A 72089-nucleotide genomic window follows, 5' to 3' on the forward strand; every position below is an offset into this window, starting at 1 on the left:
ACAAATAACACAATTTAAGTTTGATGAGTTTAACTGCAAAGCAAATAATGCTATTAGAAATTGAAATAAAGTAGAAAAACTTACTTTTTGGCACACAAATTACTTTTTTTTGTGTTAAATTGTCTGTGTTTGACAAAATGTGCTGATTTTTCACATGTGATAGCAGAACTGAGTTGGGCATGCACAGGATGAGTCACATCATTTGAAACTTAGCCCTGATTGGAGAAATTGGAAGTGTTACAACTGACCCACGTTACAACTATCCCCGGTCTCCCCTACTTTAGAAGTGCCACGCATAGATCAGCTTCTAAAAGCAGCCTACGGTAATCATTTGCACATATCACTATTGAAGCTTCTTGTTCCTTTTGTTGATACAGTCAAAGTCTATATGTAATATCAAATCATGACTCGTTGCATCTGTTTCAGAAAAATAATATTTCAAACTTATTTTATAGTATGCTATTATTGCAATCTCAAAATATCCTGTTTAGTATACAGAAAGATAAAACACAGATAATCTTGAGACCTAATGCCATTAAGAATGACGATGCTTTTTTTCACTATCCATACTTCTCTGTGGATCTACAGAAAAATTACTCGGGGTCAGTTACTATTTTACAAAACTGATTACTTAAAAAAAATTCAATAACTCGTGCTATCAAGCCTTAATACTACTGTGTAAAAGCAATACGATACAATCAGAAACAGTTTCAGTCGTGAACTCAGTGTCGATGCTGGACTACCTTAGAAGAACTAGGATTATATACAAGAACTGCTTTTTTTCATGGTAAACCTTTAAACATTTTTATTACTGTACATTCGATTGGCAACTGCTGTTGTAGACTACGCTAATACCACACTGTGCAGTAAATTCAGCTTCTATTTAAATAGGGACTTCTGTCTATTTCATATTCAGACCTAAATAGTTCATATCTCACCATGCCTTTTCTAAAAATCGGTCTTCAGAGTGGACTCATCCTCATCACGCTTGTTGATCTTACTTATTTCTTCATCGCTGCAAAAATATAATCACCAGTCAGTGACAGAGGTACTGTGACCTCCTTCGATCCATAAATTACACCTGTTAGTTAACTCCCCCGTCATTTGTGAGTATACTCGGGCTTAAAGGTTAACAAAAGAGAAACAGGCCAAGCTCCGCTGCTGCTACAACCGATCAATGTCAAGTAAATAACCTTTTCTACCTTATTTCCTGACTCGTATTGATCTGTCTCTCCTTTCCCTGTCTCTTTTCTGCACTCTGTTCCTTCACATGCCACCTCAGACTCGCCTTCATGTCTTTTACACCCTTTCATATTTTAAGACTTTAATATGTTTTTACACTGAAAAGCTTTGTCATCAGCTTTGTCTTCTTCCAAATATGCCTTTGTGTTCATGGAAGACACAAAGAAGATTTAGACAGCTTTTGTTCTGTGGAATTGTTTTAACGTCTTGGTAGGCAGTGTTTTAAAAGAGTAGCCTCCCTAATTAATGAAATTATTTTCTATTTATTTAATTATTTTATAGTAGAATAGTTTGTAAAATTTTAAATAAATAAAAACATGCATAATTTATGCAAATTGATATTTTTATACACAGTGTGTCAACATATACATGTTTTGACATGTGATTTTTGACTGGGGCCTTTATAACCATAAAAATAGCCACATAGTTGTAATTTGGTTATAAGGCATATTTTATTTCATCAAAGTGATAGTGCCATAAAGCTTGTCAGTAGATGCTTTTCAAACTGACAAAAAGCTACTATCAAGGAATAGTTAAAAAAAAATAAAGAAGACATTGGTGATTGCAGCTTTTCAAATGTAAAGATTTGTTGCTTTGACAGTAAATGATCAACTTTTGGATTTTTTTTAATCGAATATTATTGAACCAGTGCCATTATTGGGATCCATTGTTTTTTGGGCAAACAGCAGCTGACTCAGGAGTAGTGTGTGGTTTAAGGATTAGCAAGATGATGATGAGTCTAAAACCGCTCTAGGAGCCTGCAGTGTTCATTACACCTTGCAAAACACAAGTGTGCGACTGAACAGCGTACTGACAATTTTGCTGTTCTTAGCACTAAGCTTGGTTAAAGAGAAAAGGTCATCGGGTCATTAAAGTGAAATGGGTTAGTCCTCGTGGGAGCATATATTAGCTTCGAAAGGTCTTCCTCCAACCATTTTCATGTTTTTACAGCGCACCAAAAATCTGTGTTACAATAATCCTCTTGAAACTACGAACATAAAGGACATTTCTGTGAGATTTTACCTTTAATTTTTGATGCTGGTAAAGAATTTTTATGTAGTATTCATTAGACTGAGATATTCTAACGACATGTTGACATGTGTTTCAGCAGCCACTGGCAATTAAATAATTATGTAGTTAAACAATTGTCCAATTCAATGGCTTTTCACTGTATTTGCAGTATATCACAAAGAACGTCAATGTTTCCAATACTTACAGTGAAAAAAAAAAGTTGCAATGTGACAGTTGTCATGTAAAAATGTGATTGGACAAACATAAACCTTTAAAATGATATAGCTTTAAAGATGAAGTTACCAAATTATCTTTTCAAAAAAAATTAATTACATATTTTTACCTTGTATTGGTAAAATTTGGTAAAGCTATAGGCCTAAAGAGGAGAGAACTTGCTCATGACTGGATTGTTTTGGAGACGGCCTTTTTTCTTTATCAATACACCTTAAACTGTATCTCTGAACATAGGCACTATAGGTTAATGCATTGTGCTACAAGAACTCTCGTAGCGATTTGAGAACTCAAACTCAGTGGGTGATTTTGGTGTTCTGATCACTCACTCCAGTAAAGCTGTGTAGACAATTCCATTGTCCATCATATCTCTTAGGAATAAGCTTATAATATGGATTCAGTTTTTAAATATCCAGTAACTAAATATTTGTCAGCTATGATACATGACAAAAAAAGCTTACGTAGTTACTCAGAAGACTAAGCACAAAGGACCAAAAATAAAGAGCACCTGCTAGTGTCACACAAGGAACAGCACATTACTGGTGTTGAGTTGTTTAAAATGACTTTAGTGATGCTATATGATCCTCGTGACATAATATATCACAAAGACCACCAGTGTTGCCATTCTGTACAGTGAAACACAAGCTGCCTCTGTTATTCTGCAATGTTCAAAACATATCAGTGACTCCAGTGTTTAAAAGTGTCTAGGCAGGAACTTTTTGAATGCTTCCTAAAAGTTTCTTGAATAGGAAAATCACCTTTATGTGTGCTTTTTAAACTATTCTCAAACTGTTAACAAACAAAAACTAAATAAGCCGTTTTTAGTAGGTAATCTCCATCCTGTTGTTTCACAGAAATGTTAGTCTCCTGTACAAAGGTCAGAAAACACTTCTGAAACAAAGGTTGGAAAGTGTTTAATTTAAACAAACTGTATTCTTCTTATTAGCAAAGATCACTGTGAGGAATTCCAATATTTGCATATTGTGATGATTGGTACATCATAGATGTTTACATCTTTAATATAGCAACTTACTTAATAATTGATGCTGTTTAACGTCATACAAGAATATGTTATGTTGGTTTCATTTTCCTATACAAGTTTCAAAAACGCACCTCAGATGATGGCATTCATAAGAATACTTCAACACAACAACAATGGTTTTAGAAAATCTGACCTCATTGTAGAACTCCATTTATTGATACTCACTTTGCAGCATTTTATATACTTGGCGAAGTATTTGTTGTTCACCAGTTTCAGCTGAAGAAGCTTTCTGCTAAGTGAAACCAGGCCCTCGGGTTTAAAAAAAAAAAAAGATTGAAAAAGAAAAAGAAGTTCTCTGTGGTCCAAGGTCAGTGACCTGCTCTGTAGCTGTCTCTATTCCACCTCAGGGCACCTGCTAATGTCAGCCCTCTTTTAGATTCCCCAAATCGTGGCTTGCCACTGGTTATTTTCAGCCGCGATAAGTGATCCCAGTGACCCCAGAGGTCTGACACATTGCTTTTTTTTAGCTAGGAGTCAAATGCCATAGCATTGCCTCCGGATCAAAGCCTTCAAAGTCAAACTCTACTTAGGCATCCATTGAAATAAGAGCTCCAAGCCCAGTTAAGTGTGCAAAGCCAGACCAAGCTCATGGCTTGACTTTCACTCACGCTACAGCCAAGTGGGGGGCAATAATATGTAGATGTGCAAGCACATACACTGTATTTTTTTTCCTGCCATTTTTTTAACCTCTCAGTTTTTTTGCACTGGCTACAGATTGGTGGAAAATTAAAGAAAAAACCTGAACCCATGACCCCACTGTGAGAGGTCTGGTGGTTCTGGTTCACTGTTGGGTGCATTTTCACTTATTGTTTGGCTCCAATTGTTTCTTTAGAGGGAAGGGTCACTGTAAATCAATTTGAAATTACTTTGAGTGATCACCTTTATCCTGTGACAAAACATTTATGTCCTGATGCAAGTGGTCTTTGAACCCATCAGCGAGCCTGCTGACTTTTCTGCGGCCAGGAGGTATCTGGCCCAAGATTTTGCAGCTGTCGCCAGTCATTGTTTACAAATGCAGATACATTTAAAAGCAAAAATCCTGTTATTACAGATACATGACATTCCCATTCCCCTTTTGATTTCTAGAGAGACAGACAAACACAACTGATCAAAAGCCCTTGAAGCAAAGCGACTACAAACAACAACTAGAACGCTTCCAGCACCTAAAATCTGGCCCACGGCCTACAAATTCTGCTTAAAGAGAATGAAATCAAGGATCGGCTTATAAAGTTTACGTGAGGTTGAAAATATTCACATCCATGCTGCGTGGGGACCATTAAATGATGTGATGATGACATTCCGCTATGGTGGTCACAATTACCAGATCTCAACCTAATTTAAAACCTATGGTGGATTTTGCGCCATAGTTTTCCTACAGCACTCTCTACCACTAACATAGCATGAAATGACGCACCATCTTTTGGAAGAATGATGTTCTGCAATAAATTTAAAATAAAAAAGAGAAATAAAGAAATAGAGCTAAGGTGCTTCAGCAACGTACTTTTTTGACTTTTTTTTGTTTGTCCTTTCTGTTATATTTTTTTATGCTCGAACTGTTTACACCAAGTCGGTTAGTTTCTAGCTTGATGTTCTGTTTTTAAAATTGTGATACTGCCAAAAAGGTTTTTCTTTCATACTTAAATATGACAGTTGTTTATAAATTACGAAAGCAGGCGGGGATAGATATTGTAAGCTATTCTGTTCCTTCCATTCTCTCATCTTATACCAGTCATGTCCACTTCCTTTTCCTGTTCCCGACATTACTGCACAACCCTTCCACAACCTGACAGGAAGCGGAGTCTGGCCTCTCAACAGATAATGTGACGCACACGTGTGCTAGCGGAAGACGTGGCCATGAGCCACAAAGGTCCACTCTGGGTCCTGGATTATGATAACACCAGGAAGCGCAGAAAGGAAGAGGTGTCTGCAGGAAGTTGGGAGGCCTGTGAAGGCCTTAGAGAGAATTATGGTTATCTTTCTGAGATGCCTGGGTGTCAGCTTGACTCGAACATGATGATCATGGAAAACGGGTGACACATTGTTTTTAATGGTGCAATTTTGAGTGGAAGGGTGTGGATGTGGGGGTGGTGGTCCAGTGCCGGTCGGTGTCTTGGCCTTTGCTTCTTTTTACATTTTTTTTATTCTAAAGCATGACCCTCTTTTATTAATCACAGACATAAAATGGACAAAGCAGAGACAACAGAAAGTGAGCCACTTGTAGTGCAGTAATACCGAAGAAAATTCTGTCCTTAAAAGCATATTCTCAGTGGAGGAAGCTCAAAATAAATGTTAGGGTTGGAAAGTCCAGATGGTCTTTAAGAGCGTATTCCCCCGCCATAAGCACTCTTGATTTATGAGATTCTCTAATGGTATCTCTGTTCTGATCTGGCTTTCTTTCACCCTGCTCTCCTCTGAAGCTTTAAACTCATCAGGTTCTCTCAGCCCTGTCGTTAATCCTGAAGTACAAAGGAAGGTATGGCTGTAGAAAATTAGGGATTTTTCCTCCTGCTTTTTTTTTCTGTACTCAAACTCCTGCTGTCTGATGAATGATAAACTGATGAGCTGACTTAATCCAGGAGAACTGCCCCCTGCTGCTTTACTTTACATTCCCCAAACATATGTAGTCCTGGAGGAAATTTGCCATGAAATTGAGAGGCGGATGTGAAGAATTCCTCACATGGCTATGAGCATGTATACTTGACCACCACCACCCCCACCACCCCTCCCCAGGCCAGCAAGTGACATTTGTACTTTTTGTTATCGAGTGAAAGTGTGCTGGCAACTCAAACATTAATTAAGGTTTGTTATTGTTTCAAAGCCCTCACATCATTCTTATAAGGTTAGAAAAAGGGGTTTGTTTTGCTTAGACACTCAAAGATGCCTTCAAGCACAAGAAATGAAAGTGCTTTTCTTGCCTAAACCTACCCACACACTCTCCTGTTGTGCAGGATAACTCCACCAACCTCTTGGTTCTGCCACAAAAACTTAAGTATGCTATAACAATATAACAAGCAATACAAAAAATCATTCCAATCGTCGCAAGATATCCCAGACAGCAATTTCAGTTCCCCTAAAATGTATTTAGTAATAGATTAATCCTATAAATATGCATTTTGTTCAATACAAGGTTGTGTTGTCACTGCCTGGATACATTAACGTTCATACATAATACATTGTGTATAATAAACTACATCTGAGCAGAGAGCAGGCCCTGCACATTTCAGAATTCATTCTGATGCTTCAATCAGCAGTCACATCATCAATAAACACTAGTGACCTGGTTCCACTGGGAGCCATAGAGGCCCATGCCATAACATTACCTCCAGTGTTCATGATCATGACCTGTTTCTCTCCTTTTCCATATACATTCCTCCTCCTATCATTCTGGTACAAGTGAATCTTGATTTCTTCTGTCCGAAGATTTTTTTTAACAGAGTTGTGCTGGCTCTTTTGGATATTTTTGGCAAAGTTTCTGGCAAAGTCTAATTTGGGCTTCCTGTTCTTGAATGTAACCAGTGTTTTGGGTCTTCTTGTAAACACTTGAGTGTAGACTTTGGCAATGATGTGCCCATCTCCTTGAGAGTTTTGTTGACGTGGTTAGATGCTGCAAAGTTGTTTTTCTAAACCATGGAAAGAATTCTGTCATCATGCACTTTAGTTGTTTCCTGTGGTCTTTTAACTTTGCTGAGCTGGCCAATGGATTCATTCTTTCCAAACATGTGCCTGACTGCTGATATTCATAAAGCTTTTGCTATCTAGTTGTATTTTGGTTTTTCAGTCTAATCATGACATTCCTCAGTTGTATCTACACCTCTTTGGTCGTCATGTTTAAAATGACAATGATAAGCTGTTAAATATAAATGGAAAACTTTGAAATGAACTTCAGATTTTATGTCCATGTATTATGAAATCACAACAGAAGAAGCCTTACGTGGTCATGAAATTGGTTGCCAGCTAATTGTCCAATTAATTTTAAGCCTCTGAAAATGGGGGACTATCTATACCACTGTAATTCATAAGCAGTTGTTTTTTTGTTGGTAAAACCCACTGAATGAAGGCTGAAAGTCTGCTGTTCGTCCACATATTGATTGTTTGATGCAAAGTTGACTGTGGTGGTGTACACAGGCAAAACTACAGAAACTACAACAAATTATGGGCCTAACTGTATAAATAGGAGAGCCAAAATAATAGGAACGGATTTGCTATTCAGTATACTGATCTCTGTGTACAGCTTTCTAGTATCTGATCTCTGGGCGCTGATATTTTTTGGAAATAAATTCACTCTTATCTTCAGGCTCGTGTGTTCACAGTACAGAAGCCCTCTAAAGTGTGGCATCACTTAGCATTTCAGTCTTCCTGTGGTCTCAGCACCAGCATAGAACTTTAGCCCCTGGCGGTACAGATGACAGTTTATTATGATCTCTCTGACAGGGTTTGCACCCTTGGGGGCTAGGAGCTCATACCCTCATGAACAACCACACTCCGGCACTGCCTACCACTCATGCATGCTTTCCTCCCTCATATTTAGCTCACTCTTCATGTAATTCTCAAAGAAAAGAGATACTGTTCCCATTTGGTCCTCTGTCTCCCCCTTGATGCAATCTTTTTAGTCCAAAAAAAGAAAAAGAAAAAAGAAATACTTTTACAGATAAAGTAAATGGTGTATAATGTTTCTTAGAGCTTGTGGGGTCTTGCTTAGTCAGTACTGTTTATTTAGCAAAGTAATGTGTCAAAGATAAAAAAAAAAAAAAAAAAGTAAGACACACTAAAGCTTATTAAGCTTTTCTGCCATTTTTTTGTTGAAAAATAATTTTTGTTTGTTCATTAACACATATTCCTCTGTGTGTTTGGTCAGTGCCTTCTGCACAGCTGTTCAAAATCAACTGAAGAATTCCAGAGTGTTTGTAGATCATCAGTTAACACATTGACTTAACCTAGAGAGGTCATGGTGTTGTAGGGTCAGCAGAATATTATTGCCCTGTAATTATGTAGATTGTCCACTGCCTTTGTCTGTCTTTTCTTTTCTTTTCTTCTTCTTCTTCTTCTTCTTCTTTTTTTTTTCTTTTTTTTTTTACAATAACAGACCTTTGAAACCACCATGATCCTACTGCGGTTCAAATCTTTCCTAATTTGAAACAATGTAAGATACACACCTTTAACTACAGAAGCAAAAAGAAGCACTCCAGTCCAATAGGCCATTCGATTCACTGGGACATGAAAATAGAGCTAATACTACAGGAGGAATACATTTATTTAATCCCAGCACCATTAACTTTTACAACCCTTTTCGAGTAACAGATAAGGGGCATGAATGAGCATGAGTGCAGTTTGGTTTGATGGTTTTCTAAAACAGTCAGTTCACTTTTGTACAGTGAAAAACCAACTAACAATTCAAAATGTCACTGATGGACATACAGTGCTTAGCACCTATTGTAAGGTTTATGCAACAGTTGCCCTAAATTAACAGTATTGGTAGCTACGAAAATCATTTTTTATGTTTCTCTAATAGTTTATCCACGAGTATGTGCAAGTTCTTTAACTGCAAAAATATTTTTAATGCTAACATTTTTGTTATGCGTGAATTTTCAAAATTACTGTTTTACAAAAAAACAGAAAACGATGGTCAAGCACATTTTAGTCATTATACTTGAAATAGGGTCTAACAATGTGAATTCAGTTCAGTGAAAACAGCCATTTTTAAGTTTTTTACAGTTTCTAAAACATTAGTGTTGTTTGAGTTTCCCCCTCACTCCAACTGGTAATGATAGATGGCTACCCCTCCCCGAGCCTGGTTCTGCCAGAGGTTTCTTCCTGTTAAAAGGGAGTTTTTCCTTCCCACTGTCGCCAAAACACTTGTTCATAGGTGGTCATATAATTGTTGGGGTTTTCTCTGTTTTCTCTGTCTTATTGCATGGTCTTTACTTTAAAATACAAAGCATCTTGATACAAATGTTGTTGGGATTTGGCACTATAAAAAAAATGCAGTTGGTTGGTTTAGAAAATTGGTTAAGCACTGTATATCTAGATTTTAACATTTGTTTTATATTGTCTGTTATCTGGTGTAGGGGTTTACCCAATTGCCTAACATATGAAGCCCTTGGTTCAAGACAGAGTGGAGACACAGATCCCTTGATGATTGCATCAGGAAGGGCATTCAGAGTAAAATAAGTCAAATCAAACATGGGGAGCCACCCTCTGTGGCGACACCTTAAGAATAAGAAACCAGCTGAAAGAAGGTATCCTGTCAAACATTCTAGTTACAATATTTTTAAATGAAAAATTGTTGATGGTAGCTTATTTTGGTCGATCTAAATGATAGTTGGTTTGTAAATGTAACAGTCCTTTTATTTAGTAAGTGGTTTATTTTTGCTGTTCTTTATTGACGTCTCCAAAGGTCACAGCTATGACATACCAATCCAACTATGTGATAATGAGCTTATAAATTTGGGAAATCTCCAGAAGTAAAAGTTAAAACAAAACAAACAAAAAAAAACAGTACGTCTGCTTGAGGCTTAAGTAAAATCATTCTGTAGCTATTATAATTGTTGAACACTAAATATATCGTCTGGCTCTCAAGATTGGGGGAAAAAAACAACAACTTCTAAGGTAGTGACCTTACACCTTTTTGGTGAATTCACCACAACACTGGCAGTCGTCATTGTGTTTGTTGTTTTTGTCTAAAAACGTGTTTGCCAGTTAGACATGGCCGTGAGTTCTTGGCTTTTAATTCGATGCTCTGGTCAGCTCACTGTGGTTAATATGTCAGCAATGGGGTACAAAGTATTCACAAAATAGTACACCTCACTACTTAGTAAGCCATTAGATTTAAAAGGTGCCCAAATACTTGCCATTTTGAAGATGACTACAAGGTAAGTCCAATATCTTTGCCCAGCACATTTTTCAGGTTGAGACGATTCCAGTTTCTTTTTTACTTCCTTTTTTGTTTTCCTTTTCATGTCAATATATCTCATAGTTTTTTACGTTAGCACAAAAACAATATAGGAGGCATCATTACTTGTAGAACTTTGCAATGGTCAAATGTTAGATAGCCTGAATAAAAAGAAAACCTGCCAGATCAGGATTCAGGGTGGCTGATCTCGGCAACCATCTACTAATACCGCTGACATAAGACTTTAATACTTATGCCATAAAATTGTTACGTCTCCCATGTTCAGAATTTCAGAATGTACTCTTATTACCCATAATTTTTTAAACTGCAGTTTATTGCATTATAGATGGGATTATTCCAATACACTATGTCTCTAGCACAGTCTGCAGCACTAATGCTCTGCATGACTGAAGTTCACATCAGTCTTTACTGACCGTGGTGTCACATTGTGTTACTCACAAAAAGATTTTACTCCACTGCACGTGCCAAGAAGAGAGAGTGCTGGATTCTTTTTCTGAAAGAAAACAAAAGAAGACATATTTTTGTTTCTGTGTGATCATGTGATTTGTGTGATTTTCATCATTAAAATGAAATAAATAAATAAGAGAGCATCTCCTCAGTGTGTCACCTAGCATGACAATGGACTCACTGTAGGTCAAGTACTGTGTGAAGTGTTTCTAAAGCTGGCCCATGTAGGGAGAGTCTCATCAGAAGAAATGAAAAAACAAAACAAAACACACAGCACCTACTAGTCTACACCACAGGTGCCGTGTACAACACAAGGAACCCATAAAGATCCTAAATTGCACTTTTATTTAGCGAACAGATTCTAGTGGTCTGTCACCTTTTGCTCATCCATCTCTCTAATATCCTTTGGGGTTTTGTTCACCTTTCATACTTTGCTGTCATTGTCTTGATGTTTTTGTCAGCTTGAGCCTGGAGGGCATCAGAGCAGCAGGTTTGTCCTGAGCCTCGAGCTTTTCATTACAACGGTATCTGGCTTACTATTTCAGCTGGGGAGACACAGAGACTAGCATGGAGGCAGAAATGGTTGTAAAAGTCAGTACTGGTAACCTTGTCCGCCCATGGTCATGGGTCATTTGGCAAGTGCACGTTGGAATTTGCCTCAGTAGGAAACCCCTTTCCAAGGCTAGTAGAGTGAATGAGAGGAGCTGGGCAGGGAGAGACACAGAGGTGAAACAGAGAGACAAAGCATACTGTCAAAACAAAGGAAACTGTCTGAAGGGTTTGTATGTTTTTGATGGTATATCCCCATGCTGGCAGAACTTCACCAGTTATGACATCTATACTGACACTGTTGGCTTGTGCCTAGAAAATAAATCAAAAACCACCTAAAATATGAAGCTGAAACCATAACTGATCAATGATGCACCGTTCAAGCAACAAATGTCAAATACGAGGATTTCTATTCATTATTTGACTTATGTGATGATAAACTGATCTTTTTTTTGGTAAGACAAAAACAAGTAGTATGAAGATGTGCATGGTAGCTTTGGGTTATAAATCTTAATTTGCATTTTTTGTACTACCTCACTAAGTATTATCAGTTACAGCTCTTTACTGTATTATAGTCTTGCTTATTCTGATGTTCACATACACTTTATGCAATCTACGAAATAGAAAAGAGAGCAGGAGTAACTAAGATCAGCCTGTAATAGCAATCTTACTCTCTGATCCCGTAACATCTCCATCAATTCAGCTAAAATGTATAAAACTTATTGTAGACAAGATACAATAACGTTATGTAAGATCCTCAGCTCGTGCTGGAACTTGGAGACAGACAATAGCTTTTTGTATTTACTCTCATTTCCTTCCCTAATTGAGTCACAGAGTAAAGTGAAGCAACACAAAGGATTTTTTGTTAGAAACACCTATCCAAACACATTGTGCAAGGGCATGCTGGAGCAATTAATAACTCTCTGAGGCCAGCTAGTCGTGGACTCCAAGTGTAGTCAGTTTGAGCCAGGAGGTCACTCCAGCCTGAAACGCCTAATACATTTTTTGATTAATGTGGAATGTAATTACAAACATATTTTTGTTATTTTACCTCTCAAAAGAAAGTTAAATCAATCACACTCATGTCTGGAAACAGTCAAATATGAAATCGTTTGTGCAATCATACGCGTCTCATTTCAAAAATTAGACGTAAATACATACGAAATCAGCTATGCTTTATAGCCAGAAATAAGCAGAGTATTAGAGGCTTATATTATGTTACATTAACCTTGTCACCAGAAAATATAATGTTCCAAACTCCCCAGTGTCAACAACTAATGCAACTGAAAGAATCCCACTCAGTTATTCAGTCCCATATGAGCATACTTAAAGACATCTCCTCTGACACGTTCATGAGAAACGGCAGTTCTGTTGGCAGGTAGCTTGATTAACTGCTGCAGTCCTGAATGTGTTATGAAATGATATAGTTTCCCTTTCTACAGAGTTGATCTGTTGGTTCTGTAGGTGTTAGTTATTTCCCTATGTTTTCTACAGCTTCTACCCATTAACACGTAACACTTAGGAGATCGCCCAGTAAATGATCGACTCACATGACAGTTATGGGTCTCTGGCTGCAGATGACGGGGTGCTTTAAAGGCGCAGTAAATTATTTTGAAAGTAAAAGCAAAGCCGGGCGGGTGCAGGGAGTAAGCATGCCATTAACATTCTCTCTATTAGGATATACACACCACACATTTCATTTAGCTGACATTTGTGTAGGCTTCTACAATTAAGGTAATATGAGGCTTTGCACCACACATTGCAACCCATGCTTGCAGGAGCTATTTGAGGGCTTGAAAACAAGGTTTAAAATGGTTAATTGGAGCAGTGAGGGTTTTATTGAGGAGCTGTCTTTTGTTGCATGCTTTCCCAACCCTTTGACCCACAGGCATACACCTGGTATTGGGTCAAGTTACAGCCAGGCTCCAAGGCTCACAGGTCAAGACCTAGTGCGTCACAGACCTCTAATCCCTTGCATGGCAACATATTTGACTGAAAGGCTAGAACTGCATACTCCCAGACTTAATTCTTGAAAAAGTACAGCTCTCTCTAGTTTGCTCTTTTGCCCCTTTTCCTGTCTTTTCCTTCGCTCTTCCTACAAAGTGATGATTTAACACTTAAAGGATGTTAAAGAGGTTTTGTGGAGCCTCAACCTGCTGTGATTTATGAGCTTACTGAATTATGAAAAGTACTTTTTGTCTTTACATGAGTTTGTGTATGTGTGGGATGTACAGTATATGTGTGTGTAGTTGTGTGGGAAGCAGAGGGAGAGAGAGGAGAGCAAGTTTATCCGTGTTGCTTTTTTTCCCCACTTTCTGAAGTTCTGACAGAGAGATAAATTTTAATTCAAGGTTCAACACTCAAGGATTAGAAAGAAGCTTACGGGACAATATAGTGAAACTTTGACTGTGATAGCAAATATTTTAATTGAGCAGGTTATGTTGTCTTACTTGAACAATTCCTTTTTTTTGCTTTTGTATTCAGTGAAGTCGTTGAATGCACTGCAATATTTTCTGGCTGCCAGGAAGAGGTGAAAGAAAGGCTACAGAGCTGGCGCATTATGTGAAAATGCACTCCTACAAAGTTTGTATTTTGACCCGAGGGTGCATACTAATTACACCACAGATTATTCTCTCAGGCAGTGCAGTGATAAGCACACCAGGGGGAGCAGTTATACTGTTATTTTGAACCAGAATCCGAGAAAAGAGACGCTTGGAGTTCCCATCTTAGATCCTTTCACAAGCAACAGAATAGATATTTCTTGCATGATTACATAAATAAGCACATTTCTACTGGAGACCTGTTTCACAGTCTGCCCAATTGCCCTGCCTCAAGTGGCCCCCGCTGCTCCTGGTTCAAAGGATTTCAGAGCATAATCCTGCCTGACTCCTGAACAACATGCTCGTTCATACACTCTCCCAGCTTGCACTGTTTTGAAACGGTGCTCCGTATTTATGACTGCAATCAAAAATGATGGCAATATACTCGTGGGATGTACACAACACAAAGAAGTTCACTCGCCTCTTCTTTATGTGGGTTCATTCTGCTTTCTAGGTATAAAATAATTAGTAAGCTGCCACACATAACACCCTCTTTCTATTCTATTATTATAATTCATTGTTGACTGCTTGTAAGTATTTCCATTCCACTTTTTAGCGGTCGTTGCTAGCGGCTGTACGCCCCTGTGCTGTTTATTGCAGTCAGATTACTCAGCACTTCTGCGCTGCCTGTCAGAAAAAGAAAGAAGCATAATGAGTTAAGCAACTGTGTGTTCACCTCCCCGCATCAGCAGTCTTTAACGGTTTCAGTAACACAAGTCGGTGTGTATGGTTGATGTGTGTGTGACAAGAACAACCACCTCAATGACAACAGCAATAACAAGACAAAGCACAACAAAACATTTCACACACTGGTAATATGTCGTGACAGGCAGTCATGTCAGTGGTTAAATATACAAAATCTCACTATATGTTCTTACACATGCAGTAATTTACTATATATTAATTTTTATGACATTTGCGTTACCAATACGATATAATTTCCTTTTTTTCTACTAGTTTGTTATTAGTACAGCAATTTCACCTCTGGTCAAATTTTTAAAAAAGTACCCACAAGCACTTTCAGTTTCCTCTATATTTACTGTGACACACTACACAGCTCGTTGTGTCATTTTGCTGCCAAAAATACAAATTCCACTTGTTAGGCACTCGGTAAGTTGTGTAAGTCTGAGTTGCAGAACATGGTCAGCATGAACACCTTCAAGCACCTATGCACACTGCATGGAGCAGCGTGTTTATGGTGAAGCCACAAAATATAACATCCAAAGTCAAATAACAGTTCGGACAATTTCACCAATAATGCAGACAACATTGTTTGTTTTGCATTACAACATTCTTATATTGTATTCTACAACTCTTCACATAGAATTGTAGCCATATTTTTACTCTATTTACACTTTTTAAAAAAGAAAGAAAGACCTATTTGTTCAAACCCCCACTGTTTGTGTCACTGTGTGTGTGTGTGTGTGTGTGTTTATGCGAGTGCATGTGTGGCTTTTGGGGGCCAAGTCCTCTCTCTTCTTTTTTCAGGATCAGGTAAATGGCTCTATTACCACACTTCTTTAAGTTGGTTATTGCTCCATATAACTGACATACGGCACTGCCTCCATTTTTGTCCCAGACAGTTATGGGTCTGTGGTGATCATGTGAGGAATTTCTCTGGTGCCCTTGGTTTAATAGGATGTGTGTCTTACATCTCTGATAAATACACCCATTTGTGGAAAGTAGCCGGGAACGTTAGCAGCCTATACCATTTTATCCTGGTCCTTTTAACGTGCAATATAACAACTACACAGAGATCTCTGTACAAGTGTTTTAGGACATGACAACAGAACTACCATTTGTACCTCTGGCAGATGCTTTATCTGACTCGGTTATCAGGGAGAAGATAGCATTTTAACTTGTGAGGCAGAAATGCTGAGAGGCCGTAACAAGGCAGAGACACGCTGAACTTTTTCAAAAGCGATTGCTGAACTCTGACTTTCAGATTCCTTCTCCTCACCCCTGACTTCCTGTCTTAACACAGCGGAGGACGCCGCTGAAAGTCTCATTGCCATTCCTCTGCTCTTGGCCTTTCTCTTCCTGCGGGAATTACCCCGAGTTGTGTTGCAGCGAAGCAACTGTTTATTAAGTTTCCACTCTGTTAATTTTCCACTTTGTTGTGCTTCTCTAAACCTCAGACACTCAGGCGAGCCATGTCAGTTTCCTCCCCAGACTCGGCGACATGAAATACGTTATGGGTATTAAGAGGTTTTTACAGTTGAAAGTTGTTTGCTGTAGTGCTGCATATGTTAATGTGATTATGAATTCACAGTTTTAGAAGAGCCTTGTACCTGACCTGCTGGTTTCTGAAGTGCAAATTAAGTTTATGGCTTGAGTTTCAGCTTTCGTTGTCTGTGTATATTTTTTGCTGTTTCACCTGCTGGACCTGCTTTTGATTACACAAAAAACAGTTTCCTTATACTTAAGGTTTGCTTACCTTATTAGTACGATAGAAATAGCAGGCAGTTTTCCCTATTTGTATGCAAAGTATTTTATGGAAAAAAAAAAAAAAAAAAAAAAAAAAAAAAAAATATATATATATATATATATATATATATATATATATATATATATATATATATATATATATTAAATATAGACATGGCCATGAGACCAGTTTTACAGACAGACAGAGATCAGTCTAATCAGTGTCATTTATATGAACATCAACTAAATGATATGGCATATAATATTTTAAAATGAGCAACTTACAACTTACTCCAGCTGACCATTTTGTGTCTGCAGAGTGTTAGTGTTCCTACTGTATGCAAGTATCACCTATCAATTAAAGTCTAGTTATACAGTTTGACACACTAACTCCTTTTAACTTTAAGGTAAATTTAAATTGCCATGTTCAAAGGATAATATATATTTTTTAATGTGAATAGAATTAGATTTTTCACATTAATGACTGCAAATATATTTAAAAAAATAAATGAAAAAGCAAACATAAATTAGGATATTCAATTAATGCTTCTGTTTAGTACCAAAAGAAGAAAATTATAGTGATTATGTGAAAAAGAGGAGTATGAACCATAATTTTTGTGGATGTGCTAATGTGCTTGTTTCTTTTTTTTTCCTTTTATATGTATTGTTGCTGCACATGCAGGTCCACACATGCCGGAAAAAAAAACCCCTCTGATTTAAAAATGCCTGTGAACATTTCTAAGGATGGAGGTGGGGCGCAGAGCCATTTACACTTCTAATTTAAGGGTTCTTTATTCCCAAATGTTAAATACTAATGATTAGCCCCCATTTTGAGCTCAACCCCCACTGGAGGCCTGTTCAGGATCTCCACTGAGGCATTTGTGTGTGTCTACCCTGCTCCTTTCTTCTACTTTTAGCCACACAGGCTCAACTTCACAGGACAGTCGACAGCCCGTGGACAGCAGATGAAAAACTAAGGCAGCATATCCTGCGCCTGTTAAGTCCTCAACTAATTAGCAAAAATGGTGTCCTTTCTTTTCTTTTTAAGCATTTAGTCTCGGGGGGTGGTAGAGAGAGAATAAGACAGAGAGGAGGAGACGGAGAAAGGGGGGAGATAGGGAGTGCGGGAGAAAAGAGAGATGGAGAAATGCTGAGAGCGAGGCTGGAGCGAGGGAGTGACTGAGAAGGAGGAGAGGCATCTGAGCTCTCAGCTGGGCTGTTTTGAAAACACACTGTTGAAAGCCTCTCGGTTAATTCATGGCTTTTGTTTTTAGACCTTTTGTGTTTGCCAGTTTGACCATATAACATCATACATCTGGTCTATAGATTTTTGGGGGCTTTCTCGCTCAGGGACCCATAGTGTCCCCCTGGGCTCAAATTCGAGTGGTCGTGTAACATAAAAGCATCTCAAGTGTGGGCTGAGGGAGAGACACAGAGAGCCAGAAATGGGGATAGATGGCAGGGATGCATGCTGAACGTCAAGGGATAAGAGTAGAAAATGGTTTTACTCTCCTCCTCTTTGGTTTGTTGTTGTCTTAGAGTACCAGGTGAGATATTTCATGTGGCTGTTTGAAAAAGCAACTGACCATTTACAGACATTTCTTTCTGTATTTTGAAGATGTAGTGTTCTAAATTTAAACTTTAGCATGGATTTCAAAAGTCGGGACAAAAGCATCCTATGTCCTATGTTAAATCAAAAATTATTACTCATTAGTGTAATAATAGCCAAATAATGCTAACCAGATTCTGTGCCACAGCCAAATGTATATATAGAATAACCAATGCATAGTCCCCTGCAAGCATTATTACTAAATAAATCACATTACTTAAATTATGTATGTATATTTTTTACTCCACATTGTAAGTTTTGATAATTGCATTTGCATTACAGCTTTGTTTTTTTTTCCATATGGTGTTTCTTTTAAAGTGAATTATTGTGAAACACGAATTCACTGATAAACTTGCAAACAGAAGAATATAGTTTCTAAAGTAAAAAAAAAAAAGTATTGTTCTTAATAACGCTTTTTTAGGGATTTGTCTCTACATCTTTGACGTTCCGATAAAGCCAGATTTTTTTTAGTTGCCTGAAGCCATCATAACATATTAGAGAAAAAAATTTGAATATTTTAGTACTGATGATTTTCTTCAGAACTTGGCATATAGGAGAATCTTCTCAGGCTGACAGGATGAGTTGTTTTAAAGGTAAACTATGAACTAATTACTAACCCATGCAACAGTGACACTGGTGGGATGACTGACAGTGTATAGTCATCCCAACATATGATTTTTGGTCATCTGAAAAAGGCAAAACTGCAGCAGTGATTACTTGTGTCTGCACATCTTTGCATTTTCAGAATGATTACAAACAATCATGTGTTTAAACAGCTGTTTAAAATGTTGATAACTGGCAGTGATAGTTGAAGTGAATAGCGGTGATAAGCTCACTGCAATTAGTGTTCTGCTGGGAAACCTTGGGTCTTGGCCTTGGTGTAAATGTTACTTTTTAATGTAGTAGCCACCTAAACAATGTTGCAACAGCCCTCCCTAACAATGGTGACCTCCACTAGCAGAACACTGTCCCCTGCCAAACTGCAAAAACTGTTTAGGACCCAGCCTGCAAAAACACCAGATTTCAATCTGATTGGTAGAATGCACCTGAGCAAGCCCAATGTATGAAGACATCACAGGATCCAACATAATCAGTGCTCACATTTTATTTAGCAGAGACAGACGCTATTAAATTAGTTCATAATGACACTATAATAAGATTAAGGCTATCAATTTTGGTATCCACTCTATGCTCGTTGTCACTCAGAGTTCATGTTGTAAAATATGTTGTAAAATGGTCTCAGTTACAATTAAAAAGGAGTATAACACAGGAAAGATTTCAAGTGGGGAGAATAATTTCTTCAGTCAAATCGACCTCTTGTACATCAAAGTGTTAATAGAAAAAGAGGTTTAGATTTTCATTGGGACTTAACTTCACACTGGGACATCCGATAGATCAGCGGTCCCCAACCTTTTTTGCGCCACGGACCGGTTTATATCCTACAATATTTTCACGGAGCGACCTTTAAGGTGTCGCAGGTAAATACAAAAAAATAAAACCAGTACCGGTACCAAAAAAAGAAGAATTATTCATAACAGAGTTAACAGAGTTAACTGAGTTAACGATAAAAATGATTAAAAAAAATAATGCTAAAAACCAATAAAAACCCTGAAAACCATAAATTTCACACCCGAGCCTCAACTCTCCCAGCCCGGTACCAAACGACTCACGGTCCCTGGCCCGGGGGTTGGGGACCGCTGTAGTAGATGACATCAAAGCAGCCATCTATTATATGCAAACTACGGCCATACCTAGAAATAGGGTCGATCAGCTCTTAGTGTTAATTTCCTAAATTTAGCTTAAAGCATTCAGTACAAATTCCTCAAATCACTGTGTATGATTTCTAAATGTAGAAATTAGACATTTTTACTGACTTATGAGCTTTCTGATTATGTTCTCAGGATTTTACAGAACCTTACCTGTCATGGTCCTGGGCCATGTGGGCCCAGTATTCTTAGTTTTCATGTATTTTTGTATTTTGTTCTTTATTTAGGCCATGCTTCCTGGGTTGATCTGTTACGTTGTTCCTTATGTGTTTTCCCTTCGTGACTCTTACCCCCTGTGTGCCCCTCTGTGTATTTATGAGCCCTCGTCTCTCTTTGTGCTTTATTCTATGTTTTCCCCAGCCCGTTATGTCTGCGTTCTCCCCGTGCTCTCTCTCCTCCTGTTTGAACCTCTGTGTACTTCCTGCTTTACTTTGCCCATCTCCCATCAGTGTTACGTTCACTCCTGCCGTGTCTTGTTATGATTATCAGTGTCACCTGTGTTCCCCGTGTGCATCCACTTCCCCTGATCTTCCCTCATGTGTATTTAGTCTCTGTGTTTCGTACAGTCTGTGTCGCGTCGTCTGTGTTCTCACCTCCATGTTTTCCCGGTCAGTCCTTGCAGTGATCATCATAGTCTGAGTTTTCTTAGTTTGTCGCAGTATTAGTTTTCCCAGTTTAGTTATAGTCTAGTCACGCCATCCCTGCTTTGTTTGTGCACTTTGTCTTCAGCCATAATAAAGGCTCGCTTTCTGTTAAGTCCACTCCCGTCTACTCACTTGTGTATGCACCTGGGTCCATCACACACACCACCGCACGGCCTGTCTGCAGACCGTGACAGTACGACGCGACCATGCCGGACCCAGCGTCACAAGACCGGGAGATCATTCGGACAGTGGAGTCGCTATGCGGCGGTTGGCTGCAGTGTTCCGGGGAGGAGGAACGGGTTGAGCTAGCCCGCCAAGCCGGAGTATGCATGTCCGCATTCCCCTGGTTATGGGAGGCGCTGCATCCCCTCATCATAGACTTTCTCGCCTCCACTCTTCAACTCCGCCCGCGACAGCAGCTGCCCGGTAAGCGTGAGCCGTCGCCTGAGCCATGCTGTAGCTCTGTTTCCCCGCTGCCTCGTGAGCCTGAAGCGGTCAGAATCGGTACGGTGTGGCTCACCGCCGACGCACCCTCGGCTCACGCTCCATCGGCTTCCGCTTCCTCGCCATCGCCTGACTGCACTACGCGGCTCAAGGAGATGCCAGCTGCTATTGACTTTGGTGAGGAGGAGCGGCAGCAGGTATTACGGGCGTATCGCGAGGACGAGCTCCGCTGGAAGCCCTGGCTCATCCCCGAGGAGGAGTTCTCGCCAACTTCCCCACCTCGCACCTGCCGCCCGCCCTCGCCGCCCCGATCGGACTACTCGTCCCCTGCTGTCTTTCTAGCACGGATGTGGTTGGAGGACGAGGAGCCGGTCGCCAGGGACAGTCAGGTTTTGTCCACAGCCGCTTCAAGGGGAAAGCGGCGTTCTCGCTGCCGTCGCGCACTGCTACGTCCTGTCTCGCCCTCCACGAAGCATCCCGCGGACGCTGTGGGGGTCCTGGACGTCGATCACGTGGGGCAGCAGCACGCCGCAGACGCACAGCTAGTGGAAGAGTTCGGGAGGGAGCCGTGGCTCGCTCCTGATCGTGACGAGCGCTCTTTCCGGGGAACTCGACTGGCTCTTGGGGGTCCCCGGAGCTGCCAGGGACTTCCACCGCTCACCCCGCCCGCTTCCACGGATAGAAAGAAGCGGCACTCTCGCCGCCGGCGCTCTGAGCCTCAGCCCAAGGAGGTCCCTCTGTTATTGCCATCTGAGGCTTTGACTTCCATCAGCCATCCAGTCGTGAGTACCACTGCCTCAGTTTCTGACATTGTATCTAGCCCCATAGCCAAAGACCTTAAGTCAAAGGAGAGTGTTTCAGGGGCTGCTGTGAATAAAGACTTCTTGTCTGACTGTGACCCGGCTGATTCGGCAGGTTACAGCATCCATGAACCAGTTAACAATCCTAACAGCAATAAAGATGACTGTGTCCTCAGCGTCATGACTTCTGAACCTAAATGTTGTGCTGATGCAAACAATAACTGTATTGTTCTTGAGTTGTTTAACCCTGGTACTATGAGCAACAGTTCAAATGTTGCCGTTAATGAAGATGTGTCTGTGCCCGCCGGCACTAACCTAGCACCTAGCTCTACACAGGTTTTTAGCGCAGTACAGGACAGATCGTCTGTAAAGTGCAACGCTGTAATAACCAACCCACCGTTGTTTACAGCCACCAACCATTGTACTTCTGTGTTATGTCTTCCTACCACGTCAGAGGGGTTTACTGAGTTAACTAGTGATGAGGACGTTAAGTCTCACACAGTGAACCTGCAGTCGGTGGATTTCTCTGAAATAATGTCGGATGCTGGGAGTAAAGGTTCAGACTCGAAGTTTTCTGTGTCATGTGACTTTCGAATTAATGTGTTGAAACCATCAGCGAGCAGCCCTAGTTGTGTGGGTGATCGAGAAGTAACTTCTGTTACCTCTGACAATTTAACAAATGCTACGCCACCTCATGCCAGGTTTGAAACGTTGTGTGAACAAGTTACCGGGTCTGAAGAGAGACTGCCTAGCTTTCCTCAGGGAGCGACTAGGGACTGTCTGTACTGCGCTGAGGTCTCTGGAGAGGAGGGGGCAGCAGCTGTCCAGTCCGCACCCGTCCTAGTTCTGTCCCAGACTCCTCCTATGACGGAGGTGAGTGACTGTGCTTTCTCATCTCATGAGCCTGTCATAGTGGAGTGTACTGGGTTACCCTTTTTGGGGCCCAGCTACGAAGAAACTGGTGCCAAAGACCGCTCCACCATTAACCATGATTTCATAAACATCCATGCTGTGGCCGACCTACCTCTGGTTAAGACTAAGGGCCAGTCAGAGTCGGGTTGTGATAATGAAAGGATTGTGTGTAACAGTTTTTATGAAGCGCACAATGAAATCACAAACCATATTCCTGACTCTGTAGGATCCAGGATCTTTTCTAGCGTTGCTCTCACAGTTGCACCACATGAAGCCCAGGTTCATGAGACGGCGAAAGGGGTCCACACGTCGGCAGTACAGGTTGCTTCTGAGCCGGCTAGGAATGGCGTGAGCTTTCTCTCCGCCTCAGACTGCCTTCTACCTCAGCCGTCTGTTCCCGCTGGAGGGTCCGAGGGGCCCGTTCAGCCACCTGTCTCAGCTGAAGGGTCCGAGGGGCCCGTCCAGCCACCTGTCTCCGCTGGAGGGCCCGGGGAGCCCATCCAGCCACCTGTCTCCGCTGGAGGGTCCGAGGGGCCCGTTCAGCCTCAAGCCTCGTCAGCTGGAGGGTCCGAGGGGCCCGTTCAGCCTTCTGTCTCCGCTGGAGGGTCCGAGGGGCCCGTTCAGCAACCTTCCTCATCAGCTGGGGGTTCTGGAGAACCGCACCAGCCTCATGCCACGTCAGCTGGGGGGTCCGAGGGGCCCGTTCAGCCTTCTGTCTCCGCTGGAGGGTCCGAGGGGCCCGTTCAGCCTTCTGTCTCCGCTGGAGGGTCCGAGGGGCCCGTTCAGCAACCTTCCTCGTCAGCTGGGGGTTCTGGAGAACCGCACCAGCCTCATGCCACGTCAGCTGGAGGGTCCGAGGGGCCCGTTCAGCAACCTTCCTCGTCAGCTGGGGGTTCTGGAGAACCGCACCAGCCTCATGCCACGTCAGCTGGAGGGTCCGAGGGGCCCGTTCAGCAACCTTCCTCGTCAGCTGGGGGTTCTGGAGAACCGCACCAGCCTCATGCCACGTCAGCTGGAGGGTCCGAGGGGCCCGTTCAGCAACCTTCCTCGTCAGCTGGGGGTTCTGGAGAACCGCACCAGCCTCATGCCACGTCAGCTGGAGGGTCCGAGGGGCCCGTTCAGCAACCTTCCTCGTCAGCTGGGGGTTCTGGAGAACCGCACCAGCCTCATGCCACGTCAGCTGGAGGGTCCGAGGGGCCCGTTCAGCCGTCTGTCTCAGCTGGAGGGCCCGAGAAGCCCATCCAGCCACCTTCTGCTACGCCGGCTCCAGCCTGTGCTTCGCCTGCTGCGGCTTCATCAGAGTCTCCGTCAGCAGCAGCCTCCGAGCCCTCGCCAGCTGCAGCAGCCTCCGAGCCCTCGCCAGCTGCAGCAGCCTCCGAGCCCTCGCCAGCTGCAGCAGCCTCCGAGCCCTCGCCAGCTGCAGCAGCCTCCGAGCCCTCGCCAGCTGCAGCAGCCTCCGAGCCCTCGCCAGCTGCAGCAGCCTCCGAGCCCTCGCCAGCTGCAGCAGCCTCCGAGCCCTCGCCAGCTGCAGCAGCCTCAGAGCCCTCGCCAGCTGCAGCAGCCTCCGAGCCCTCGCCAGCTGCAGCAGCCTCAGAGTCTTCAGCCTCGTCTGCCGCGGCTTTGGCCTTTGCTTCGTCTGGTCCTGTGCCCACCGGGCCATGGCCGGCACGCCTGACACTGGAGAGCCGCCGCTGCCTTCCGCGCGGCCGGCCCCCTGAACTGCTCCGTCGTCTCCTCCGCCGCCGCTGCCTTCCGCGCGGCCGGCCCCCTGAACTGCTCCGCCGCTGCCTTCCGCGCGGCCGGCCCCCTGAACTGCTCCGCCGCTGCCTTCCGCGCGGCCGGCCCCCTGAACTGCTCCGCCGCTGCCTTCCGCGCGGCCGGCCCCCTGAACTGCTCCGCCGCTGCCTTCCGCGCGGCCGGCCCCCTGAACTGCTCCGCCGCTGCCTTCCGCGCGGCCGGCCTCCGGATCTGTTCTGTCACCGTGGCCACCTTTCCCGTGGCCGGCCTCCGGAACGGTTGGACTGGACTTTTGTGTTGTCGCCTCTCGGGTTGGCCTTCGGGCCTCTTTGGACATTCGCCTTCCTGTTCTGGACTCTTTTGTGTATTTGTGGACTCAGTTTTGTTCTCGTGCTCCTTGTTTTTGGTTCGTTTTGTTCCCTCCGTCCTGGTCCCCCGCCTCCCGCCCTGGGTGGGGTGTTTTCTGTTTCGCTTGTGTTTTGTTTCTCGGGTTTGGGCTGTCGGGAGCCAGCCCTTTAGGGGGGGGTGGTGTCATGGTCCTGGGCCATGTGGGCCCAGTATTCTTAGTTTTCATGTATTTTTGTATTTTGTTCTTTATTTAGGCCATGCTTCCTGGGTTGATCTGTTACGTTGTTCCTTATGTGTTTTCCCTTCGTGACTCTTACCCCCTGTGTGCCCCTCTGTGTATTTATGAGCCCTCGTCTCTCTTTGTGCTTTATTCTATGTTTTCCCCAGCCCGTTATGTCTGCGTTCTCCCCGTGCTCTCTCTCCTCCTGTTTGAACCTCTGTGTACTTCCTGCTTTACTTTGCCCATCTCCCATCAGTGTTACGTTCACTCCTGCCGTGTCTTGTTATGATTATCAGTGTCACCTGTGTTCCCCGTGTGCATCCACTTCCCCTGATCTTCCCTCATGTGTATTTAGTCTCTGTGTTTCGTACAGTCTGTGTCGCGTCGTCTGTGTTCTCACCTCCATGTTTTCCCGGTCAGTCCTTGCAGTGATCATCATAGTCTGAGTTTTCTTAGTTTGTCGCAGTATTAGTTTTCCCAGTTTAGTTATAGTCTAGTCACGCCATCCCTGCTTTGTTTGTGCACTTTGTCTTCAGCCATAATAAAGGCTCGCTTTCTGTTAAGTCCACTCCCGTCTACTCACTTGTGTATGCACCTGGGTCCATCACACACACCACCGCACGGCCTGTCTGCAGACCGTGACATTACCATAAACACACATGATTAATGCCTTTGATTGGTCAGCACAGCATGCTGCTGGAGCCCTACTGCTTTGGCTTCTCCACTGTGCTGATCACTGATGTCGAAACACATTAACTTCAGGATAGAAGACTATAACATATTTCATATATGCAGAGTACAGGTGAGAGTTATTCCCATTTTTACTGCTATCACTGCATGGCTCAGATGATTTCTGAGTGCGATGTGTACTAAATATAAAGGTATGTATTAGTATTTAATACAAGTGACAAAAGGATACTGACTGACATGAGAATATTCTCTGCTAAGTCAAACGAAGTTTGATATACCGTAACCTTGGGAAAAATTACTATGGCTGAGAAGTTGACACATGACATGAGCGTGGCATATGATAGGACATTATACAATAATACATTACATAACCATAATACATTACACTGGTTAATGACATATTAATAATAATCTAATTAATAATGAAAAATAACATATATATTATCTCATCTTATTTTGAACTTTCCAAGGATTATGCTACATTGTTCAATAGTAATGGAGCTAAATATGAGCGCACAGTATGGCTTGTATGATTTCTGAAGTTTCTAAATAGATGTGTTTTCTTATATATAATATCAGTTTGGAGTAACTCAAAGTAAGCTGTATTTTTTCACGTATTGGACCTCATATTGCCCAGAGCCAAGTATCTAAGGGTCAAGGGACTACACCCAATAAATCAATATGAGATATAATAAGCGGAAAAAAATGAAAAATGGTGTCTGTATTTACATGATACATGGACTGCATAGACATGCACAGGAGCAATACGAGCGTGTGCACGTCTGTTCACATGAGGATGTACATATATATGAAGATACAAAAAGATCACTACCCCCACCCCAACAATGGGAGGAAAAGAAAGAAGAAATCCCAAACATATACTTGGGTTATAAATTAGGAGCTGTCAGTATTACAATGTATATTAATAGTCACACCTCTTTTTAATGAGTTTGGCATTGGCAGCTGAGAGGAAATACAAGTCATCATAGCACAGCTCATGCGCACCCCGATGAAAGAACCTATAATAAATCTTGTGAGAGCAGGGCTCACCATAAATATGTATCGCATAAGGCATCTGTTTTACATTCTGCATATAAATCAGCCGGAGTGCTGAATAGCAATGAATCAGACACTCGACGGTTGATTTGATAACAAATCGACTCTGAACTTGGGAGGGGAGAATTTAAAGCCTTCGACAAAAGTGGGGAGTGGTGGGGTCAGTCAAGACCTGTGAGGCTCTGACATGAGTCTCTTCAAGCAGATAATGCTACAGTTTTCCCCCTGGGTCAGGTGTGGGACTAATCTTCCTTGAGTTATCCTTTTGTACACTGTACTCTTTGACATGTCACAGATGATGCCAGTACCTGCGTCTGACGTGGCCGCAGCATGAGTCTAAGGAACAGCTACTGTACAAAGGATGTGAGGAGTGCACGATGATGATAGCTGCAGATTTGGATCTGAACACAATATATTCACTTGAAATTAAAATAGCACGAGAGAAAAAGTCACTTACTCGATGGCTCTGGACATACTATGCCTCTGATTCACTCCTTGTGCCTAAACTGACCAATTGTCATTCCTCATAAGTCATGTGTCGACCTAATCCTCTAAAAATAACCCAATCAGAGGCAGCGAAGGGTGGGCCTTAACTTCGCACATTTCCATATAGTCTTTTCAAAGTAAAAGCCTAGAGACCCAGACCTTATGACCTTACAGATGGTTATGATGACAGTGTGGTGTATTCAACTCGTTACCTTTACTTCAGAAAACAGCACAGTGCATCAGTGGTTAGTGCTGTTGACTCACAGTGAAAGGATCAATGTGGGATGCATCTACGTGTAGTTTGCGTGTTCTCCCTGTATCTGTGCAGATGTTTTGTGAGAGCTCCAAATTCCCCTGTGTACTAGGTTAATGCTGGCTACGTCATCTGGGGACACTACAGCAAATGAAAATCTCAATCTCAAGAGTTTCATTTTCTGGTTAAATAACTATTGAAAACCAAGCGCACTGTATCTGCTGTCACTCTTCTGCTTTCCAATATGCACATAAACAGTGTTTGCAGATAATGTTACAGTTATTGCAGCTTTAAGGAGGATGTTACAACCTTTATGAGCTTCTAAACATGACAAGATCAATAAAATGCTATGGCTTTTGATGCCTGAGGAGTTATCAGTTTGACTCTAGTGTTGACACAGATAGGACGAGGTCACTGAAAAATCAAGAAGGCACGAAAAGTAAGGCCTTTTCTTCCTTTTCTTGTTTATTTCTTTGTCTTTACTTTTAGTTCTTGCATGAGATATAGTTGCTCGTCAAATATAAACAGCTAGATACAAAATAGAAATACGGTATGTTTGAATTTTTGAGAATAGGAAAAAACCCAGATTAATTATGTGATGGTAACTCTACTACAATTTTACCTCAAACCTGCAGAACTGTGAAATATCTGTATTAGGCAACTGTCAGCTTTTTTTTTAAATGACTTCTTTGACTCAGGTGAGATTTTGGCCTATCTCTACACAATGCAATATATGTCTTAAGTGCACAAAAAACAAACAAACACACACATTTTACTTGGACAGTATATGTACACAGGGGCATTAGGTTGGGTGAGGCTGTAAAATATGCTTAACAATGTGGCTGGCTGATTCAGAAAAAGAAGACATAACCATCAACTGAGCCAAATGGGAGCTCTCTCCACAAACATACAAATTATCTTGTGATAGCAGCTGGGGTCTAACATCTGCCTGGGAAATCAAATATCCAGGGAGCAGATGTTCGTACAACCAATGGTGTTATTTTCTGTGCTTTCAATTGCCCTTGGCTGTAGGGGCAGTGCTTAAATAAAGGTGTGTCACTTGCCTAACTTGGCCCAAAAACTACCCTGGACATTCCCGCAGTTTAAAAAAAAAACAGAAAGAAAGAAAGAAAAAAAAGACTGTATGTATAAAAGTTAATCATTTAGGAACTTTTGTGTAGAAAATGCATTTAAAGACACTATGTTTGGACAGCTGATATATCATCACATCAACAAGTCAGACCTCCCAGAGGCCTGCGGATGCAGCATCTCCAAAGACAGGATGCCAGAAGGAACGTTAAAGGCAAAAGAATCAGAAGCCAAGGGAAGCTATCTGGAGAGCGTACACCTCAGCATGTTCTTTTCCCCAGTTGTTCAGAACAAGCAGATGGTCTTCAGTGAAATTCAACAGTCTTCTCTTGCTCCAGGGGTATGAAGACAATTGGGAGTGAGTTTCTCCTGATAAGAAATAAGACAAATTTACTATATGCTATGCTGACATTTTGAAGGCTGCAGACCAATTTAAGTTTAGCATTTTAACTTTTTCTGAATTCGCTATATTGGTGATGTTCTATGCAATAATTACTGAGGAGGTATTTGTTTAACAAAACATATATTAGGGTTTCATATTGTTTGTCATCTACTCATTTCAGCATTAAATATTGAGCTGAAGTGTGGTGCTCAGAGAGAGAGAGAGAGAGAGCTTTGTGTAGCTTATTAGCTTTTAAGCTCATTACTGTTCTATATTGCCACCTCAGATATAATGTCCCCCAGCCCCCAATCAAGTACACAAGCAGTAAGCAGACCACAATCAGGTAAACCCACTTTGTGCTACATGTTAAAAATCAAGCAACAGAAAGATAACTTAGAACTGGTTGTAAATAAAAGAGCAATAAAAATAATAATGCTGCTGCATTATACTATTAATGAACAATACAAAGGTATAGTTGAGAAAACATGGATGTTGCCATCCTGACATTACCCTTTCGTCCATGAAATAAATTTTTTATACACTGAAGATCTAAATGTTGACTACATCACTTGGCCGACGTCGGTCATCGTGAATGACTGAAGTCGTTGGAGATAATTATCTGCCCTGTTCGCAGATTTGTAAGGCGGCACTAAGCTAAGCAGATAATAAATCCAATGGAAAATTTTGTTAACTAGTTGGTTTTAGCAGTAATAGTGATATTATTTCTTCTGTGCAGTCTTACTTGTGTTTTGTCATCAGTGGAGTGCTCCCTATCTAGTATTAAGGCTATTAAGGCTATTCCGTGTTTGCTAACTTTTCAGACTGTGAAGCAATGTCCAATTCTTAAACCTTTATTTTGTAATTTTAGCTGTAAAAGTAGAAATTAATTTTCATCTTTAAGGACTTGAGGAACTGAGGAGTTGTAGTAATGTAAAGAACACATGTTAAAATCTAGGCAGAACTTTTATGTTTTATGTTCTAATTTTTATGTCGGCATTCAGACAGCAGTACCTTATAAATGCTTTGATCTACCATGATACGCCAAATATAATGATAAAACCCATCTTCCCATCTTTAAGAAACCCAAGCAATAACTGAGTTGTGATCATTTAAATAGGGTTTGTAAAATGGGCCCACCACCAGGCTGATGGGGAAACAAGGGTAATGCAGTCTGTGGCAGAATTGTGTCAGGGTTGTTTTTTTCTTCAATTTTTCTTCAATTTTAGTTTTTCTAATCTTTACAAAAATTGGCATAAAAGATCTTCAGACCAAATCTTATAAACATTATGAGGATTTTTTACTTTTAAAGCATTTGCTCATTATAATACTTAAGCAAAACTGTAAGCAGTGAGGCCATCCAGCAGGAAGTCACATCATGTCTCATTAATTCTTTGATCTCTCAAAAGTTGGTGGTCCTACTCGGGATTCTATTTTAAGGAAACACCGAATATTCAGCGTGGGGATACAAGTGAGATCATATGTTTTCAGCAGACACCAAACTTGGCCAGACACCAGACTTTGTACCCCTTTCTGAAGTTTTCCCTACAAGAAAACGTTCTTTGATCAATGGGAGACAAGCCCATAAGCAAAAAGCACATTTCTCCTAGTATTGCTTATAGCCACCCTTTTAAGATCATCAAATCAAGTTGCCATGGCGACAGCCCTGCTGAACCGTTGTCCACCTCATCCCTCCTTGCAGCTCTATATGAGATGATCTGGCACCAAACGAATATCTCTCATTCAAAAAACAGGGCAGAAGAAAGCATTAGATATGAGTTCTGTTCTGTCCAGAGATGACAAACAAAAAAGATTGAGGAAGAGACTGGCTCTGAAGTTTTTTTTTTCTTGCAGCTTGATTCACACCTGCACACCCTCCGTGGCAGCATGTTCTGCAAGGGTCGTCTGTTGCACGGCGGGAGTATTTGGGGATGATTAATTGCTCTGTCTTGTCAATGGTGTGCTCAAAACAGCGGGATCCTCTGCATATGTAAATACAAGCAGTCTCAGCACAGCAATCTAGAGCAGGATTAACACAGGTATGCTTCAAAACGCAGACCTACTCACCAATCTTTTCTGCTGTCTCTGCTATCCAACATTGGTTGAAAGAACAAAACAGCCATTTTTCTTCTCCTGATCCAATAGAATACACAATGGCATAGCAAAATTGTTAAAAAAACAAGTTGAAAGATGCAACGAATTTGTATTAATTTTGTTAAGAAACACGAGTGTTGTAATGGTTTATGTTACGAGTTAATAACACAGAATAATAGTACTTTATAATGTATTTAATTAAATAGAAGTAGAGAAACAGACATTTATAATAAAAATAATTTCAAAAAAGATCTGATCACTTTTACCACCACATTAGCTAATGTAGCTTTATGTCTAATACAGCTCTCATCAGATGACTTCATATACTTCTTCCCTTGCACCAGTTTTCAGTTTAAAATCCAACAATTAAAGTACATTATGAGTTAAAAAAAATAGCTGGGTGATCAATGGATAATTGAACAGGCCTAAGATTAGTTTAGTTTCCTTAGTGAGCCAATACAGTAGCCTTTATTTACACTGGGTAAAAACATTAACTTTACTGCCGCTTTACAACACTAAAAGTGAGACTTTTTGAGGAATATTTTGCTGTTTCACTGCTCAGTATCTAGTGAAAAGTAGTCCTGTATTGCTAAAGATACTAAAATAGAGAAATCACCTCAAAATAAGCTATTCATAAAAGGTTTCCTGGCATCTTTGATAATTAAGTGTCTAACAAGGTCTTAGACGTCTAGCAACACCACCGTTTTTATTTTTTTCACGATATGTTTCATCCTTTAATGTCATTGGCTATTACATGTGAACTCACTGGCTCATGGCAGGTAAGGAATTTATTGGCGCTCCATTATTACGGGATGGCAGAGAAAGAAGTGCAAATCGCTACGGTTTTCTGAAGATGTTATGACCTCCTCTTAGATTATGTCTTCTGACAGGTTTGTCATCCCTGTGCACTGATGTGCTCTATAGAGTGCTCTGATATCATTAGCTTCATTGCTCCTAATGTGTCCGAACCCCTCAGCAGGAGGACAGGTCATATATTGTGGCCAAAAGCCAAAAGCAAGATAGCAAGATTGCTGAATGAATGCATTCTTACTGGGTAAAATCAGCCTGATCAGAGGGAGACATAATATGAACGTAAAACCTTTTTGTTGCCAGTTTACCTGGTTATCCATCATTTTAGATGATAAAATTATTAGCACACACACACACACATATACATATATATATATATATATATATATATATATATATATATATATATATATATATATATATCATTCAATTGTATTGGAGATACAAAGTAATACACTTTTATTGTAGGCTATGCAGTAGCAGAGGGGTAAGCTCATAGCTGCCTGAAAGGATTAACAACAGTCCTGCTAAAGCAAAGTGTCTTTTTTGCAGAGGCCACTGAGGTCAGGAAGCAACAATAACAGGAGTGGTGGGACGTGAAGGACACCCCTGACTTCTAGATTATGAGTCTTTGGAGCATGGACAAGTTGTTCTATACAGCACATACTGCAACATACAGCTATGCAAGAGTGAAAATACGCTAAATATGCTGTGAGGAAATATGTAGAACTGGGAATTTCCCTTGCAGTTGACAGTTATTAAATTTGATATTGTTAATGACAGCAGATGTTGCCTGCAAGAGACCTCCCACTCCCTTATCAAGCCAAGTCTAAGAATGGGTTCTATCTACCTGACTGCCTCTTTTTATCTCTCTTTTATTAATCTTACTACTTAAAAGGCCACATCGCTAATTTTTAATCCAAATCCTGTTTCCACAGAACATGTGTCTCTGCTGCTGGATGGCACATTCATATCATCTGGCCTGTATTAGCCTCAGTCATTTAAAATTAGTTATTTGAAAGTCATTAGTCATTTTTTTCTTTTATAGCTCAGAGTGTGTGAAAGCTAATATGTAGAGGTTCTAAACAATGCCTAATATGGTCATTGAATTCTTTCTGCTAAAAGCAGCCTTTCTAACTGTTGCCCCAGGTTGCATTGGGACATGCAACTACCAAAACGGAAAAGTTGTGATTATACTCAAAACTTTGGTTTTCCAGGTCAGCTGACGAACACTTTTTTTTTTAAACAGAGGACGTTGAAACCAACAGTGCTGGACGCTTGTAGCTATCAGACCAATGGTTTCAATGTTAAGGACAGCGACTGCAACAGTATAGGCTTAGTTATATTTCTGAATGGGTGTGTTTGTCAACCTGCATTCTCATAATTTTATTTTATTATTTCTTAATGCTGCTGATCATAATGGAAGAAACAAGGTTTTATGAGTATTTACTCAACATTGTTGATGATATCATCTCGCACTCTAGGGGCTGTCTGTTTGGTTGATGGAAACACTGTAATCCACTGAAGCAGGGGGGAAAGGGGGAAAAAACAACAGCTGAAGTCTGGTGTGGGGATTTACACCAATCGAGGAAATTCCTATTTTTCTGCAACCAACAAGCGTTGCGGGCCAAAGAAAGGTTGTATATTTTTGTTAGGATGGAGAGGGGAGTGAATATTGCTGAAAGAGCGTCGCTCGCATTCAGATACAGACAAAAGGTGGAAATGAAATAACTTCCTTTCTTGACAAAAACACAGCAGCTCTTGACAGAATAATAGCAGCTGAGTAGATGGAGAAGGTCTGGTACTATAAGCTTTAAAACACAGGAAACTGTTGTGCAGCCTGCCTGCTTATTAAAAGTGAACAGACACACTCCTTAAAACAAAATCACAGTTTTTGCAAGCAGTTCTAATCACTAATGACATCTTACAATCTCACATTTGCTGCTAAGTATTCTGCTGATCATGACATATGACATATTTACTTCTCCAAACAATTTCAAAGTGAATCAATAAATGAATTGAATGAAAGCTTTTTCTGTTTTTCTAAAATGTGAAAGTCAAGAGCAGAAAGTCTTTCAGTTTGGAGTCTCAAAGTTTAACAATTCATATTTTCAAATTAGAGATAAATACAAAGATCTTTTGGTAATGGCTTTTATTTGGTAAATCTGGTACATTTTTTTCTCAAAGATCTGTATGACATGCAAAAGCAAAGAATTCCACATTCCTTAGCTATTGAGTGACTTGAGTAAACTCAGCTCAATAATAAATAACGTGCGTTCTTTACTTTTCCGATAGCTATTTAACAGATTCACCTTACACTATATATATGGTTGGGGGCTTAAAGAGGGCCTATCAGGCTCATTATTAGGTACATATTTTGATTCTTTGACCTAACTATAGCAAATGTACATGATTCAAAGTTTACAGTAATCTCTCATTTATCTGAAATATCTTCTATTTAAGTGAGCTGTCAACTGATTTTAGATTCTTTTTTGTGTGAATAATTTGTAAATCTACAAGTGATATTGTTATCATATTACTGGAAACTCATGCTTGATTGGTGATTCTGCTAGTGTATAAATGAAGCTCCATTGACTACGATGCACTGCTGTTCAAAGGTTTAGAGCCATCTCTCATGTGTTTAAATTGTCCTAAAAATGAGAAATGGTTGCAATGATTTACTGAAACATGTAAACATGAATGGAAATACAATATACAGTCCTGAACAAAAGTTTAAGACGACTTGAAAAATGGCAAAAAAAATCATGTCTTTCATGTTTGGATCTTAAGAAGGTTCTAAGTAGAGCTTCAACATGCAAAAAAAAGAAATGGGAGTGAGACAAAACATTGTTTGAGCATGCAATTTATTGAAAACAACTCTTAAACTGAATCAAGCTCTTTTACAGCTGATCAAAAGTTTAGAACCGCACCTCCAACCCCCCAAAAAGAGAAATCAAAGTTCCAAACATGATCTCAGTAATGAGTAGCTCTACCGTTATTGCTGATCACTTCAAAAATTTGTTGCGGCATGCTTGATGCAAGCGTTTCCATGAGATGAGTAGGAACATTACTCCAAGTGATGAAGACAGCAGCAGGAAGGGCATCTACTGTTTGTAACTGTTGTCCATTTTTGTAAATCCATCCCCAAAGGTTCACAGGGAACATGCAGGATGGTCCAGCAGAGTGATGTTATTGTCCTGGATTAAGTCCCTTGGCCTGCAAGCATTGTGTATTGTAGCGTTGTCCTGTTGAAAAACCCAGTCATTACCACACAGACGAGGGCCCTCAGTTATGAGGGATTCTCTCTGAAACATCTGGACATAGCCAGCAGCTATTTGATGCCCCTGCACCTCCTGAAGCTCCATTGTTCCACTGAAGGAAAAAGCACCCCAGACCATTATGGCACCCCCTCCACTGTACCACGTAGAAAACATCTTAGGTGGGATCTGCTTGTCATGCCACTAATGTTGGAAACCATCAGGACCATCAAAGTTAAAAATTTTCTCATCAGAGAATAAAACTTTCTTCCACCATTCAATGTCCCATTTTTGGTGCTCTCTTGAAGAGTCCAAATGGTCAGTTCTGTGGAGTTCAAGGAGACGTAGCCTTTGAAGACGTTTTTTCTTTTTGAAGCTTCAGTCTTCAGCCTTCAGTCTCTGATGCTGTACGATGGTTATGGGGCTGCAGTCGGCACCAGTAACATCCCTAATTGGGGTCGAGGATCATCCAGTGTCTTGACGGACAGCCAATTGGATCCTCCGGCTCAGTGCTGGTGACATTTTTTTGGGTCCTTCCACTTAACTATTTTGTTCCATAACCCTCAGGATCATTTAAGAAATTCCAAATGACTGTGATAGTGCGTCCCACCTCAGCAGCATTAGCACCCTGCGAGAAACCCTGCTTATGCAGTTCAACAATGTGACCACGTTCAAAAACAGAAAGTTTTATTTGCCTTTTCCATCAGAATGTCATGACAATATGACTACCTGACAGGAAATGACAATGAATCCACATTTTTGCACAGATTTGACCTTTTAAAGGCATGTCGTCTTAAATGTTTGATCAGCTGTAAAACAGCCTGTTTTAGTTTAAGCCTTGTTTTCAATAAATGTTTTGTCTCACTCCCATTTCTTCTTATTGCAGGTTGAAGCTCTACTTGGAACCTTGTTAAGATCCAACCATGCAAAATATGATTTTTTTTTGCCATTTTTAAAGTGGTCTTAAACCTTTGATAGGGACTTTATAAGGTGAAAAAATAGAGTTTGCACTATTCTAATGAGCTTGAAAGTCAATGTTTGGTATGACTAGCTTATTCTTCAGCAGAGTGTGAACTTTTAGGTAAGCTTAGTTTCAACAGGGCCTAGAAATAGCTTTCCAGGCTTCTCGAAATACATTCAAAGCTCTTCTTTGGATGTTGGCTGCCTTTTATTTTATTCCCTCTCAAGATGATGCCACACTGCATCAATAATGTTGAGGTCTGGATTTTAGGAAGACCAATCCATCACTGATAATGTTTTACTGTATATTTTTCTATCCAGATATGTCTGGATAATGATTAACCAGGAGCACTTTAAAAGTATAAAGAAGGAGGCTTGACACTTGACTTACACAGTACTATACCTTACTTTTGCTGATACTAATATATGTGATAGCTCAAAAACAACTACAGCTGATTTAATTGAAATGAATTATTGTTTTTAAGCTAACAACATGAATACAATCTGGTGGACAGATGATCAATTTGGGAAGAGTAAATAAATAAACCTGGAATAAACAGGGTTACTGCAAATATTTGATTAGGCTTATTTAATTATTAATTCATTTGTTAAAATGTCCTAGAAAAATTGGACTATTCTCTTTAAATCTACATCTACACACCAGTGACTACTGATTTTTAATATTTCAAGTTGACACTTCTGTTGCTTGAGTAGGAAGCATCTTATGACTCTTTCATAGACAGTAGTTTGTAGGTCATTCATGATGAAAATTTAAGACCCCATTCTGGGTTGCTGGACCTCTTGACTATTTAAAAGCTATGTCCAATCAAGCAAATGATTCCTCTCGTGCAATATGGTAATGAGAGGGTGCATGTGTGTTTGTGTGTGTGTTTTAACATGCATGTCTTCGGGAGGGACTGGGGTGTTAATATATTATATTAGTGTAGTAAAAGCTAATTACCATATGTTTGGGAGTCCCATAAGCTGATGTACTTGATGTTTATAACTTGGATTAATAAAATGTCTCCACTCAATTACTTGAGACTCTGCTCTCTTAGCAGATAAACACTTGGCCTGCTAACCTGCTTTCTATCTGAAAAAATATGCCACTAGTATCTCTTTAAGGTGTAAAGAATGCATAACTTTTAAACAAAACTAAGACTTTGGATAAATATTCACTGAATCTTACATGTGGCATTTAAGGGTTTGTTTTATATTTTATGGTACATGTAATTAGTGTAAGGAAATGTCCTCATTGCATAACAGCAAGAAGTATTTCCTTACTTTTTAATAAGGAGTTTGCATGTTCTCTGCTTTTGATTGTGGTTCCTTGAATTAGTTTCCTTTACTTAGGAAACTAACTGATTTCAAACCATTGCCAGATTTGGCTATATGCAACAGTTTAATTCAATTCAGTAGCGTTGAGGTACTTCGGACTGTAAGGTGAAGTCTTTATAGTAGTGATATAGAAAACCCCAACAATCAAACAACCCACTACGAGCAAGCACTTAGTAACAGTAGGAAAAACTCTCTTTTCAAAGGAAGAAACCTCCGGCAGAACCAGGCTCCAGGAGGCAGAGCCATGTGCCATGACTGGTTGGGGGTTGAGAGGAAAGAGAAAAGAAGGAAAAGAAGAGAAAACAGCATTGGGAGAAACACAGACTTATTTAATAAATGCTGCAGCAATCTATAAACGACGTGCGAGTACTCAGAGCAGTCTGAGCATATAGTAGCAGAATGAAGCTGTGGTTGATTGTCTCCTGGTGTAGCCTTAACAATAAGTTTTATTAGATAATAATAAATTAGTGGGCTAGTTTTTAGCATTACCCTGACACTGAATATTTCAAATTTTAGAGATATTGTGCGCATAAACAAAAAAAGCAGTCTTACATGTTTGCTCAATACACATTGAAGGATATATCAAAACGACTCAGATTGTTCACAGTGTTACTGAAGGACAAAGAAAGGCAATGAGAATAATTAGGTTGAAAGTGAAAGGAACTGAAAACAATGGGGGCCAAATATAATAACCCCACTTTTGACTGAATTAAGAGGAAAGAATTATGAGACATCCAGGCCTTTGTTTTCATGATATGCCTGTAGTTTAACTTCATAGATATGTGTTTTCTAATATCATTGGCTAAGAGAAGCATGTGTAATGCAAAAAGTATTGGTCCTACTGCAGAACCTGTGAAACGGTCGTGTGTGTGTGAAGAACAGTCTGCATTTACATGAACTAATTGGAATATATCAGTTAGATACAACTCAAACCACTAAAGCACAGCTCCTTTAATACCAACAGTGTGTTATAATCTTTGTAGTAATGTATGGTGATAAACAGTAGGGGTGCAACGATACACAAAATTCACGGTTCGGTTCGGTTCGATCCTTTGGTGTCACGGTTCGATATTTTTTCGATACAAAAAAAATGTTCATGCCTTTTTAATTTGTCATTTATTAAAATTATAAATATATATTTTAACTCAAAAGTACAGTTTTTAAATTTAACCCTAACCCTTGTGCGTGTTTTTTATTTTGACAGCGAATGCGCACCTGCGGACCACTTATGTGCAGCCCTGGTTATTTAGCTCGTCATATTGCAGCCACAGAAATTATTTTGTCCATGAAACCATAAAGCTGCACTTTCTTTTTGCCTTATAGTCTGATTTGTCATAACTTCTCCGTTTTGTGGTAAGCTTTTCTTTGGCTGTCACTTCTTCACCCTGACCTGTCTTATTTGGCTCAGCAGAACTAAAATATATATACTGCTGCTTTTACACACTCACTCACATAAGCTCAGCGATTCTCTGCGCGATCAACCTCTCACATGTTTAAGCTGCGGGAGATTTCACTTGTCATGTTTGCATATAAGCTAACGAGTAATAAGACGATGTCAGAGGAATTGGTGCACAAATTATCATCACTCACAGATCAGTGCTGTCGCTCTCTATACACAGTTCGCAGGATTGCAAAGTGAAAGCAAAAAAACAAGCGCAAATTCAAACGCGATTTCAATATGTCACATATTGACAGTGGCTCACCGATGCCAATGACATAATTACCCAGCTACATTTCTGAAAGAATGCAAAAGCATTGACATATATTTTTCCTTCCTACAATAGCCCAACGGGCAGGGAAGAGATAGATTTTGGTAGCCCGACTGAAAAAATCGCTAGCTCCGGGACGTCGGGCTAGCGATATTGCAAGCCCTGTATCTGATTGAGGAATCATGCATCTTTGGAAAAGAGAGTTTATTACAGAGAAATTTCTCTTTCCAAAATAAAAGCTATACTATCCGCTTCTTCTGGGCTATATTCTCAGCAGCATAAGGAGAATCATGTGCTAACAGCTGTCTAAATGACTCGGCTAAAGTTAGTAGCATGCTTGTTGTTTTTGTCTTTGCACTAGGATGATGTCGGCGTAAATGTGCAGTCATATTCGTTGTGTTCCCACTAGTGCTTTCAGGTTAATCTCGTTGAAATGACCTTAACACCACAACACGGCAAATCTCCGTTAACGAGCTACCGCCGATCGCCCCGTGCATGGGGCTAGACGGCCAACACGTTAACGAGCTAACTGCGCTAACACACTAGTTCCCACCCATGTAATTGAGCATTGCATGGCACATCCAACATACTGTTTTACTTTAGTCCATGACTCGCTTACCTTCAGGGTCATACGTCACATGAAAACCAAAATAATTCCAAACGCCAGATCTGAATGAGGGTGGGGGAGGTGCCCTGCACTCTTCCTTCTGACTATGCTGTCTGTGTGGAGCGCTCAGTGGATCTGCGCTCGACAGTGCAGCCTAGGCGGAGTAGTCGAACGCAGATTCACTGAGCGCTCCACACAGACAGCATCGTCAGAAGGAAAGTTGATAAAATAAATTACAAATGTTGTATTGTTCGATACATATGCGTACCGAACCGAAAGCACTGTATCGAACGGTTCAATATCGATACGAATATCGTTGCACCCCTAATAAACAGTGTTGAATGTTACACTGAGTACTAACAGCACAGGCACAGAGATGAGTCCACTGTCAGAGGCCATAAGAAGGTAATTCATAGACTGTTTCAATGCTATCATAAATTCTGGAAACCTGATTGAAATTCTTTAGATAGACCACTTCCAAACGACAACCCAGCAGTTTGTCAACTCCTTTAAAAAAAATTTGAGAATGGCTCACAATTGGTCTATTATTAGCTAAGACATTTTTTTTAAGCATTGGTTCAATTACACCCACCTTGAAAGCCTGTGGTACTTATCCTGCTAATAGTGATAAACTGATTGTGTTTAAAATTGTAGTATTAATTAGTGGTTAGACTTCTAATAGTCTTGTAGGAAAGGGGTCTAACTAGCATGCTGATGAAGAAATATTTATAGGAAGGAATTGTTGAATCTAGTTTTGAAATAAGAATTGGAGATAAAGAGTCTAAAGAAATATCAGCAGTTATTAAAAAATCTGTACTTGATACATTTCCAGAAAGGCTGTGAACAATTTATTAGTAAAGAAATTCATGCAGTCACTACTACAGATCACATTGTAATCTGACTCTTTGTCACCTTGGTTACAGGGCTGAAAAGAAAACTTGGGGTTGTCCCTGGTTTCCTCTATCAATTGTGAATAGCCAGAAGGCCCAGCTAATTTACATTTATTGGCTGATTTGTGTTTGTTGGCGTCGTTAATAACAGTGTTACAGTAATTCCTAGAAAAAAAAGTGGGTGTAAAAGCAAAGTACAAGCATATGGCACAACTTTGCATACTTCCAGTGTGTATCAGGCAGAGGAAAAAGCAAGAAGAGGTCAAAGCTGCAGCAACACTTGAAGTATAGAGAACAAGTTTATTGTTAAACCAATGTGTTTCAGCTTGTGGCCTTCATCAGAGTCTAAACGTTGGTGTGCCTTAGATGTTTTTTTCCATAAGTTTCTCGAGCATGCTTGCGTGCCTTAAGGTCATCCCATCAAAAAGTTAGCGTACCTTTTTTTCTTCTCCAAAAGTTTTCTGAGTATGCTTGCGTGCCTTAACCCAGGAGGGTGAGAACGGCTGATAAGGGACAAATTCATCATGCTGAAAGAAATTTATTTAGAAAAAAACGTCAAAGTGTATTCAACAGTGTATTTCTTTGTTTTTATTTTAGTCTAAACTATAGTAAAGTTATGTATAAACACTACTTTTTCACTTGGCATAGCAGATAATGATAATCGCCACTGATGTGGATACTTGACCTGTACAGGTTATCATGTCTGTATACCTGGTTTCCCTCTTCCCCTGAATCAATTGTCTTTTAATCTCTTGCTGTAGGTTACAATTGTGAGAAAATTTAGCTACAGCAGAGGTAGTCCTTTAATGGCTTGACCTTGAGTGGCTTTTTCTCATGCAGACAAAAGGGTGGTAAGGAAATCGAAGAGGAGTGCATGCTGAGAACTCTCTGGTACAGTGCCTTGTAAAAAGCAACACTTCCACTGTTTTTCATTTGTGGGATTTATAGAATAATGTCTGGAAAGCTATCAAATTGTGTGTTTGTTATGTTTGTTTTTCTACAGCAATTTAATAATGCAGCATTAATACCAATAAACAGTAAACTGTAAGTGATGCATCTTTATAGTCATGCACATCTTATAGGATCAGTTAAGTACATCCCAAGTCATTATCCTACTCCATCCTACATATATATATATATATATATATATATATATATATATATATATATATATATATATATATATATATGGTATGTGCAAAAGTCTGATTTATTGGAGCAGCAGTTTATTGGAACGTGGAAAAACAGTATATAAGGCTATTCTTTGGATGTTGGCTGCCTTTTATTCTGTTCTCTGTCAAATGATCTGGGTCTGGGCTTTGGAGAGACCAATCCATGATTGGGAGGGGATTCTGCTGTGTGTTGAGGGGCCAGATGTATCTGTTTTAGGTCTTTGTTTGGATACTGTTTTTCATCTGTAGTTTCTTAGGCCCACCACTTCTTCTTTTGTGCATCACTTGTCCAGTTTCCTCAGTTTGTTTAAGGACAGAGTGCACATCATGCCGAGATATACGAAAAAGGTGATTCCCAAATTTTTCACAGATTCGTTTAAAAAATTGGAACAAATGATGTGTTTTTGCAAGTGCCTAAATATACCATTTAAAATTGGTTCTGCTAAGGTCATCATTGAGTTAGACTTTGTTTTAATGACTCTTAGGTCAATTTAGGTGGCTTAACAAAAAAAAGAGAAAAGAAAAAAAGTCAAAACAAAAATGATGAAAAACCTCCAGAAAGTCTGGAGAATTATTGTTCAAGGTCACTTTAAAAATTACAAGAAACAAAACATAAAGAAATCAGCGGTAACTTAAGACTTTTGTACTGTACTATATCTGCTATCTCCCTTGATTTATTTACACAGAGGGATAACAAGTGAAAAAAGAGAGACTATTATTGTTCCAGTCTGCTACATCAGGGATTTCAGGACTAGATGCAGTAAAAGCCACTAGTGGTAATCTATCATTTGCAGAAAGCTCCTTTTGGACATGTTGGCTGCTGGTTGATTTTACGGACAACATTTACTGTAGACAACCAAACAATGGTTGCAAATTGCACATCGACACAATGACACTGACCTGGGCTAACTGATTTATTGTGGCGCAAAATTACTGAGTTCGTAGCTAGTTAAAAGGAACACTCCACTCAGTATCAGACCTCTAGCGTCAAAGTTGACAATGTAAGCAAACATTTACAGACAATACTGTTGGCGTTACCTGTCAAGACTTGAACGGCTCTACATCACCTGTACATAACCATTTTCCTCAGAATTGGTCTGTGTTCTCTAACATTAAATCAACAGTGATTAAACACTGTGGTATGTGATGTCACGATGCCATAGATAAAGTTTGGGTTCGTTTGTGCACTTGGGATTGACAGTCTCATCTCTATTTCAATTATCCTGTTGTCTTGGTGTCGCATAGATTGTACCAGCATGAGCCTCATTCACATACAATTATAAATAATTTAGCCTACCCTTGAGCATCAATTAGCATAAAGACACAGCTAAGCTGAACTGCTAAAATGGTATTAAGTCATAATAAGCTTGGTTCCTTTTAACTTAAAAAAATCTAGATGTCTTTTATGTGTGTAGAAAAAGATAATAGGAAAATAGGCTAGAGACATTAGCTAATTAGCTGGTTGTAGCTGATGTGTAAAACACATCTTAAAATGCTGCTTATTTTCTCCTATAACATTAAACCAATAGTTTAGGTGAAGCTAAATACTTTTCTTAGGTGAATTGGCGATGGCACTGTTCACAATGCAAAATACATGTTGAAGCTGGCCTAATGGGGAACTGCCACAGAGATAAAGGTTTAGTTTTCTTTAATTGCTGTGCTTGTCAGATTCAACGGTGCACAAAGTAATATTGTTTTGTGTTTCTTAGCCTCGAATGTGATGGAAAAAAAAGCCCACTTTAGTCATAGAATAATGAAGCAATAAAGGCTAGATTCATAAATTCAAATACTTTCAAAACTCCCTGTCTCAGATGAGATAATGAGACAGGGGTGGTTGCTACACTTAAAAATATAAAAGGAATACATGACATGGTCAAAAAGTCATTGACATTGACATAAGCAGTAGTAATTAACCTGAATGTGAAACTGCAAAATGTTATCAACGCTAATTTAACATGTTATTTTTGTTCTGTGGAAGGACTGATGTTATGTACTCTAAATTATTCCTCAAAGGCACATAATTAGCTCTCATGGAGACTTTTGACTCAGTGAGCTCCCTGCCTTAACCGATTGACATCATGGTCACATAGCTGATCTTTTACCTTCATTTAATATATCTGGGCTGTCTATTTCTTTTGACTTGAGGGCGAATCAGGAGTAGCGGTGTAGTCTTCTTACCTTGATATAAATCAAACAGACATTATCTCTTTTCTCTTTTTTTCATTTTAAACACAGATATCTAATTTTATGAAATCTTTTTGATGTTTGTGAGCAACAAATTATGCTTTGGTTGATGAATTTTACCCTTAGGGAAGATGTTTTTTACCATTTAGATACTATTTACAGCAATGCCATTAGTTACTTATTGTGAACAACATATCATTTATTGCTAACGTCTCCGGGACTTTAAGGAGACATTAACATGTTAGAATACATTTTTACCACTCAGGCCATAGAGTCTGAAGTTAATCTGAACTACCTTTGTCAAATTACTATAAGAATCCCTAATCGAGATGTTAAAAAACATATTTTTTTCATAACTAAAGAGTTTGGAGTTAAGATAAATTTCAGTTGTTATGAGACTTGAATGAGTGTTTAGCATCTGGATTTACCCTTCCCCACTCATCTCTATTTTTTGTCTGCTCTCACTGAGACAAATCCCCATACCTAGCCCAGTGCTTTTATTAAATTCGCCTCAATAAAAAAGCTCAGACAGGATTTATTAGGTACTCAGCATGGACGTTTAGTATTTCCCTCCGTTATTAACTGAAAATCAATAGAAAGCAAAGAAAATGGAAGTCATACAAGTGTTGTCGCCTTTATATTATGTCGGCTGTCGGGTTAGATTCATGACGGAGCTCCAGCGTCTGCAAGGTGGATTTTCTGCTTACATTGCAAGACCTAAAGTGGAAGTTATTCATTATAGTAAGCCAGCGGTCAGATACATTTCCAGGCCCTTTCACACATCTGTCTTGGTAAGAGTCGTATAGAGTGAGAAAGGATGCTGATATACCCGGATAGAGATGTCAGATGCAACACACAGCTTGCTGGATTTATGGTTATTTTCTTGTGAAGACCTTTTTTAACACCATCATAGGGCCTGTACCCTTGGAATGTAAACTGGAATAGCATTACGCTTAACCTTGTTCCCACTCCAATACATATCTTTCATTATATTATCTTGCAATTCATTTTCTTAACTTCTGCAGTTGTCTGTTGCACCTTGCAAAAAGGTGCTACCTACGGCGACAGCAGCGCTTTTGCCATACGCCATTCAATTACGAGGTTTAACAAATGAGCCTCTGCTGGTATGTTTGAATTCTTTGACAACATCAAAATGGCATAAAAGAAATCATGCATACACAAGCACCTTGCTGTCTCATATCTTGAGGAATGCCTTAATAGGTTTACTGAAGAATATTTCGCACTGGCAAAGGTTCCAGCTACTATACACATTCAAGTTCAAAAGAGTAAAGGTGGCATATGCTTAATATGCTATAAAATAACAGTCATTCACTAAGCCTCCATGCTGTGGTTGAACTGCAAAGCAATTCCATCATGAGGAAAAGTGGCTTTGTCCACATATTAGTCTTTTCTTTCACAAAAGGCCAGAAAAATGTGGGAATAAAGAGCTTATCCACCTCACTAATTTAATTACTCTTAGGACCTCCATGACAGTAATGTAAATATTCCATCTTGAGGACCCAAGATACACAGAGTAATTACTTAAGGCTTTCCTTCACATCTCTCAAGACTTTTTTTTATTACCCAAAAGCTTTTTAACATTAGCACTCTCTTCCTGACAAATTAAATGAAATTTCATTACTCTAGCCATCCTAATGGCATGAAACTATCAGCTGTTGTATGCCTGGTCTCTCTTCCCTGGCTGCCCCACCAGATTAATCAAATAGTCAGCTTCAGAGTCAAACCGAGGGGAGCATCGATCCACAAGTCTGTGTTTGTCTACGGCTCATTCGTGTTGCTGATCTGAACCTTGAGTGAAAGCCTTGCATATTGATCTCCATATGTTAAACATGTACAGTCTATCACAAAGCCATTATTCAGAGCAGAGGCAAATGGCTCTTTCTGCAAATAATAGACTACATACAAGCTGCATGTTTGAGATTGATCAAAATATAATTAATGGTGTTAATATAAATTTAATGTGTTTGAATTCTTATTTAAATATCAACTGTATACAATTAGCAAAATGAGCCTATTGTTATATGTATTTATTTATTTTCATGTTTAACTGTTTATTTAGCATATACCTCTTAATTCAAAATCTGCTTCATGTGGTACTATATAATATCGAGGCGCATACATCCATCACCTATTATAGACCTTATATTTAACACCTTCGGTTTTGTAAGGGTTAAACTGCTTGGCCTTTGATCTCTCAGGGGTAAGGTCTTGGCAAAGTGCCCCTCCACCACCTGAAGCCCTTAAGGGACTTTCAATCCAATTGCTGGCTAAGAGTGGATGCAGATCTCAAGGTTACACCTGAGTGTTCAAGGGCAGGTCCAAGTGTAATCGGCACTTAGATCATAGATTAATCTTATTTGCTATCTATTAGGCTTGATTCTTGCTTCCTTCTCTCCCCACCCAAAGCCAGGATTACTGTGATAGTTTAAGATAATGGATTCTTATGGAAGACGAGGTCAAGAACCATTCTTGTTTCAGAACCTGCAGATAATATGATTAATCTAAAAGCCTCTTTCAAAAGAGGTCCCACCTTCAAAGGCCTAATTGGCAAAGAGGTATAGAATAATTCTCAGATGTTGGCACTTAGGTGTTTTATTAATTACAATTTTATTCTCTCACCAAATGTAGGTGATAGGAAATAAAATTTGTATCTACTTCAGCCTCTAATTTACAAAAAGAAACAGATCAATTGTGTTTTTCATCAGCCAAATCAGCAGGGCTTTACCGATGGCTTTTATTAAATATAATGTTGGTAATCTCATTCTCCTGTGGTCAACCTTTTGGATCTTAAGTATGTATTTGATTGATATATAATACATTACATTGACGTTGATGACACTGTTTTGTATGGGATAATTGACATTTCCTTAATACAAATAAGCCAGACATTTTAGTGAGATGAACACTGATTACTACTTTTAAGCCATTTACAAAATGCTCTATTAACATTTAAAAGCAAATGAAAATGTAGCATCTTTGTCCATGCATTACACAAAAGGTTATGTAGAGAAATATATTGATTTCACTAAGTACAATCTCATTTTGATTCAAAATCTCCCCTGTTTTTATTTCTGTGCTAGCCACTAGCCAAAAAGATAACAGATAAACTGATAAAATATATCCAAATGTGGCAGCCTCCCCGATAACCTCTGAAGACACGCTGGTTATCTTGTTCAGTCATCAGCAACTGAATATTTATCACAAAGAACAGACTTGTGTTCCCACCTGCATGTTTACCAGTTTATACACAAGTTAGAGGTCTTTTTCTCAACAAATATCAGCTGTTATTTGGACCCTGTTTGTATAGCAAAGATCCTATAAGCAAGAAAGATATTCAGTTTACGAGCCAAATGTATTCTGCACTGACGGCGACCCTTTCTTACTTTTGTTACAACTCATACCACACCTTCAACTACAGATTGAAGTATCCAGTTCTCCATAAGAGTCTATATAACTGTGAAATAGTTTCTGGGAAACGGTGAATGTTTACCTCTAATTATTCGCAATTCGGTCAGATCTTTTAAAACACTTTTTTAGTATTCAGTTAGAGATTAAAGATCTAAATAATCGGAAAAGACTTTCAGATGAAGCTAAAACAGAGCTGAAGATGGTAACTTGCCACTCAACATTTAGTGCAGAAAAGGAGGAAATCACTTACATTTCAAAATACTGTCTGGTTGTTTGTTCTTATGAATCAGAGATACAAACTTTTAATTTCCTTTATTACCTGATACTGTTGCACTGCTGCGCTCATTAAAACTCATCTGTCAACTTGCTTTCTAACAAACAAACAGCTGTGTATTTTGTTCATAATTTCTCATTACTAGCATTGTCATTAGAATAAGAACATCTCTAAATGACTGGCACTGCAATTAATAATTTATTTAATCATTATAATTGTTTGTGATTTGCAAGAATTAAAAACAGTATGCCCTGTTATTTCAATTGTGATCCATCACTATTTGAAAAAAAAAGACATTTAAGTGAAAATACTGAGCTGCTGCATTGTTTATGTGCAATGGGTTCCATATGCTATAGTTTGCGGTTTCTCTGCTTATTGATAAATTTACAAAGTAATGAAAGCACAAACGTTTAACACAAAAAAATACACATCTGGGTTTACAGCAGAGGTGGGACCAAGTCATTGTTTTGCAAGTCTCAAGTAAGTCTCAAGTCTTTATCCTCAAGTCTCAAGTCAAGTCTCAAGTAATGTCAGGCAAGTCAGAGTCGAGTCTCAAGTCACTGGTGTAAAAGTCCGAGTCAAGTCACAAGTCTGAAACTTTGAATTTCAAGTCCTTTCGAGTCTTTAAAAAAAAAATAATGAAAAAATAATGTTGCAGTTATGCTAAATGTAAATATTAGACCATGTAATTTTAAAATCTGTGTTTTTCTCAACACATGACAAAATAGTGAACTTAGAAAATATACACAAATTGTGAAATTGCACCTCTTTAAAATGCAGCTCAATTAAACCTAGCTCCAAGAATAATTTTCACCGACAGTTCTGAGATAAGCTGCATGTTATTCTTGGATGCGGTTGTAGGACCAGCTTTAAAATCGCATGACAAAAATATCATACACATTAAAAAAACTGCATCACCAACGTAGCCTGGACAACATTTGCTAGTTAGATGAAGTCAGCTATCTCATCGTAGCATATTTATATGCATATTTATAATCATACGGTTCTTGGAGTGAGTGCATACACTCATGAAGTTTAGTAACTTCAGGCCACTGCAACAAGCCCAGGTACAGCTTACCGCCGGATGGATACAGGACCTTGAAATGCACCGTGTAGAACGAAAGACCATCGTATGTATCATAAGTTTACCAGTCTCACAAATTGTTGTCATAAATACACATTCCTTAACCGTTTATTAATAGGACCTTTGAGCTCAATGGTAATTAATTAGTAGTGGAAATAATTTCTGGTAGCATCACAGAAATGTAGCAGTGACAATAATACTGTATGCTGTAATCGTACTGGGCAATTAGTGATACAAAAAACCTGTTTTATCCTGTGAATAAAAGTATGTGTTTTTGTCAATGTACCATAATAACAGAAGCGAAACGCAATATTGTGTCAGGACAATTCACTATTTATGCACAATAAATAAAGGAGCATAGCGCGACAATTTCTGTTCAGCGCCAGACTTGCTTGTAACCTATATCACCAATTATGTTATGAAAATGACGTATTAACTACTAAAAAACACTGACCTTCGTGTAAATGCTTGGAGCAGACTAACCTGTGAGCTGGAGTGTTCTTTCTCTTCAACGACATAATCCGATAACAACCGATCTCTTTACCCGTCGGCTTCCCGTGGCTGTCATGCGACCGGCTATTGCAGTTAATAATACAACGGCTTCTTGACATTTTTGTGTTTCTTTTTATCGCTGTATAACTGATTTTAATTGAAAGCCTGCGTGCGCTAGTACCGCTTGCCACGAGTTCCCAGAATCCTTTGCGGTTCTACCCGTGAATGACGTCACATTTTCAATCTCTATATAATATGCATGTTAAATTTTATATTTGGGGTAAAATATCAAGTCTTTTCAAGTAAACCGGTTCAAGTCCAATTCAAGTCCCAAGTCATTGGTGTAAAAGTCCAAGTCAAGTCACAAGTCTTAGAACATTTTTTCAAGTCAAGTCTAAAGTCATAAAATTAATGACTCGAGTCTGACTCGAGTCCAAGTCATGTGACTCGAGTCCACACCTCTGGTTTACAGAGCAATTTCTCCTTCTATTGAGGCTCAAGACATTAAAGTGCTAATGTTGCCCACTTAGAAGGTAATCTACATGCATAGTACAAAACTATCAGAGGCAAAGGAGGCTGCTGCTCCTCTATTTTTGAGAGAGAAGAGGGAGGTCAAAATAGACACATATAACAAAACGATGAAATTAAATTATTACCAGGTTACAGCATTATTTTTGGAAAGACTCCATTGCTTACAATGTAAATTTAAATGCCTCAATAGCCATATCTGAAGGCAGGAGGGGATAGGGCAGCCTGGGTTAATGTGGGAAGCAGGGCAGCCAGAACCTGCTTAAGGGTACTTATTTTATTCTGATGCACTTTTTTTTTAACTCTAATCTGTTGCTGGCCAAGACAAGTAAAGTGAAGGTGCTCCAAAGTAATCACTCAACAAACACAATACAGTAATTGTATTGATTTGGTCCAACGGCTCTTAATTTCTGTTCCACAGTATTGTGGCAAAGTAGTAGCCTATTAATATGTGCAAAGTACTTTCAAACACATCACTAAAAGTTGTTTTCAGCAGAACCTAAAATAAATCCTGGGTGATTATGTTTCCAGTATTTTAGCCAATGCAACATTTAAACTGGGGTTGCAGAAAAAATTCGGACATTATATGTAAAAATAAAATTTAAGTCATTCACCAATCCTTACCTTTAAAAAATAGTATCTTCTCCTGTCTTGGACCTCTTTCTTCATCTGTGATATTGTTTTATCTCCCTGTGAAACAGAGCAGCTACCTGTTTAGTAGGGGTGCAACGATACACAAAATTCACGGTTCGGTTCGGTTCGATACTTTGGTGTCACGGTTCGATATTTTTTCGATACAAAAAAATGTTCATGCATTTTTAATTTGTCATTTATTAAAATTATAAATATATATTTTAACTCAAAAGTACAGTTTTTAAATTTAACCCTAACCCTTGTGCGTGTTTTTTATTTTGACAGCGAATGCGCACCTGCGGACCACTTATGTGCACCCCTGGTTATTTAGCTCGTCATATTGCAGCCACAGAAATTATTTTGTCCATGAAACCATAAAGCTGCACTTTCTTTTTGCCTTATAGTCTGATTTGTCATAACTTCTCCGTTTTGTGGTAAGCTTTTCTTTGGCTGTCACTTCTTCACCCTGACCTGTCTTATTTGGCTCAGCAGAACTGAAATGCTTTTACACACTCACTCACATAAGCTCAGCGATTCTCTGCGCGATCAACCTCTCACATGTTTAAGCTGCGGGAGATTTCACTTGTCATGTTTGCATATAAGCTAACGATTAATAAGACGATGTCAGAGGAATTGGTGCACAAATTATCATCACTCACAGATCAGTGCTGTCGCTCTCTATACACAGTTCGCACGATTGCAAAGTGAAAGCAAAAAAACAAGCGCAAATTCAAACGCGACTTCAATATGTCACATATTGACAGTGGCTCACCGATGCCAATGACATAATTACCCAGCTACATTTCTGAAAGAATGCAAAAGCATTGACATATATTTTTCCTACAATAGCCCGACGGGCAGGGAAGAGATAGATTTTGGTAGCCCGACTGAAAAAATCGCTAGCTCCAGGACGTCGGGCTAGCGATATTGCGAGCCCTGTATCTGATTGAGGAATCACTCATCTTTGGAAAAGAGAGTTTATTACAGAGAAATGGCTCTTTCCAAAATAAAAGCTATACTATCCGCTTGTTCTGGGCTATATTCTCAGCAGCATAAGGAGAATCATGTGCTAACAGCTGTCTAAATGACTCGGCTAAAGTTAGTAGCATGCTTGCTTTTTTTTGTCTGCTTCCACTTGTCTTTGCACTAGGATGATGTCAGTGTAAATGTGCAGTCATATTCGTCGTGTTCCCACTAGTGCTTTCAGGTTAATCTCGTTGAAATTACCTTAACGCCACAACACGGCAAATCTCCGTTAACGAGCTACCGCCGATCGCTCCGTGCATGGGGCTAGACGGCCAACACCTTAACGAGCTAACTGCGCTAGCACACTAGTTCACACCAATGTAATTGAGCATTGCATGGCACATCCAACATACTGTTTTACTTTAGTCCATGACTCGCTTACCTTCAGGGTCATATGTCACATGAAAACCAAAATAATTCCAAACACCAGAACTGAATGAGGGTGGGGGAGGTGCCCTGCGCTCTTCCTTCTGACGATGCTGTCTGTGTTGAGCGCTCAGTGGATCTGCGCTCGACAGTGCAGCCTAGGCGGAGTAGTCGAACACAGATTCACTGAGCGCTCAACACAGACAGCATCGTCAGAAGGAAAATTGATAAAATAAATTACAAATGTTGTATTGTTCGATACATATGCGTACCGAACCGAAAGCACTGTATCAACGGTTCAATATCGATACGAATATCGTTGCACCCCTACTGTTTAGCTAGGGAACACATTTTCTGATAAGCTGCACAGAAACAGTTGGTGATATTTGTTTGGTCTATTAAAAAGGTGCATTTGAAATTACCTACCACTTCAAAAAAGCAAAACAAACTTAATCTCTTCCTGCTTTTTCGTCTTCTGCTAACTTAGCTAGATGCTAAAGTCTCGTGACTGTAACTTTATGTCAGTCTGCACCTTGAAGGCCGGAGAGTGACTGAGCAAGTACTTCATGCCATCACCGAAGGGAATTCCAGGCCTCAGCACGTGAAAAGTTAACTCATTTGACAGAAAGATTAATTAACCTGCCCATCATATTTAATTGCTCATTAAATGAAGATGTTGGAACACTGATCTGGATTGTTCAGCCCACTTCAACCCCTGTTTATCATAAAGGCTAACCTCTCTAAACATTAAAACCTAGCAACAGGCAAATTATTAATTAATTAATGCTGTTACTTTTGTGTTGTGGGACATAAGGGAGGGTGTCACTCGCACTGGGATCTTTAAAGGGCAAGTTTATCCAAATGATCATAGCCAACATTGGCTTCCACTATTCTACAAATCCTTTTTTATGGGTTATGTTCTTTTAAGTGTATACTGATAATACGTTCATGATTGTCATTTTGATCAAAGTACTTAATGGTGTTTTCTTATTCTTTCTACCATTGGGTCTAATAAGAGATATTGCACTTAATAGCAACTACTTTCAGAAAATTTACAAGACAGCACTTGTCCCTTGGAAACATAATTTAATACACCATTTACACCTGTCATCATTTAATAAAAACAAAACAGTTTATTTGTTTTTTATTTCTGCAGAATTGTTCACCATTTTCTCAACAGACCAGATTTTTTTTTCCTCCTCAGACGCTCTCGTTGACTGTAATTTTCCTCCATATAAGGTTTATATTTTGTGGAGCATAATCATTGCATCAAAATGAAGTAGAATATGCTAATGACTCTAATTGGACTACTAATAGAGACTGTTTCCCCAGCTTTAAGCTTTTGGGGGGTCTGTGTAATCAGTGTAGACAGTCGTTAAGGGAATGGAGAGGCAACTAGCAATGTCAGGAGAGGGCCCAGGCGGTTCCGGCTGACACTACCCCAATCTTCCAGGACCCATTAAATGGCAGTTTCAACACATTACCAACCATAACATCCTTGAATATCACTGATTTTATTTGCAGTATCAAACATTTCATTTCACGCACCATTAATGGAAAAGTGCTGAGGTTCTAATGCTGCCAAACATTTAGTAACTACCTGGACTCAGAGAACCAATTAACTCCAGCGACAACATGGCCAATTAAACACACAAATAGGTGAGTCCAGCGCTGGTTACTGGCCTACTAATTTACTTTTGAATAAACCCAAGCAAAAATAGAAAGTCAGTCACCGAATGACCAGTTAAAGTGGAAGGAATAGCATGCAATTTGGAGGGTGAAATGTAAGATAATGTACAGTACCTAAAATTTAATAGATACAGTATGCTAGGGGAAAAAATTGAATTGTACAAATAAACATCGCAGGAATAGAAAGGAGCAGGTTTGAATAAGAAGTAAGATATCTTTAATTCAATTTGGCATGAGTAAATAAACCCCCATTCAAATCAAATCAAATCAAATCACTTTTATTGTCACATCACATGTGCAGGCACACTGGCACAGCACATGCGAGTGAAATTCTTGTGTGCGAGCCCCACAAGCAACAGAGATGTGCAAACACAACAACACAAACGAGCAAAATACAAGAATGGCCAACCTGAAACTAATAAATATATGTACAATATATAATAGTGTATGCATTTCTGGATGTGTATACTAAATATTTTCCTACGTGTGTGTGTGTGTGTGTGTGTGTGTGTGTGTGTGTGTGTGTGTGTGTGTATACACATTTTTACAAATTAAATAGTAAAAAAAAATAAAAATAAAAATAATAATAATAATAATAAAATATAAATATACAGAGTTGAATATGTGCAAAACAAGTGGCATTTATATACAGTGTGGAGTGCATAATGTTGAAGTTCCAGTAGTGAAGCTGAGGTGTCTATGACGTGTTCAGCAGTCTGATGGCCTGATGGAAAAAGCTGTCTCTCAGTCTGCTGGTACGGGACCGGAAGCAGTCTGAACAGTTTATGGCTGGGGTGACTGGAGTCCTTGATGATCCTCCCCGCTTTCCTCAGGCAGCGCTTCCTGTAGATGTCTTGGAGGGAGGGAAGCTCACCTCCAATTATCCGTTCAGAGCACCGCACTACTCGCTGGAGAGCTTTGCAGTTGTAGGCGGTGCTGTTGCCATACCAGGTGGTGATGCATCCAGTGAGGATGCTCTCAATGGCACAGTGATAGAAGGTCCTGAGGATGCGGGGGCTCATGCCGAATCTTTTCAGTCTCCTGAGAAAGAAGAGGCGCTGCTGCGCCTTCTTCACTGTTTTGTTTGTGTGTACTGACCACGTAAGATCCTCAGCCAGGTGTACTCCAAGGAACCGGAAGCTGCTCACTCTCTCCACAGCAGCGCCGTTGATGGTGATGGGGGTGTGTACTTCTCTGCACCTCCGGAAGTCCACTATCAACTCCTTTGTCTTTGCGACGTTGAGGGTGAGATGGTTGTCTTGACACCAGTGGGTCAGGGCGCTGACCTCCTCCCTGTAAGCCGTCTCATCACCGTTGGTGATAAGACCCACCACTGTAGTGTCGTCCGCAAACTTCACAATGATGTTGGAGCTGTTAGTGGCTGTGCAGTCGTAGGTGTAGAGTGGAACTGGTTTGGAAACAGTGAAAAATAAGATTACAAGTGAGATGATGTGGTGTTTCACTGTAATATAATGATCCAACTCTGAATAACTTGTTAATTTATAAACACATTAGTGTGTTATTTGAATTTATATTGCATTCATCTCATTAGCATTCAATATACATGATCAGGTGTGCATTGTGTGCGTTTCCCTTTCTGTTTCTATCCTACAACCTATAGGTGATATAAGCTGAGGTGTGTTGCTTATGTGTTCATACTAGAGTAACCTTACAACCTCATCTAAACTAGGTAATATTTTTTGTATTGATTTTCCACCTTACTTGTAGTGATGCTTTCATTGGAAGCCAAAACGTGTCAATACACACCTGACAAACTCATATCACAGAGGAAGGCAAAGAAAGGATAAGTTGTGGATGTTATTTATGTGAGACATGTCATATCATAGCTTGATAATAGGGTACCAGAGCCATTTCATCTGTATGGGTTAGTGTAGTGTGAAGACAACCTCAGTTCAAGCTGACTTGATTGCCTATGGGGTTCAGCTGATGAGCAGCATAACAAAATCACTGCTGCGTGTAAATTCTTTGAAATTTTATTTAAAACACAACATAACATACTGGAGTACAATATTCATGGTTTAAGCAATCTTGAATTAAATCACTATTTTTGTTGTTTTTTTACTACAGTATATTAAGTTGCTGACATATCCAGCAGGCACGGAGCTAACTTATTCAGTTTCTAGTAAGTCACGTTATTTTCTCTTTATGTCAGTTTTCAGCTGCATTCACATTGAAATTTAGCATTTCTAAGTAGCTAATGGATGCTAACTATATATTCAACAGTGTAAGTGGCTGCAGACCTTCTTCCTGTCATTGAAGCAAACATTTCAACAGGTTTGCAAGTTTATTGTACACCATTGCAATAACTTTGATCATGCTGTGGTCTCCAACCACTGTTTTCTCCTAGTTTGACTGTAACATAAGCTTCTGCTATTCCATTAAACTCAACATGTACTCTGTTGTTCAGCACTAAAACCAACTAAATCTGAGAGAAGCCATAAACAGCCCTGGAGAGGCCTTGTGTCATTAAGACCTAATCATTATCGCTTGGCTCTTTCTTGGAATGTCAGTGTTATGTAACAAAAAAAATAAATAAAAAATCAAGGGAAAAAAAGACTTTGGTATTAATGACTATCATCAAATAGTTCAATGCTAATAAGGGATGTAAGCACATTATAGATAAAACAAAAAACAGCCCAAAATAGTGGGAAACAAAGTTTTAAGTACTCCATGGCCATTTGTGAATGCAGTCAAGCAGTACTGGGAGCTCTCCAGCTGTCTGTGAGTAGAGATCATTAATATTATTGAATTGTTCATAATACCACAAATCGTTGCTTCAGACCTACATTCTTCAAAAGTCATTAAGTTTCTATTTATTAAGCGGTGCCTACCAAGATGCAGCCGAGATTGCAATCTTGTTCTAATGTAACTTTTACGGTTGTCCAAACTTGATTTTTGTTATTGCTGCAGTTACATCCCATATGGAAAAGAAATAGTAAAAACCTATATGATTTACTCATGAAAGTGGCCACGTTCTCAATACTTTCATATGTTGTTTTAGTAAGTATCCAAAACATACAAGTTTCATTATATAATTTTTCAAGGGATCTTATATCTGTTTTCACCCTTGTATGCTTTTCATACAAGTTACAGATACAAACTTTATAAGATTTATATATATCTTTTCCATATGGGATTAGTCTAATGATTTCTGGACATATTAATTATTGATGTATGTAAATGACTGATTTATCCAAAAATCACATTCTTGCAGATCTATGGTGCTGGTTTAAGAGTGGCAGTGCAGCTGAATCATTATAATCTAGGGCCAGATTTCTGTACCTGATAATGATTAAGAAGCATAAGCAATGAAATATTTGGTTGCATATTGGAGAGTATGTCTTACAAGGAGCTTATATGTCAAATCACCATTCACCAAGCCTGGCCTAGATTTGCTCTGTGTTTTAGAACAAATTTTTACCTCATTGGTTTATATATTTATTTTTTATTTGGCTGTTGAGCCTGGATTATATGGGAAAATGTGTTTTCATTCTGTTATGTATGCTTGAAATGCATGATAAACACTGGGATGTACGCCGTTTACCCTTGAACAGTTTCTCTGTTCCTCTGATTCTCCGCTCATTCAGTTAATTAGATCTACAATTATCTGTACAATGGCAGCATATTGTTATTCTGAATACTGCGAAATGCACGTTTTGTGGACAAGTGAAATGTTCGGATTGCAAAAACACTTCAGTGTGTATAATACTAATGAGAAGTGCTCATGTTGATGACTACCTCACAGTTATACTGAGCCTCTTCACAGAGCACAACAGCATGGCACAAAGTATGTTTCTATGTGCTTGTCACTGAAACTCATGTATGGACATTTAAGAAATACTAAGAAGAAGAATAATCATATGCGCCATATGGATAATATGTTTCTTTTGTTCTCACATAATTGACATGTTGGTTACATTTTTTTTTCCAGTGGTTGAAATCATTTTTGGTGTAAAAACTTAAATGGTCCCATTCCATGGTAGCTTCATAACGTTTAGCAGTCATACCTCTGAAAGACTTTTTCAGTGCCCCACCCACCGCTCTCCCCTTGTGTCTCTTACTCGCAGTTTCCATTCTACTCTTCACCTAGACATCTAGGAGTATCCTACCTTATTGTTTAGGAGCCACAGGGTAGCCAAAGGCCAGGTAACTTGGATTTGACTGGTGTATTCTCTTGTCCCAAAGGACATAAGATACAAATCAAGTTGCTCTGACCCCATTGTCCTCTCCACACTCCTAGTCCCCTAAAGGCAATACAGTGGCATGGGATCCTTCATTCCCTTTATTTATTTTTTTCCCTTTGTGTGGCTTCTGCTAAAGGCATAAGGTGCATACATTTCCTTGGGTAAACCACTCGACATTTGGGTCTAGTGTCAGCCAACATTTTGATTTTAAAAGGTGTTTACCTATCCTGATAGCTTAATAATCAGATGGACACGTTCTTGGTTTGAATCTCCATATTAATGAACACATTTTTTGATATATAAACAGAAATATTTTTCTTTTGAACCATCACCTAAAGAAACTGTTCCTACCTTGCAGTTTAAGGTAAGTGACTTATACATAGGTGTAAAAAAGTATACCCAAATTCCTCTGCAATCTGCCGTCTGAGGCAGACAAGTGGCTTCCTCACACTTATGTTTGGCTTAATCTCACCACATAAGCTGAATTTCTCTTTGATGTCACACTGGCCTTTCTCCATCTTAATGAAATCAGTCTTGACTTAGAAAACAAATAAGCACATTTTCAGTCTGTGTTTGACAGCAGATCATGCCGGTAACCTGTGACCTTAATTTTCTATCCAAACATATATTCATAGGTGGCACCCTGTCTTTTCTTGATGGAAAGTGTCACAGGTGTTGGGGTCTGATTAAAAATATGATAATGTCAGTATCCTTGTTCAGTCTTTTTACAATGCAATGAAATGAAAAAATAGAATCCTAACAGAATCAAAAATCTTTATGAGCAATTTTATGAACCTGTTTCAGTCAAATGCAATTATCTTCTCACTATAAACACTGCATATGTCAGATATATTATATGTTTTAGAATGTATGAAGTCTTTTTATGATATTCATTAAGAGCTTAATGATATAACTGTATGAAATGTAATAAATATTGAAGAATTTGTAAAGATTTTTAGAATATATTTTTGTAAAAAAATGCGCGTGTGTGTGTGTTTATAGATAGATATACAGAGAGAGAGAGAGAGCTCTTGGGGCAGTGACCCCAAAGCTTGGTGACTTTCTCCAGCAAATCCCAGGAACAACATCCACGATCTCTGTGCAGAAGAGCGGAGTCCTTGGAGCAGCAACAAAACTGTGCCGAACCCTCAATCTCCCAGGCCTCTGATAGGGACCTGAGCTTTAAGCATAACAACCACACACCGTGGGGAATTGTTTTTTATATCCGAACACGGTTACACCACTAGCACCAGCTTGTAAATGTTGATACAAGGCAAAATGGATTCGTACTTTCACATTGTTTCCACCAACTTCTGATCCTACCATCTGAATATCACAAATCGAGATGCATCAGACCAGGCAACATTTTTCCACTCTTCTATTGTCCAATTTGGTGAGTCCGTGTAAATTGTAGCCTCAGTGTTTACTATTCTAAACTGACTTTAATCTGGTGTGGTCTTCTGCTGCTGTAGTCAGTCTGCTTCAAGGTTCAACATGTTTTGCATTCTAAGATGCTCTTCTGCACAGTTTGGTTGTAATGGGCAGAGCAGTCTGCCTATTCTTCTCTGACATCTGACATTTTCAGCCAGTGAAAATGCAGTGACTGCCACTCACTATATTATATTATATATTTTTTTTATTTCAGGTTATTCTCTGTAAACGATCTTTGTGTGGGGAAATCTCAGTATATCAGTAGTTTATTTAAATTCAAACTAGCCCTAAATCACCTTTCTTCCATATTCTGATACTCATTTTGAGCTACAGCATGTTGTCTTGTAGACGTCTACATCCTGAATTGCAGTTAGTTAGTGCCATGTGATTGTCTGATGATATAATTACATTAACAAGCCGTTGAACAGGTGTACCTAACAAAGTAGCCAATGTATATTGCCACTGTGTTTGTTTGTCAGCCCAGTGGATGGAACATTACTGTCTAATTTCCACCAGCTGTATTCCCTCAGTGTGTCCTCTCATACTGATACCTTAGTTTTGCTGGGATATTGATCTTAATGAAGGTCTGCGGGCCGGACTTTGAATAAGGGATTCATATGGAACCAGAATGAGTGACACCTGTTCCCTCCTCTTAAATCTGCATCCAGAGTTTCTCTTCAAATCCTTGTTGGGCAATAAAAGCCATGTTTTTATGCCACGATGTCTGTGCCCTGCTGGACTGCTTGACCTCTTTATCACAGCTTTGCACTCATTTTTATTTTTTAAATGTAGCAGTATATCGTTTTCTTTCCCAACATATAGACTGTCATTTTTCCCCATTGATTTCTGTACTATAAGTAAAATATTGCAGTGGCTTAAAGCTTGCTTTAAGTATCTCATCGATCATCTTGACCATAAGTTTTATTAATGCCAAAATTACATATTACGAATATAGTAGTTCAGTTGGTTAATTAATAAGTTGCTACCTGGGAGCAATTTGTTACCCTTTTTGTAAGTTTAAAGCATGTTTTTTTCTTTTAGATTTCTGTTTATAAAAGGGGGATTAGTCATTGTTTTCACTGACTAAATATCTCTTTTAAGGTAGGTTAGAAGATGCAACAGACTATAGGTCTTTCTACTCTGATAGAAGATCTATAAAAGATGTGTTTTTGACTGTCTTGGGGATACTTGAGAGAGTAGGTCTGTTTAAATTGTAATTGTTGGAGCTGTCTACATGAACAACAATTACTCCATATTTGTAAATTGGAGCTGCTTAGTGCTGGACTGAAGCAGCTCCACTGCTGTCAATCAGCCTGTGGCTCACTGACAGCAAGGGAAAACTATTAAAATGCGAATAATATCTGGGCTTAAGTGCAACTTAATGTCTCAACTTTTAGGTAATTAAAATTGTTCCCAAAATGTAGTTTTTAGGAAAAACAAACACTAACTTCCAGGTCCTCCTCCTTTCCTCGCCATTAGGTCGATGGCCATTAATTAAGGCATGAACCTGCATGGTTCATGTGGTGCCGTATTGCAATTTCATTTTTCTACATTCTACACAATTTTTTGCCAGTTCTAAATGTTAACATGTAGACAATTTTAGCCACTTTGCCAAAGTTTTGTGCATAATGGAAGTATCTGAAGCTGAACAGTGAATGGCATACTTAAATATCACACAGATAATTACAATATCTGCCCCAAATCACTGTATTTAGGAAGCGGCATTCAGGTTGAGCATCTGATTCTCGTCAGACGAGGTAAATACGAGGCAATACAGCCCTTTACCCCACCTTCCACCACCATCCTTATCAGCACATTTCCTACAAAGGGTTAATTCAATCATGTCAAGGTTCTCTGCTCTGTTGCTTGCCTCTGCCATCATACTTTAGGCGCAGTGGAGCGTCTCTTCATTGATGGCACCTTTGGCTTCACAATAGAAGCTAATTTGTTAGAATCTTTCACAGGTCAGAGGCTGCTTAAAGGCGAGGAGGGCGCCTTGGCCACCGGAAAAATAAAGCCATCCACTGAGTTGGAGGGGGCAAATTAAATGCCTGGTCATTTTATGATGGTAGACATACAAAACATAAATATCCATTTTCTTTACTTCAATAAAGTCCATGGGATCTCGCCAGCCATCCCAGTTAACACAGGTTAATAGATTGATTCCAGTGACATGGATCATAATGAACAGTAAATTGTTTTATCTCTTAAGTCTTATTTGGTCAGCCAGGAAAACATATGAGGTAATATGGCTGAGGCTAAATGGAGCGTATAATAGATCTCTCACTAAGGCATAAGGATAGGTTGATGGCAGGGCTATGATTAATGAAAATAATAATGCTCTTGAAATTGAAAATTTTCTCTCTCTCTTTTTTGGCCTTTTCAACTCTTTCCTGCTATGGTCATTCTGACTGTTCATGCACAGAGTGACTGATGTGTGGTCGCTAGTGTCTTTATTTATGTTTATTAGGTCATTTTCACAGGAAAGTCTGGCCATGATAAAGACTCTAGCTTTCTGTGAACTCTTAATGGCCAGATGTATGAGGCTCTAACAGGGTGGTCTTTTTGAAATTCAATTTCTATGTTAAAGTATTGGCATAAATGTAATGATGACACTTCTTTTTTTTTCTAATATTATGTATTATACTACTGATAAAGCTTACATTGCATTTATTTTAGTATATTTTAAAACAGAATTCTCAATTTTTCAATCTCACCTTGCGTTTACTCATTTAAAGACATCAGTTCAGTACTGCAGCTCCTGCTACCTTCTATTCACCAGAGGCAAAAAAACCCCCCAAACTTGCAAAAAATCAATGACTTTTAATTCTGCACTATTGATATGCTTAGATAATGCAGCAATTGAACTGTGCCTCTGCCAGTGGTGATGAGGAGTAGTAGATGAAGAGTAATTGGGCCCTGACCCTTGTGTGCCTCGGCCACCGTATCACCCAAGCTTCCCCTAGCATATTCTCTCCTACAAGCAGGAGGGCTCATTTCGCAAACCCTCAGTGGTGGCAAGGTGATAAATTACAGTTCTTAACTATCATTGATTACTCAGTGTTTCTCCACTTTCTGTGACAACTGTTCAGTCACTCTGAATGGCTCTTAATGGCACATTAGAGAGAAGAAAGCATATAGTTTCCCGAGCATTGATTAAACTTGCTTGTTGCTTAATAAAGACAAACTGACACTTGGGTAGCCTGTGACCAAGTTGAGACATAAGACCCATATCATGTACAGCAATGGGATAACACATGGGCTGCCCCCCGAAAGTCGAAGTATCAGTCGAAGATCCCTGATTCTACTCAGATGCCTCAAGTTGAGCATTTGTTTATCCATTTGACAACAAGCGCTGTGCTTACTGTTAACTGATGAAAGAAATAGGAGATTGAGGGCAGTGATTCCAGGTGGGACTTTGCATTTAAGGAACATGGCCTTGTGGGTAATTTGTAGGGGTGCAACGATACACAAAATTCACGGTTCGGTTCGATACTTTGGTGTCACGGTTCGATATTTTTTCAATACAAAAAAATGTTCATGCCTTTATAATTTGTCATTTATTAAAATTATAAATATATATTTTAACTCAGAAGTACAGTTTTTAAATTGAATGTTGCTGAAACAACAAAATAATAAAAAGAAAATATCTGATCGAGAAATCACTCATCTTTGGAAAAGAGAGTTTATTACAGAGAAATGACTCTTTCCAAAATAAAAGCTATACTATACGTTTCTTCTGGGGTATATTCTCAGCAGCATATTAAACATATCAGGTCCCCATAAGGAGACTCATGTGCTAACGGCTGTCTAAATGACTCGGGTAAAGTTTGTAGCATGTGTGCTTGTTGTTTTTGTCTACTTCCACTTTGCACTAGGATGATGTCGGTGTAAATGTGCTGTCATATTCGTTGTGTTCCCACTAGCGTTGTCAGCGTTAATCTCGTTAAAATGACATTAACGCCATAACACGGCAAATCTCCGTTAACAAGTTGCCACGGATCGCCCCGTGCTTGGGGCTGGACGGTGTCAACACGTTAACAAGCTAACTGCGTTAACGCACTAGTTCCCACCAATTGAGCATTGCGTGCCACATCCGACATACTGTTTTACTTTCGTCCATGTGCAGTGCAGCCTAGGAGAAGTAGTCGAACGCAGATCCACTGAGCACTCAACACAGACAGCATCGTCAGAAGAAAAGTTGATCAAATAAATAAAAAAGTTTGTATTATTCGATACATATGCGTACACAGCAAATCCAGCATGTCCAAATCAACACTGTCGGATTTGATTTCAACACTATTAAAGTGTCTATATGGGTCCACACCAGAGAGTGTTAATTTAACTCTTTTTGGAGAGTTGGTACGTTAACTCTGATTTAGTGTTAAACACCAAATCTGTCTGGAGTTGATAATTTAACACTTGGTGTTAAGAGTTAATATATAAACTCTCAAAGAGTATTTTAGTTTAACTACGTAAGAGTGATCTTCTAATTCATTCTAAAAAGCGGGAATTTTACTGTTCTGAACTTCTAGAAATTTCTTTTGGGAATAAACATTTACTAAAAAGACGCAATGGTTTTTGAAAAACATTTATTCTGAACTGTGCTCCACAATTTCAAAACATTTTCTGAAAGATGTAACAGTGTACATGTTCTCACTTTCATTAGAATTTTGTTTATCAAAAGGTCTGACATGGTAAATGCAAATAACAGCATTCTCAACACTTATTTCTTCAATACAATATGCATGTCCTTCATTCATCTCTTTGTGGAACTTCAACGCACTTCTGCTCTCCCCCATATTCCATCTTCACAAGCATATCCTGTGTGGAGATTGAATAAAAAATTAGTTGACACTAATTAATGGCACAAATAATCCAGTAAACAATTGCAGCTCAGTAAAATAAAAAAAGGAATCCTTTTTGAGCCATTACTTGTGTAAAGTATTTTCCCAAAAGACAAGGACACAGGCAACAGGTAATACTGAACTAAATGTAAAACCTCAACCTTTTTAATTTTTACCTAAACCGTGTGCACAAAACTCTGGAGGGATCTATGCTAACGTAGAATCCAGTCAGGACGCCTGCTACTGCTGTTTGCTCGGTTTTTTTAAATTTTTTTATGGGAGATCATTTTCAGGCTTCAAGTAGCACCATTATACCAATATTTCACATTCTAGACATTGTTTTAGGTGTATTTGACCAAAAGTTTGACTGAAAATTCACATGCAAGCTTTTTTTCAAGGCTGTGGTATTTGCCCGCAAACAATACCTTTCAGCTAGCTAAAACAGAATATTATGCTATCACCGAGCAACATGGCTAATGCCTTTCACACAGCTTTGTCTCAACTCCAAAGAGCCACAGAAGTAAAAGCTAATAACAATAATTGAAACAATCTTTGAAAAAACGACTTACCAAGCATGGCAAACAACTCAAATATGTAGAGCAAAATGTTCTGAAACGGCTTCACTTCAGCTTCGATTGGAGCCTATGGTGCTGGGGGCGGAGTCTGTGAATTTACTCTATTGGTGTCATAGCCCCTGTAGGAGTTCAGAGTTAAGAGGTCAAGAGTTAATGTTTCCATTGTAACACCTCCAGATTTGACATAGAAACACTCATTTTTAACACTCGATTTTAACTACTATTATTTTACACCTCAGAGTTGCATTAAAAGGATGTGACTCTACTTAGAGTAAAATTAACTCTACTTTTGCAAGAAGACTCTTAACACCAAAACATTTAACACTTTTGAATTTGCTGTGTACCGAACCGAAAGCACTGTATCGAACGGTTCAATATCGATACGAGTATCGTTGCACCCCTAGTAATTTGTGTGTGACACTGGTCCTAGATTATAAAAAGTGAGATTCTAGTCTAGAACTCTTATTTAATAGATATGTATGTTTTTGAGTTGCTGCAGTACAGTTTATGGATGTAACTTACTAACCAAAGTTGTGAGTGACAAACAAACACCATTAACAGTGTTAGAAGCAAACGGGAAGTTTGTTTGCTAGTTTCCATTTTAAGATGTTTTATCTTTGTATGTATGTTCTAACTGAGGGATTTCTTAAAAAAAAAAAGAGAGAGAGAGAGAGAGAAGCAATTGTTGTTGTACATCTCTCTTGGAAGGATTCTATGACCATTTCCAAACAGAATGAAGTCTGTCAGTGAGAAAGAGCACTCAAAAGTCTTCCTTAGTTCTGAGAAATCACACACAAAAAACACCTGAGCGCTATCTCAGATGTTACTGGTCACTTAGGATGTTAAATGTTGCAATATTGCATCTGAAAAAACCACAAGAGTCATGAAACAACTGGAGATGTCTGGTTAGAAGTCACTGTGCCACAACTGGCGAAAACCAAACGCACCCTACAACAAGCGCCACCACCGTCAAGCACAGTGGTGGCAGTGTGAAGATTTGGATTTGCCTTGCAGGACTTTGCAGCACCTTGCAATCATTTACTTGACCATGAACTCCTCTGTATACTAAGGTATTCGAGAGTCAAGTAAAGCCATCTCTCCAAAACTGGGTCATGCAACAGAACAGTGATCCCAAGCACAGCAGCATTGCTATGGTGGGACTGTAACAGAGTTATAAACAAATGGTCACAAATCTCAGTTCAAAAAAAATACACGCATATCCTCAATGCCATATAAACATTAGTTAGGCAAATGCCAGTCTTTCACTTTATTTAGTAGGTCATAACTTATTTGTCTATAGGCAGACCATGTTCCTCATTTGAAGGTAATCAATGCTTTTAAATCGTTTTCATTTAATTTCATTGTAACTCAGTCAATTTTCCTGCCCATATAAATGATCTGAAATCACAGTTATTCTAAAATTCTTATTTTGTTTTGACTGAACAGTGTTTTTTATTTTTAAATGATATAACATTCAGAAATCACTCTTTCATTCCCTTGCATGATGACATGAGGCTTTATAAGAACAGAATGAAAGAGTAAAGCTTCATCTGTCTCTAATGTGAAGACGTCTGTGATAAAACAATCTCAAGATCCAGTGGTAAGATGCTGACAAGAGCATGAGGTCTACATACCTAAATCCAGCCTAAGAAGATAGATGGTGATGGGTTTTGCTAGCAGAGATAGGCTTTACCATTGTGACATTCTTCTTGCTTGGTGATGTGATGCTAAATGCTTCGTTGTATTCTCAAGCACAACAAGCTGAAAAACTAAGAAAAACAAATCCTTATCCCTGCAAAGCTCTACTGAAGACAGACATTAGTGCATGAAACTTTAAAACTGCTGTTGTTTCAAAGCACTAAATAAGATAAGGAACATGAGAAGCTGAGAGAAGAACTGTGTCAGCATTTTATACAGTAAATGTATCCGCAGCTAACGGTGGGACCTCCCGTGATGTATGAATGCTTATTGACCTAACGGGTGTGACGGTAGTGACTTCCTGTTGAGCTTATGAGGTTTCCAGATCCCCCGAGATGAATTTGTACAAGACTGACTGAAAGAAAACAAGATAGTAATCCTTGGCTTAGACTATTAAACAAAGGGAAGGACTAAAACTGTGTTTAATTCTGTGCTGAAATTAATATTTCTGATGTATTTTCTTTTTATTCAGCCACAGCTTTTATAACACTAAGTAATGTTTGCACTAAGCATGTCATCTATGAGACATCAGCAAGTTTGTATATTAGTGTTATGCCTAGGAAATCTAACCTAGATATAAAGCCATATCAAATTTGAGCATTTCGGTCACTTATCTGTCTCTTAGATTAAGCAAACAGGCATGCTGTGTGTTTATCTCTGAACAGCCAAGAAAACCAGTTTTGACTTTTTTGTCAGCTTGTGACCCACTACTCATCAGACTGACCCAGTCCATCAACAAAATGTCACCAAAGACAAATAAAAAAACAAAAGAAATGAACCCTCATTTGAATAAGGATAATATCATAATAGTGGAAGGCTGAGTAGTCTATAAGATTCTGTTGGAGAGATTTCTATTGTAGCTGAACCTGATGTCAAAATGCCATGAGAGGTGTGCCCCTACCAGGTCAGTATGCTTCTGAGGTCGGGGCTTTTGCCCCGGCCTGGGCTCCAGGCCACACTGACTCCAGAGTGGGCCTGGCACTGCTGTCAAGCACACATCATGTGAAACTGCAAAGCTGAACCAGTATAACAGGGTTAAACTGATTAGCAATGCACTTGTGTTCAGTGGGTCACAGTTTGAAGAACAAAAGTGACATTAAAGGATCTATATTTCTCTCTTGGTTCCCTAATGCCATCACTTCTCTTATCATACAAAAGTCTGCTCGGCACCCCTGACAGATAGGTGCCATTTTTCTATTCAGTTTAGCCTTTTCTTTCCCTTTTCTGTGAATATCCCAAATCCCCTGCAACCCTGAGCCCGGTCTTCAAATTCTTAACCTCATGTCTTCCCCCTGTCAATACACGGACTCTTCTTTTCACTTTTAACTCGCGCTTTCTGGCTTGTACTCAAACTTCTGCTCTGTCTTTCAGTTTCCTTCTCACTTTCACCCACACTCATCCCTGGGAAATGTAGATCTTTTCCTGACAAGTTCCTCGAGAAGCAAAGCCTCTGGAGATCATCAGCAGAGCTCTGCCAAAAAAATGCGTGGGAATAGCCGGGATGGGAAGGGGAAGGGACTTTTAATTGTTTTTCTTTTTTCTTTTTTTCGTCTTCTTCTTCTTCTTCTGGAATTAGTCACTGGGAAAAAAATCTGTGATTGTTCCTTTATTTACTTTACAGTGAGTAAGGATTTAAACTGTGGGTGGCAGCAACTGCTTAAATGGGAAACTCAATAAAATAATACTCCAAGGTAACTCTAGCACTAATGTTTGGAAATTTTCTGCATGTGATACAAATTATGCATATTAATTCTGTTTTGTATGACATAAATCAAGCTACTTTGAAGAGTGAAAATTATGTACTGCCTTTGTTTATGCACTCAGTAACCTCTCTGTATCAACAGCTGGAATAACAAGTGCTGTATTTTGGTGTTCATTAAGAGCTCACTCAGATGATTTCCTGACTGGAGGCATTTGGAAGTTCAGCTCTGGGGTTGAGGGCGGGAGAGTACTAAAAAAGGAGCACATACATCTAGAAACCTGGATGCAATTTTTATCCAGAGAAAGGCTAAAATATTATTAATTATTGTCAACACTGCATTCAGATCTGTGTTAGTAAACAATATGGTATTAGTGGCATTCATAATAAATTGCGAGTAAGTGAATTTAATTTTAATCTGCTCTTGTCTACTGTACTGCGGGTTGGTTTTGGTTCAGTTCAGTTAAATGTTACCTCTTATAGCGTGTAGGGGTGAAGAACTGATGCGTATCTGCAAAGAAAAGGCAGTGCAATATTGACACAATTGACTGTTACAAAAACCGGGGGAAAACTGGCATCACATGGCGAAAACAGCTCAGGGCCATTTCTTTGTAGACTGACAATAAAATGTGGTTTTAAGCCTTTTGTTACACATAAATACAAAATATTGTTTATAATACTAATAAGAAGATTTTAAGTTTAAAAATTGGGCTTGTTTGTGAAGAAATCACAAATGTTGAAGATGATATCAAACCTGCAAAGACTTTGGAAAATAGTTTGTTTGCTGAGCTGTTGCACAATGTCAGTTACCATCTTTCCTCACTGATGGACATAAGAAGGCTTCCATTGTTCAAGCACAATAAGCCGCCTTTCTTAAAGCAGATAAGCATAACAAAGTAAAAGTAGGGGGCCGTCAAACGTCCAATACCAGAAGTGTCCAAGTGACACTATTTGCATATTAGCCATTCTCATACAGAGAACAGCTGAATAAGTTGTATTGATTAAAGTGGTCTTCTGACAGTTACTTGGATTTACCCTTTTGTGATGCTGTATTATTGCAAATTAAAATAATTTAAAGAATAATAATAGTAATGGAACTGCTTAGCAATGAAAGCAAGGATTCAATGTTTGGACTGAAGTGTTCATCTCCTCATTTTGTTATGAAAGTATTAAATGACCATGTCAGGATTAGCTCCTTGTTGGTAGAGCTCTACGTTTCCATCAGGACTATTTATGTTTCAATAAATCACAAGCAAATCAGGGTGCACACATTTGCCTCATTAAGTTACTCACTTTATTGTCTTTACATTGCATGAGGAGTTGCAATTGGCTGGATTGGTATTTCTATTACTGAAACGCTACAGGGGGCTGATTGCCAGCAGTGCTCCAAAGCTAACAAGTGGCTAATGTAAAACAAAGTAAGTGATGTAAACTGCACAACTAGATATTCTTACAGTATTTTCAATTGTACGTGGAGGAGGAGTGGGGGTGGGTTGGCGGTGGGGGTGGGGGTGGGGAGTCCACATGTGGATGGTGGCAGGCTGCAGGGTGCAGACGTCTAAACTAGTGTCTGGGATATGAATTGCTGCTCCACAGGAAGCAGGCTGGCTGGTTTGTTTAGCTGGATGTGATTTCGAGTGGCAGGAGGGGGTGTTGCCTGATCATATGAAACACAATGGGGCATACTTTCTGAACACGACCATTAGGCAATAATGACGTGGCTCAAGTCCAAGCCATTTGCTGTCCATGTCTGCAGATTAAGATATGCCCCTCCATGTATTAATCAAATAGTGGCCTCTGTGTGAGGGCAGTGTGTGAGTACATGTTTCTGAAGAAATTTTTCTTGATTTTAACCAGAGAGAAAAACAGAAAATACTCATTTAAAATTGTGCAACTGAAAGACATTAACCGTAAATTGTTGCGGCTAATGATTACCTCGGTTTAGGAGGGTTTTTTGTTGTTGTTGTTTTTTCCATAAAAGTCCCGATTCATTTTTGCACAAGCGACCATTGCCCTCAGCCTAACTTGCACCATAATAACGTCCCTCGTGTGCAGTCCTATAAACATTTGACTAAATACTCTATTAACATATTGAACAAACAGAAAAAAAGACAAAGAAACCCAGGAGTATCCTATTGCAGGAAATAACTAGTCTCATTTTCTCTGTAACTGATTCCAGGAAAGGAGCTACATGAGAGAAAGAAGTCAAGCAGTGGGATTTAGAACACTGAACAAGATGGATTCTTCCAAATTCTAATTGGAGAACAGTTGATTTAATTGGTATCCATTTGGCTGACAAAAGAAAGCAAGAGTAGTGGGCAGGAAGGAATGCCTCTGGGGCCGATGTGAACATGAAGTGGCTCTGCTCAACGCTCAGGGACGGATCACTTCCAAAGACAAACCGTGGGAGCTGGCAGGACAGATTGCAGTGGGAGGGAAGGAGGGATAGAGGGACGGAGGGAGGTGGGGGGGGACCAAAATTCATGGTAGAGTGAGGAGCTTTCAATGGAGAGGCATCTTTATTTGGAGAGGGAGGCATTTTAGACACAAAACTGAACTCCCACTATGGGCAGTAATGTGTAATGTGATGCTCACCCCGAGCTGAGAGAAGTGGATGTGTTTCAGCGGGTCTTGTAAACGCAAGCCTCGGTGACAGACACGTCTAAGTTATAGTGACCAAAACTGTTTGATTCACAATGGCATGAACGTGGCAATATTTGCAACCCTAACTAATTGGAGATGGATAGAAGGATGTAAATCATTTCTAAAAGTTTGGATTAAAGCCCCGTAGCCTTGTGGTCTTCAAATTAAAGCCATGAATTACATCATATTTCTGGAATGTTTGAAGGTCAGTCAATAATAATCTCTTTACAGATGTTGTAATGGGAGTCATTATAGGACAAGGGTGGCCTTCACAATAACCTATCAGAAACGCGGTTTTGTTTTTATGTCAAGACCTAATCATTAAGCCCCCTTGCTTTGTGTGTTGTCTGCGGAGAGTGAGAGGGAAAAAATGAAGTCCGAGGTGTGTTGTACTGTAGCTTGCACAGAGCACAGGGGGAACCCAGGTGTTGGAGTGTTTTTACTGCCTCTGTAGAGAGGAAGGGTGGGAGAGCAAGGGCAGATGACCTGGAGGGGGTTCAGAGGCAGGGGCTGTGCTTAGGAGACCTTCACAGCCTGCCTCGGGGGGATACAGCCACTGCTTATCTCTTCCTACACTTTTACTTCTTTTTTATCCTCTTCCACAGTACTGCTTTCATTTCCCTTTCCTCTCAGTTTAGGAGGACGGCTACGCCGGCATTATTTCCTACCAACGCCAGCCATTGTATTATCTGCTGACAAGCATTTTCTAAGAGTGGAAATGCTCCTTTCTTCTCTTCTACAGCAAATATTTGAACCTGGCTTGATTGTAAATGTAGCTGTGAAGTGCTCCGGGATTAGCATGTCTTTAATCATTTATTGAGGGTTGGCCAATTTGGAGCACAACACACACGTATACATCCACAGACAAGACACCTCTACAAAGACACCGTATTATCACGATGACATTAATGGTTCCATACAAGACTTCTTTTCTTGTATTTAGTTTGAAAGCCCGGTTACAGCGGCCCTTTCCCCGTTGTGACTACAGTATGTTTTAATCCTCCTACAGTATATGACAGGCTTGCCCTCACCTTGCCCAGCACTTAAAGAAGCAATCTTTCAAAAAGTCCCCCTTAAAGCCTATGTGAATGTGCGTCCGTTCAGAGGAGAGTGCAGTATGCTGATGGGGAATGGGCCCATTCCTGATGTAAATGAAGAGATGCATATCAGTGTTAATCCATTGCTTTGTAGTCACAGCCATACCCAAAGTCTGTCTAATTTCCCTCACACTCCCTTTTGCAGCCAGAAGTGTATCGATCGGCAGTAATTGAAGTGTACTTGATAATCCGTAAGGCAACAGGGGAGAGGGAGACCCTCAACTCTCACATCAATGCACACAGAATGGGGCTGTGGGGTTGTGTGTATTTGAGTGTGAGTGTGTGGTGCAAGGGGGGCTCTCTAATGTATGGGCGGGTAAGGCAACACCCCCCTCGCGGCTTCTTCTCAGCTGATTAAACTCATTGAGAGCCAGACAAGTGGAACAAATAGATATAAAGGTTTGCCTGGCAGCTTACAGCCATTCAGATTTCTTCATTGAAATGGCAAGCACCACATCTA

General features: G+C 39.5%; 2 long non-coding RNA genes across 2 annotated transcripts; both read right to left on the reverse strand.

The window, feature by feature from the left end:
• Positions 1-30115: 30115 nt before the first annotated feature.
• LOC145430167 (uncharacterized) lies at positions 30116-50412 on the reverse strand. The gene is made up of 3 exons (XR_013910610.1): positions 50345-50412; positions 30960-31025; positions 30116-30874 (listed from the first exon to the last, which is right to left on the reverse strand). It is a non-coding gene; the product is annotated as an uncharacterized LOC145430167 (long non-coding RNA).
• A 13233-nt stretch (positions 50413-63645) lies between these two features.
• Positions 63646-64620, reverse strand: LOC145430168 (uncharacterized). Its single transcript, XR_013910611.1, has 2 exons — positions 64487-64620; positions 63646-63894 (listed from the first exon to the last, which is right to left on the reverse strand). It is a non-coding gene; the product is annotated as an uncharacterized LOC145430168 (long non-coding RNA).
• Between the last annotated feature and the right edge of the window lie 7469 nt (positions 64621-72089).

The sequence above is a fragment of the Astatotilapia calliptera genome, chromosome 7, assembly GCF_964374335.1.
Source record: "Astatotilapia calliptera chromosome 7, fAstCal68.1, whole genome shotgun sequence".
NCBI classification, from domain to species: Eukaryota; Metazoa; Chordata; class Actinopteri; order Cichliformes; family Cichlidae; genus Astatotilapia; species Astatotilapia calliptera.